Source organism: Cajanus cajan, chromosome 2, assembly GCF_000230855.2.
Source record: "Cajanus cajan strain Asha chromosome 2, NIPB_CcT2T_4, whole genome shotgun sequence".
Classification (NCBI taxonomy): Eukaryota; Viridiplantae; Streptophyta; class Magnoliopsida; order Fabales; family Fabaceae; genus Cajanus; species Cajanus cajan.
Genome location: NC_138518.1, coordinates 42044033 through 42114458, shown reverse-complemented (window position 1 = coordinate 42114458; position 70426 = coordinate 42044033). Strand labels below are relative to the sequence as shown.

Genomic DNA, 70426 nt, shown 5'->3' with positions numbered 1-70426 from the left:
TATTGTAATATACAAGTTATAATTTTTCAAAATCAAGAGTATTTCCAGCATATAACTACTATATTTGAAGTTATAATTTAATTTAAAAAAAGAGTTAAAAATAAGGAACCTACAATGAAGAACAGAATGCAGTAATCCCATGACGAAGTTGTTCCCACTCCAATTCATTATCAATATTAGAGCCTTCAACTCTAGTCAATTCATGTTGTAACTCATTCTCACATATTTGAGTGATGGACTCCAATCCATTTTTATTATTAGAGCCTTCAACTTGAATTCCAACTGCATCTCCATTTTCACTAGGCTGTGACTCATTATTATTGATTTGAGAAGAGGATTCCATTTCATTTTCAGCATTAGATGCTCCAACTCCAATTTCCATGCTTGGGGCATACACTGGGAAGACTCTACACTCTTTTATTCTCTCTTGAGTGAAATCTTTACTAATATACATGCCATAGAAATGAAATTCAAATTTCAATTGTACGTTGTTGGAAAGATCGTCCAGTTTAAAATAATAAAATAAAATGTGATCTGAACTTAAACTTTCGTATACTGGGTCATCGTGGACGCAGACCGTTTTGTCATCTTGATAGACAGAAAACGAAGCCCAACCATCGTGTGACCCCTTGTAAAGAATGACGAAAGAAATGAAACCACACAAGTTAGACGGTGAGAGGTAAGGAATAGTTATTGAATTCCCTGCCTTTTGAAACTCATACTTGTCAATCACATGGTCTCCTGGGAACATGAAAAACGTACCGAAGTTAAGGCTCAGTGAGTGACTCAACATGTGTTGTAATGCTATCCGTTGAGTGAAATCTGTCCCTAGAAGAGTGCAGTTAATGGCTTTCACATATGTCACAGATGGTGGAAGCTGTGGTAGAGACACGAGTTTCCTACAATCAACTAACTTAAGCATTTGCAGTGATGGTGGAAGTTGTGGCAGAGACACGAGTTCCCTACAATCAACTAACTTAAGCATTTGCAGTGATGGTGGAAGTTGTGGCAGAGACACGAGTTCCCTTAAATCCTTTAAACGTAGCACAGCCAATGATGGTGGAAGTTGTGGCAGAGACACAAGGTTTTGACAATTTATCAGGTAAAGTACTTTCAGCAGTGAAAGGTTTTGGATGTTTTCAATCAAGCTCACATCATTAATTCCACTTAACCATAAATCTTCTAAAGACGATAAGTTGCCAAAGTTGTGGTGGGTATGGCATGCATTGTGCTTCACACACTCAGAATGATTCAGTGTGGTAATCGACCCCATTCCTGCTTCATCTGATAACTTTTCAAAATTGTTTGAGACTGTTAGAATAAGTTCACTAAGTTTCCTATTATGCCAAATTGATGACGGCAATGCACTTAGAGTGGTTTTCAATACGCTCAAAGTAGTCATTTCCTTCGATGTAATTGAGAATTCCTTGAGATGAGATGAACAATCAAAGATGCTAAGTTTACAAAGAGATTTTGAATGAACTTTAAGGATATCAATTTTTGAACATCGAATTAACTCCAACTCTGTTAGCTTAGGGAGAGACGTGATGGACGGATGGAGCTCACGCAAACTTATACAATCAATAAGAGAAATACGTTCAAGTTTTCTTGCCATAGATAAGTCCGGAATCTCAACCAGCCCTGGAAAGTCATATAAGAGAATTGTCTTTAAATTCGAAAGATCCTGTAACAAGAAAGATGCATCACAATGTTAAGAAAAATTTTAAATTGATAATCATGAGCCTTAACTAAAAGAGAAACCTAACTAGTTACCATTCAAGGCTCACTTGTACCTTTAAAAACTTAGAGAAAAATAATGTAGCAAGTATAGCCACATTCCTACCTGAACCCCATCCCAAAGCCTTTTAACCTTGCTCAAAGACAAGTCAAGCTCTACAAGTTGTTCAGCACAAAAGTTAGACGGCAAAGACTCGAGACAAAATCCTTTCCATTGAAGGTACCTCAATTTATAAGAGAATGACTTGAGACCATGAGGAAGGGACACATTAAATTTGTTCTGCTTCCAGTGCTCTGTATGGATTTTAAGAAATCTCACATTAGGCATCTTTGCAAGGAAATCAGAGCTCAAACACAAATCCTCAGTTAATGTATCCAAATTAAAAATTATCCCTTCAACATCATCAGTTCCCTGTTAAACAAAATTAAAAATAATAATTGGTTGGGCTATCATACTAGTTATCGTACATAAATAAATCATTAAATTTTCCACTTTCCTTGTTATATTTCAATACTTCATACACTTCATCATGTTTCCATAATCGACTTCGTCTTCCAGGATCTTTGATGGATTCTTGATGAACAATTTCTTGACCCATTTGTTGTATCAAGTCATGCATTTCTATCAAATTGTAATTTGAAATTGTTATAAGAGCTTTGTCCAAAAGGACTTCGATTCCAGAAACTGCAAAGAAACCACAAGCTTCTAGTAGACTTGTTACAAAATTCTTGTTTTCTCCTTTCAGTAAGCAGGCAATGTCTAAAAAGATGTTTTTTTGAGAACGATCTAAGCCATCATAACTCAATTTTAAAATGTCATGAATTTGCATATTTGGGATCTTTTGGAGCTTTCTCAATTCACTTTCCCAAACCTCTTCACTTCTTCGACGAAGACTTGCACCTATAACTTTTAAAGCCAAAGGAACGCCTTTGCAATAGGAAACTACACTTCTTGAAAGATCTTCATATCCATGTTTAGGTTGTTTTTCTCCAAAAACAGTCAAACAAAAAAGTTGAAGAGATTGATCATAGCTCAATTCCTTGACCTCATATACTTCATCAACTAGACTAAAAATTTGTTTATTTCTAGTTGTAACAATGACTCTGCTTCCTGGCCCCAACAAATCATAATCTTCAACTAGATATTCTAATTGTTGTAAGGTGTCCACATCATCCAACACAATGAAAACCTTTTTATGTTTAAGCTTACGCCTCACAAAATTCATATCAAAACAATGATTTTCGATCTCCAACAACTTGGCGAAAAGTTTGTTATGTAAAGCTTCAAGTCCATTATGGCTGCTTGAATTTTCCCTTACATTTTTCAGGAAACAAAAACCTTCAAAACAAGGAGATAATCTTGCATACAAAGTAGTAGCTAGGGTGGTCTTTCCTATGCCACCCATACCCCATATTCCAATGGTTATAACTTCAGTTGACTCAATTTTCAGTAATGATTCAATTTCTTCATAATTGTCCTCAATTCCTACCAGACCTTTAAGTTGGTTTCGGTAAGTAGGAGTCAATTTTTGCAAAACGTCTCCAACAATTTCCTTAAGGAGTTCTGATTCAGTCCTAGCATAGGAAAGAAGAAACACAATGAAATAAATGTTGTGTTATGAGCATAACAAATACAATAGAAAAAAAATAATTATACATAATCATAGATCAATATGTTAGAATAATAGAGAAAATGATATAATTGAGGAATAAAAATTCAATGACTTAGAGAAGATAAAAAATATCTATGTTTTTTCTACACAATGAACTTATTTAAACTACCATGGAAGTTATTATTCTACATAGGCATGCTCTCATGCATGTAACGGAATTAAAAGTTTCCAAATACACAAACAATATATAGGTAGAATAAAAAAAAGTTATAAAAGACTCGGGTTAATGAAGATATCGATATTTAAATTTATTTTTAGGTTATTGAATAGAAAATATTTGAAATATTTTTCAATAGTGAACTTCATAGTAGATGAATAAATTACAATAAATTATCATTGCTTACATGTTCACTATGTATAAAAATATACTATGGAAATATTATTGTTCACAGTGAAAACCTGGTGAGACCAATTAAGGAGAATCTTTTCAAACCATGTAAAGGAAATTCTTGTTAATGTATTATCTCATTTCTATAATTTATTCAACTTAAAAAAAAAGAATTATTTTTTAACTCTACACAATTAAACACAGTAATGGACAAAGAAATTCTTTGATGAGCAACAATTGCATAACACAATCATACACAATAGAAGGAAACAACTATAAGCATGTTTGAATACAAATCTATAAATGTTTTAAGAACTTATTTGTTGAAAAATATTCTTTACTTTTAGTAGAGAAGTTCTTAGAAATATTTCTAGATTATAGCTCTATATCTTTTCTTGTTCGCTTCAATTTTTATTTTGATATCATATAATTTGTGTCATAATTTTAATTACCATCATTAAACTTTGTTGTATTTTCAACCAAATTTTGTTAACTCAATTTAAATCAACAAATTTTCTTTCTTTTTTTTTTTCTTTCAAAAAATTGAATCATTTTATTTACCTATTTTGAGAGTCCCACCCAGCTAAATTGGCTATTTCATTGAGAGAAGCTTTCCATTTGTTGTAATTGGATTCTTCCTTATGTTTTGCAAAGGCTTGCTCATAGCTTCCAGTTTGCTTCCTCACATGGGATGGATCTATATTGTAAAATACAGGTATCACCATTTGTCCTTGCTTTTTCCTACATTCTAAAATCTTGCTGAGTTCTTCCAAGCACCATTTTGAGGAAGCATAGTTTGGTGAGAGGATGACAATAGATACAAGAGAATTTCCTATGGCTTGGATGAGTGCTGGTGAGATTTCATCTCCCTTTCTAAGCTCATAGTCTATAAAGGTTTCAACTTCCTTTTTCTTCAAAGCTTCATGAAGATGGCTTGTGAAGTTCATGCGGGTGTCCTCACCACGAAAGCTTAGAAAAACTTCATATTTTTTTGAAGACACCATAGAAGAAGAGTTAGAGGAAGAAGCGACATCACTGATGATTTGTAGCTCAACCATTATGATCTGCACCTGTAATGAGTTTAACACTACAGTTGAAGAAATATAATAAAAGGATTTTATGTTTCAGTATCTTCTTGACACTTTTCCTTAATATTTTTTTTGTTGGAATTTATAAATCTGTCAAATATGAGATCAAACACTTCAAACTTCAAAGATCATATCTTCTTGCTCACTTACAAAAGTACAATTAGACAAATGTTTGCCAAATTGCTAGTGTGACTTTGAGGTGTTTTGTGATCCTTGGAGATTTCTTTAGCCTTGATCACTGACTTGCTTTTGACTTTGAAATGCTGATAGTCCATTTGAACAGACCGAAAGATAAGTAAACAATTATATATAAAAAAAGCCTAGTAACATGAATAATGAATCAAAACTTCAGATTACCCTATAGTAGTGCAGATCAAAACTTAAGTCCTAACCATAAATATCAGATCAATATTTCCTTGACATGTTATCAAACAGATGACTATCTTTTATCCAACATTGATTGAAAATTATGCCGTATGCTCAAGGCACTGCAGCTGTTCATTAGATATATTGTTTAGAAAATATCTCAGCTTTAAATTAAGACAAATTGGTGTTGATTAAAAGAGCTTAATTAATATGATATTGACAGTTGAATATTTGATGTTACAACTTTTATAGGTCAAATGATGCTTGATTTTCATCCATATACCAGAAAACAAAGACTGCTAAAAAAACAAAGACTACTAACTTAGCCTTAAACAACAAGGCCCACATCTCCATAAGATTTCAACAATCAGATATTAAACTAACATATCAGTTAAAATTGACAAATCTAATAACTCAAACTCTAAAAGTAGGCCTACCTTAGATTAAAAGAGAAATTATTATTAGAAGCTGATAACTAAAGCATGCTTGACATTAGTACAAAAATTATAAATGAATGTCTATAAGCAGTTCAATGAAAAATTCACGGTGTCTCACCAAATAAATTCTATAAAAGAAAACAAAAATCAAGTTATTTCTGCATCCTATTCAATCACAGAACCCTCTTGTTTTCAAGTCCATAATCTTTCAGCTAAAACATGAGAACACAATAAGAAATCAAATTAGTCATTCTGTGTCATCTTCTATTATTTCTAACTGTGGTTAAATATGTAAATGGAGAGAATGACCTTACTGCAGAGCAGACCGATCCAACTTCTTGCAAACAGAGAAGAATACACAGATTCTTTACACCAACACGACAGCTTCTCGGGTCAGCAGAGAAGATATAGACAACAATTGTACAGTGTATATAAATATACCCTTCATCACTTCATGTCATTGTCATGTTTGTTTATTTATAATGTTTGAAAAGGATGAAAAAATAATTAAACAAAAGATATGTAAATATACAGTAATGTCGTGAATGTTTCTGAGAAATTTCTGGGAAATTTCTAGTGGAGCCCCACATCCTATATAATATATGAGCAACACGTCTCATGTATGCTACCTTAATTGCTTTTTTTTTTTTTTTTTTCAATGACTTTTACTATTACACGTTTTAAGATTTTAATTGAATAATTTAATTTTTTAAATTAAAATATTTGTTCTTAAATATCATACTCATATCAGTTTTACTTATTTAAATTATATATATTATAATTTTTAGTTATGTATTATTAAATAATATAGTTATTATTATTAAAATATATGAAATTGAAATAAATAAAATTTGTAAAATTGAGATATTTGAGACACAATCACACAGTAATTTAAAGACTAAATTATTTGATTAAAATATTTAAATAAGTAAAATTGCATAACTGTTACGTTCAGGGACAAAAGCATTTAAGACTTGTATTTGTGATGCATTTGGGATTATTTATTTGTTGGTCTTATTTTACTATTTTTTTAAAGAAATAATAGTCATTTTTTACACGAGTCAATCTTGCTTAGGCTGTGTATAGAATTAATTGAAAGTTGGTTGTTCAAGTTGTTTAATTCGTATTTTATGAATAACGAAGGATTAAATTTCAATTCTCAGTTTAGACATAGAGTCTTTATTGTTGGTACCATTTTATCTTATACAGGTTGATATGATGAAAGGAGTTATACTCTTGAATCAACTAAAAATAATTGTCTAGGGTTATTTAAGTAAATAAGTTTTTTCTTGTATTCAACGCTTAGATTCTACTTATTAAGGTTAGTCTCAAGCTATTCTTTAACATTGTGTTTGTTTTTCGCAGAAATAGCTTCAAAATAGTGTGGAGAGAAAAGAAATATTTTGGTTTAAATATTTCTACTTGTTTGTTTAATACGAAATTCATGGGAAATTTACTGACCCGAGTCTCACGTTTATAAATTTCTTTGCAAAATCAAGTAGAAATTTGAAAGAGGTTAATTTTTTAATTTTTATTTAAATATAGTTCATTTCATTCTATATATATATAAAAAAAAATAGTGGGAGCAGCTAACTCCACTATCATATTAGTAATGATAAAAAAAAAGAAAAAACTGAGTCCTAAGGGAATATGATGTCGTTTACTACACTCGATTCAATCATCATTCCGCAAATAAAATTTTATTCATACACGGCACTTAAAAACAAATTAAATCCTTCCTTTTCCGTATTGAGATAAAAAAAACTAACGAAAAATTCAACATCCAAACTTGCTCATATCTCGAGTAAGAAAGAATAAAAAATAAAAAAAACTTAAAGCACTGGCCAAAAAACTTGTGACATTATTTTTAAATGTACGTACTTTTTTATATAAAAAATTAATTTATAATTTAAGTAATCTTATGTATTATTTACCCTATCCATCATTTTATATTAATATTTTCACTTATTATATTTTATGATTTAATATTTTACTTAAATTTATATTAATACAATATAATTATTTGGTGTATAAGATTACGAATGATTTAAATTTACATCGAATAAGTGATTATATATATATATATATACATATATATATATATATATATATCCTATATTTAAAATATATAATAAATGACAATAATTATTATTTGACATTTTTATGGATTTGACATTTTTTTTCAAATTTTCATTTAAAATAAATTATATGCATTTCATTATTGATGCAAAGCACATGCTAATATTTAATTTGAATTAAAATAACCACTACTGATAATAGAAAATATAATTTTGCATTTTGCATTCTTTTAATGCAATGTGAAAAAAGAAACAAGCCAAGAAGCTTATATTTTGTATTTCCATTTTACTTCTCTGAATGAGCACCAAAATGTTTGGTTGCATGGTTATCAGATTTTGGTGTCCTTGGAAATGAATTTGTGGAATTATGCCCTTCCTATGCTGCTAGAACTTCCACTATAGGTGGTCTAAATTTTGGGTCAATATTGAGGCATTGCAATGCAAGTGCAGCTGCAGCTTGTGCTCCTGTCTTGGAGTATTGACCCCCACAAACTTTGTGTTCATTATTCTCAAAACTCTTTTGCTATCACTCAAGAATGGCTTTGCCCAACCAACTAGTGTTTCCTCTCAAAATTCGGGTCTATCATCTTCCACGGCGTGCCTTCCTGTCAGTAACTCTAACAAGACTACACCAAAGTTGTATACATCACTCCTTGGAGTCAAGTGACCTGTTCATGTCAATGCCAACTTAGAAATAAGCAAAAATATGATCATTAATATGCACATGACATAACTGCAAAGGGAAAACTGTAAGTAATAATAAAATTAGAAGTTTAGACCTACTATACATGTTTTGCTTAGATAGTTTACATAACTGAAAATTGAACTAGTCATTGAACTATTAAAAATGTTGAATTGGAGTAATTAAGAGTTGAGTTAATCACCTATACACTGCCATTGTAAAGTTTTTTTACATTGGCAATTAATTATATCTTTTAATTGTGTCATGTCACTGTTAAAAGTAAATGTCTTACAAGGAGGTAAAGGAAGTAATGATTCATATTTAGGGTGTATTACGAAGTTGTGATGATAGGAATGAGTTGTTTATTTCTGTTGATTGAGAAATGATGAAGTTGAAAGGAGTTTTCAAGGGTTTTGAGAGTTCAAGACATTCATGGAGGTTCATGATTGATTGGTAATCATTTTTAGTTGCATGCTATTTTCGATGATGAATTTATGTTGTATTTGTTGTATAAATGCTATTTGAGGTGTTGCTTATCGTGAAAACTTTCTAATTGTTAGGTATTGTGCGAAATTCGGGTTCTACATGAGTTTAGAATTTGATATTGCATTGAGCATGCCTTCAAGGCGTCGGGTATGGTTCTAAAGGAGTGGTCTTTGTCTCACTCACATTGAGCACAAGATTGGTGGTGCCAAGCATGAGGAGAGAGACACATCTTGGGTTGGGACCTTGCTAAGCACGGGTTAAATGGCGTCAGGCGTGGATGTGTTGAGGGCTCTTTGACTTAAGGACGTAAGGCCCAAGGTTATGTGGCGCCCAGGGTGGCCAAGCCAAAACTCTTTCTCTAGATTTTTTTGGACGTCGTGGTAACTACACTGGGTGAGACTCAAGTAGATACTTTCTGCCTGAGATAGGGCTAAGCATGGTGTTTTACCACGCTAGACCTGAGGTCCCAAGGGCCTCTACGGTTGTGAGTTGTGTAGGCACTAGGCGTGGTCTAGGCAAAGAACTCCTTGACTCAGTAACGTTATGTGTATAGTGAGTGGCATTGAGCACGAGTTGGATGATTAGAAATTGCATTCTAATGATGCTTTTTAGTTGATTGAGGATAGATAAGTTGTATTATGAATAATTGGTGGTAAATTGTTGTTTTTTAGTTGTTGTATGATGGATAAGTTGTACAAGTAGTATGGTAATATGTTGTATGAGTTGATTTGTAGTAAGTTAAAGTATGCTGTGAAGTTGTAAGTTGTTTTAGTTGCTTAAGTTTATTTATGATGTTGTTTGCTCAAGATGTATATGTTGTAAAGATGTAAGTTATTTACGTTGTTATAGTTGACATGTTATGAAGTTGAAAGTTGAATGTTATATGATGTTAATGTTGATAAGTTGAATATTGAAAGATGAATAAGTTGTCAAGTTGATATGTTATAGATATGTGGGTTAGATACATATCTTAGATGTGTTACCTAAAAATTAGAGGAAAGTTAAAGATATTTTTGAACTTAATATCTCATTGTGCGAATATATGTTGTGGTACTCTGAGAGCCTAGTTGAACCCTTCAGAAGGTAAGTTGGTATGTGAATGGGTAAGTTGTTTTTCATTTGTCTTCTCTAGGTTCTCTATGGTATCTATGTGTGGGTAAGGTCGAGACTCGTATCTATTGATCAATCAAGTAAAATACCAAGTTGAGTACTCAGTCTCTAACCATAGGTGGCTTAGTGTTGCAAACTAATGTTGTGGTAGACCCATATACAAATTTTTTTATCCTAACATAGTACCGTACTTCTGCGTTTAAGTGGTGAAAGCTGAGAAATCAATCTAACTTATGCTAGCTGTTATTTCTAGCCTTGAGCTAGCCTTTATTTCTGGGCTCCATGTTAGTCATTGATTCACTACAAAAAAATTTATATTAGGCAACGAGTTTTTAGGCAAGGCCTAAAAAAATGTTCTCAAAATATGGAATAGGCAACAATTTTGTAAACTGTTGGCACTTTGTTTGACAACAATCATAAAATTGTTACCAAAAGCAAATATAGGCAACACTTGATCAAAGCGTGCACTATTCTTTTTTCAATATTTACAAAACTATTCCCGAAATATGAAACAAGCAACAAATTTCTAATTGTGGCCACTTCTCTACCCAATAGTTTAAAAAACTGTTCTTAAAATTCATATTAGGCAACAATTTATAAATTATTGCTTATTTTATATCATGCAACACAATAAAAAATGTTCCCAAAGTATATTATTAACCATGTTTATTATTAAAATGGAAAGTTTATTTCTTTAAAGTTAATAGGCAACACTTATAAACGTTGCTTAATGATTATACCTGGCCTTTTGTATTCCTGGGAAATATTAATTAAAAAAATTAAACTTCTCCCTATCTTTAATTTTGAAAATATTAATTCGCAGGAAACAAAAGACTTCTCGTCTCCTAAAAACAATATATAATCCCTAAAATTTTCCCATTACGTATGCTTGTCGCCACCGGCCCAAACGGGCCTCGGCGGTCGCGAAGACGGTCGAGCTCGCTTTTATTTTAGTTTTGAAAATGTATTGGATTATTAGAACGACTTGTTCTCAAACTGAGACCTTGTCGATCTTATCCAATTTATTTATTAAATGTCTCACCAATCCATGTTAATCCCAAGCGGGACCCTCCATGGATTAGCGGTTTTCATAAAAAGGAAGGGTTCATGGAGTCGCCACCAATGTTTTACTCAAAACATTGGAAAAAGAAGTTTAAGGCAATCGATTCAAAAATCGACTTCGGCCATTACAACTAGAGTCGGGTAAGGGAGTCGGTTACGTGTGGGGAAGGTGTTAGCACCCCACAACGCCCCTTTCGGGTTCCCTATGACAGATTATTTCTAAAAATAATAGTGCAAAATTACTAAATTACCCCTATTTATTCTAAGCAATTATAAATTAACTATCTACATGATGACAGTTTAATATGCACACAGAAAGCAGTAAAAGAAGGGATTTTTAGAAAAGAAACCTCTTGAAGCGTGCTTTTTATATATCAAGTAAAACTGGGAAGCTTTTTGGCGTTCCCTCGCTCTACAAGCCCGCTCACTCCTTCCTAAAAAATAATTTTTGACTTGGAAATCCGATGGATTTCCCTTCGACTTAGTTCGAGACTCAAGCAAAATGCTCAGAACTCAAAAACTTCGTCGGATCAACTCTCCGAGTGATTTCTAGGCAGAGCACTGCTCAAAAAAACCCAGAATACTCAAGAAGAGGGTTAAAACTGTGTGTCAAAAGTCCAGAATGACGTCCAATTGACGTCATATTTATAGGGATGAGGCGCAATACGGGCTATGGAATCAATACGGCCGTATTGAAATTTTTGAACTTCAATACGGCCGTATTGAGTTCAATACGGCCGTATTGAAATTCAGAAATTTCAATACGCCCGTATTGAGTTCACTGCGGCTGTATTGAAGCTTCAATACGGCCGTATTGATTTCAGTACGGCCGTATTGAAGTTTCAGAAACTTCAATACGCCGTATTGAGTTCACTGCTGCCGTATTGAAGCTTCAATACGGCCGTATTAAGTTTAGTACGGCCGTATTGGGCTTCATTCCCTCCACTTCCTTATTTTAAGCTACTCTAAGACCTCTAAACCTACAGATAGCCATCCTATGGTCTTCTAGGAGTCCTTCTGGCTGACTTTCCTTCGATCTTTGAGGGTCTTCGAGTTTTATTTCCGACCCGGACAATTTTAGGGATCTACAGCTGCCCCCCCTTTACTTAGTCGGACGGCCTTTTGGTGTACCGATTGACAAGTAAAGGAGTTGACCCAATTGTCCGGGTAATATGCCAACCTTCTGACTTGTAGCGTCTTCCGGTGGAAAATTGTTGAGTAGCCTCTCCAGGTTGTTGCATACCTCGGTGTTTCTGACAACCTCGGTAGCTGAGTTTTACCCTCTCCAGGGTCAACTTCACTCGACGCCCGAGCCGGAAGTTGAACATCGATGTGTCTCTGACGACGCTGATGGTTGAGTACCGCCTCTCCAGGCCTAGCCTCACTCGACGCCCGAGCTGGAAGCTAGACACCAGTGTTTTAACATCACTGATGATTGAGTACCGCCTCTCCAGGCTCTGCTTAGGTTGTTTCTGACGACCTAGGCAGCTGAGTTTGCCCTGTCCAGGGTCTGCGTCTTAACATTCGGCAGTTGAGTTTACCCTCTCCAGGGTCTGCGTCTTAACATTCGGCAGTGTGAGTTTACCCTCTCTAGGGTCTGCGTCTTAACATTCGGCAGTTGAGTTTACCCTCTCCAGGGTCTGCGTCTTAACATTCGGCAGTTGAGTTTACCCTCTCCAGGGTCTGCGTCTTAACATTCGGCAGTGCGAGTTTACCCTCTCCAGGGTCTGCGTCTTAACATTCGGCAGTTGAGTTTACCCTCTCCAGGGTCTGCGTCTTAACATTCGGCAGTGTGAGTTTACCCTCTCCAGGGTCTGCGTCTTAACATTCGGCAGTTGAGTTTACCCTCTCTAGGGTCTGCGTCTTAACATTCGGCAGTTGAGTTTACCCTCTCCAGGGTCTGCGTCTTAACATTCGGCAGTTGAGTTTACCCTCTCCAAGGTCTGCGTCTTAACATTCGGCAGTGCGAGTTTACCCTCTCCAGGGTCTGCGTCTTAACATTCGGCAGTTGAGTTTACCCTCTCCAGGGTTCTGAGATGATTTTTGTCTCCACAGTCCACGATGCTGCTTTGACGGTTTTTTCTGATTTTGTGCCGCTGAGGGCTGGATAACACAGGGATCCGTCTAGGGGATGTGCAGTCATTCACAGGTTCCTGTGCCCCAACTTGCATTGCATTGTTGGTACCCATGGGGAATTTCTGAATCCTTGGGGTGTAGACACAGATGCTCTCTCTCTGAGTTGAGCGATGCCTTATGTTTGGCTGACGTCCTTTTGACGTAGGTGGAGTATCCCGGTTGTCCTTATTCGGGTATCTCTTTTGGGTTTTCTGATTTTTGTCGCCTCTGTGTAGGCTGTTTATCCACTGGGGATTTTGTCATTCATTTCTTGACAGGCTTCTTTTGTTAGGCAAATAACCTTGATGTTTGGTGCTTGGCTGGATGCCGCATTCCGCTTGGGGAATGTTTATTGATATTTTTGATTTTTTTTTTTTCTTCTTTTTGTAGGAATGCCTCTTGAGTAGGCGACTGGGGATTAGTTCAGTGTTCGGCTGAGTGCCAGATTCCGCTTGGGGAATACTTATTGATATTTTTGATTTTTCTCCTTTTGTAGGGATGCCTCTGAGTAGGCGACTGGGGAATGGGGGATCTTATGTATCCCAGAGTATTATTTAGGAAGCCTCTGCAGGCTTAGCTTCACTCAACGCCTGAGTTGGAGAGCTATCTTCACTGAGGAAGTTTAAGTCTTTTTGACTTGGATATTCTGCTTGGGCGATCGTGCTTCCATTGGGAATTTTGTCGATCTTGTTTTGATAACTCTCGCTGGGGATTTGTTCCGTGAGCTTGAGTTGAGGTTTCTCTGGGGAGTATTATTTCTGCGAGCCTCTCCAGGCTCAATTATTCTTTGATGTGGAGGATGAGGAGTATTTTGGTAAGCCTCTCCAGGCTCAGTTATTCTGTACAAATTGTTTGTTGGATTTTCTGTATCCTTGCCTTTTTTATTTTCGGCTTTTGTTGACTGCTGTCATACACAAGCAATTTTCTATTTTTTCTATTTTTATGCGTTTGCCTCATGATAAGGTCTTTAAATGTGCAACTACTGTGTGTGATGCACGTAATGCAAGTTTTTATTTTTGTTCTTTTATTTAGAAAAGTGAATGGCTCCCCCTATCCTCTTCTTCTTGGAGGAATTTTGTCATCGACGTGAGGGAATATTTTTGTGAGCCTTTTATGCAAGAGATTATGGATTTTATAGGAACCCCTCCAATTTTCTTTATTGACCGATTATTAAGAGAGTTTCGTACAATTTTTTAGAAATACCAATTCAGAGGCATAATCACATGGTCAAGAGAGAAAAGAAACAAATGGATATTTTATTTGATATTCAAAAATGTTTTTACAGAAAGATTTGCAAAGGGAATTTCTGAAGAATGGCTGGCCAAGGTGGGCTATTTATACATTTGGCTTAAACAATCATATCTGTAATTGTTGCTCTTCCCGTTCCCCTAATTGCTTCAGCCTGAGCCAGGAGTGCAGATGCTGCAAGACGCTTGCTTCTAGAAGATAATCACTTGAACCGCCTTTCGGTTTTCGATTCAAGCGATCGTTGCTTGCTTTGCTCTTTCATCTTATTCTTTTGCCCCTAACTTTTGCCTAGGACGTATCCTAGCGGGGATGATTTTGCCTTTGTTTTGCCTAGTACCCTTGTACTGGCGGGCTTTTTGTTTTGCCCTAACTTTTGCCTAGGATGCCCTTTTTCGGGTTTTCATCCTAGCGGGCTTATGCAAGCAACGTCTTCAAGCATAGTACTTCTTTACCACGTCAGTGTTGACTGGGTATCGAAGTTCTTCTCTATCCATGTCTGTGAGGATCAATGCTCCTCCTGAAAAGGCTCGTTTTACCACGTATGGTTCTCCGTGATTTGGGGCCTACTTTCCGATTTTGTCCTTTCGAGTTGGTAGCAATTTCTTCATTACCAACTCTCCCTCATGGTAGACTCGAGGGTGGACTTTCTTGTCAAAAGCCTTTTTGGTCTTCCTCTGATAGGCTTGACCATGGCATATGGCGTTCAGCCATTTTTCTTCAATGAGGTTCAACTGGTCATACCGGCTTTGAACCCATTCTTCTTCGGAAAGTTTTGCTTCCATAATTACCCTTAGCGAAGGTATCTTGACTTCGATGGGTAGAACTGCCTCCATCCCATAGACGAGGGAGAATGGAGTAGCTCCTGTAGATGTGCGTACTGAAGTCCTATAACCATGAAGAGCGAAGGGTAACATCTCGTGCCAGTCTTTAAATGAGGCAACCATCATTTGCCCTATTTTCTTAATGTTCTTATTGGTTGCCTCGACTGCCCCATTCATCTTTGGCCGATATGGGGAAGAGTTGCGGTGTTGGATCTTGAATTCTTGGCACAGTTCTTCCACCATTTTATTATTCAGATTAGATCCATTTTCAGTAATGATTTATTTCTCCATGCTTCCACTAGATTATTCTAAAATCTTTTGGGACAAGAGAGAAGAGAAAGGAAAGATATTTTTGTTCTGGAGTTTGTGTTTTAGAGGGGATTTATTTTTCAAAAATGATTTTTGTAAGAATGGATGGCCAAGGTAGGCTTATGTGTTTAGGCTTGTTTGATTAAACACTTATGAAGTTAAAAAGTCGTGTTGTGATTTGACAACTTGGATAGCTTCCCTTGAACCTTTCTTTTTGAATTCGGTTCATGGTACCATCATGGATTTCTTTTGTTTTTTGATTGTCCTTATTTTTGCCTAAAACACCCTTTCGTGGTATTTTAGCGGACTTTTGTTTTTGTTCATTATTTTGTAACCCTAATTTTTGCCTAGGTCACCCCTTCGTGGGATTCCTAGCGGGTTCTTTGCTCTTATTTTTGCGCAGTCCCCTTTTTGGGTTTCCTGCCGAGCTTCTTTTATTTTGAAAGATTTCTTTTTACCCATGATGGCACTTGTCGGGGCCAAGGGAAGGTGCTCCAAGTCGTCACACACACCTCCACATGAAAATGATGTGGGTTTATTATTATTAAGATGATTTTAACCTCATTCATGTTTATTCAAACAGGGTTAAAAATGATGTGGTTTAGAATTTTATTATAAGCAAGAAAAGAAGCAATGAAGAATGATTTTATTATAATCATAGTGGAAACATGTGTCCTTATTTCATCACTGATATGGGTCCCAATATTGACCTCTTTTATCTCTCGGCCATGCCCCAAATTCACAGTCTCCAATTTCTCTTGACGAGCTTCTTAATCTAGCAATCTTTGCAGATCCGGAGAAATGGTCTCCTCATCACTGTCCAACTCAACCCTTTCACCTTCGGATCCCGGTCAGAGCGAACAATTACAGACATAATTATTTTATTGGTTCTGTTTAGGTTTAGAATTATTAATGTTAATGAGGAAAGAGAGAAAAGAACAAAAAAGAGAGTAATGTGAAAAATGCCTCTTTATTGATATATGTATGTAAAACTGTACAAAACCCTTATTTACATGAAAAGGTCCTCATGATCTCGGGTACTGATCATGAGTACCTAAAAGAAAAATATGAAGGGGCCCTATCGTGGCTTGTTCTTCTCTCTAATCCTGCTTTGGCCGAGGATTCTTGCTCACGTCGGGCGCTGCCGAATCGAAGGTGACCCATCCGGCATCAATAAGGTCTTGGACCTTGTATTTGAGAGCTAGGCATTTCTCTGTTGAATGCCCTGGTGCCCCCGAATGGTATAAACATTTGTCTTGCGGTTTGTACCAATAGGGATGAGGTGGGTCAACCTTCTTTAGTGGAACGTAAGCTAGAAGACGTGCTTCCACTAGCTTCGGCAGGAGGTCGCTATATGTGGTCGGAAGTTTATCAAACTTCTTCACAGGGTTGAATTGCGACTTTCCTGACTTCGAAGTGGAAGAAGATGAGGAAATGGTTATGGCGCTGACTCTTCTCTCCTTCTTCTTCCCAAAGGTCTTCTTAGCTTTAAATGATTGGGAATGTTCAGCTAGCTTCCCACTTTTCAGCTCTTGTTCCACTCTTCACCCAACATGATGGGACTCATGGTCATTGTGCTCAGCCCCGTGTATGTTGTGGTGACGCATGAGTTCCATCATTTGCGCCATTTGCTCCTTGAGCTGTGAGAGCTCGGCTGTAAGCTTCTTAATTTGTTCCTCCAATGCGTCCATCTTCTTGATTTTCTGCGCGCGCGTGAGGACAGAGAGATGACCAGCCACTTTCTAAAAATGAATATTTAATCTAATTAATTTATGGGATGAATACGCTCTTGACATGAGCTTGATAACCCTCCATTTTTAAGGTGCTGCCCTTTTAAAATGGAATGTTACCACCCTCTTTGACTTATGATCTCTCCTTAACGGGGAATCTCGATAATTATGGGTCTCTTTTACTCATGTCAAGAGGTATTGGTGAACCTAGAATGCATGGTTTGTGAGGATGCATGATATCTTATTGGTAATGATGCACATGCTCCTCACTTTTATTATATTTTCACACATGGTCTTTCCTCTCATGTCATGGTTTTTTCATGCATGGGGATTATTCTTTAGACCTTATCACGAGGTTATTTATTAATGCACAAACAATTGCACATAAGCATTTACACAAACGATTCACTCATCCACGAACAGTCACGAGCGAATCACGAGGTAGGGGTATCCTGCAGAAATGGTGCATATTCAAGGTGGTTCTAACTGTTCTCACCAGTCCAAGGCCCCCAAGGTGCCCCCATTATAGGGACCCAATTCCTCTCATCGTAGGTCGATGGAAAGCTCCAACGCACCGTCGGACTCAAGTTCATGGTTATCACCTTGAGTGATGTTTTCCGACAACGGTCTACGGGCACCTATAGACCCATTCGACAACCGGCCGTACTAACATCCACTCCCTATGGTTAATCACTCATGCCCCCGGGTATAGAGGGAACTGTTGTGTGCAAAGGTTTGTGTGCAGTTTTTATTTCAAACAATTGCGTAAATTTAAAAAATACAACAGTTATTAAAGCCAAATAGATAAACATGTTATCATACAAGTGAGGGGTAATAAAGTAATTTTAACTATTATTTGTTAAAAATAATCTGTCACTAAATGGGACTGACTCTCGAGGCTTCCCCAGTGGAGTCGCCATCTGTCGCCACCGGCCCAAACGGGCCTCGGCGGTCGCGAAGACGGTCGAGCTCGCTTTTATTTTAGTTTTGAAAATGTATTGGATTATTAGAACGACTTGTTCTCAAACTGAGACCTTGTCGATCTTATCCAATTTATTTATTAAATGTCTCACCAATCCATGTTAATCCCAAGCGGGACCCTCCATGGATTAGCGGTTTTCATAAAAAGGAAGGGTTCATGGAGTCGCCACCAATGTTTTACTCAAAACATTGGAAAAAGAAGTTTAAGGCAATCGATTCAAAAATCGACTTCGGCCATTACAACCAGAGTCGGGTAAGGGAGTCAGTTACGTGTGGGGAAGGTGTTAGCACCCCACAACGCCCCTTTCGGGTTCCCTATGACAGATTATTTCTAAAAATAATAGTGCAAAATTACTAAATTACCCCTATTTATTCTAAGCAATTATAAATTAACTATCTACATGATGACAGTTTAATATGCACACAGAAAGCAGTAAAAGAAGGGATTTTTAGAAAAGAAACCTCTTGAAGCGTGCTTTTTATATATCAAGTAAAACTGGGAAGCTTTTTGGCGTTCCCTCGCTCTACAAGCCCGCTCACTCCTTCCTAAAAAATAATTTTTGACTTGGAAATCCGATGGATTTCCCTTCGACTTAGTTCGAGACTCAAGCAAAATGCTCAGAACTCAAAAACTTCGTCGGATCAACTCTCCGAGTGATTTCTAGGCAGAGCACTGCTCAAAAAAACCCAGAATACTCAAGAAGAGGGTTAAAACTGTGTGTCAAAAGTCCAGAATGACGTCCAATTGACGTCATATTTATAGGGATAAGGCGCAATACGGGCTATGGAATCAATACGGCCGTATTGAAATTTTTGAACTTCAATACGGCCGTATTGAGTTCAATACGGCCGTATTGAAATTCAGAAATTTCAATACACCCGTATTGAGTTCACTGCGGCTGTATTGAAGCTTCAATAGGCCGTATTGATTTCAGTACGGCCGTATTGAAGTTTCAGAAACTTCAATACGCCGTATTGAGTTCACTGCTGCCGTATTGAAGCTTCAATACGGCCGTATTAAGTTTAGTACGGCCGTATTGGGCTTCATTCCCTCCACTTCCTTATTTTAAGCTACTCTAAGACCTCTAAACCTACAGATAGCCATCCTATGGTCTTCTAGGAGTCCTTCTGGCTGACTTTCCTTCGATCTTTGAGGGTCTTCGAGTTTTATTTCCGACCCGGACAATTTTAGGGGTCTACAATGCTTGCTTTTCTGTGTCCTCTATGCATCTTTCTCATCACGTGTAGCTAGCTATTCTACGCTTGCTATTACTAGGCGCCTCTCAGGTATGATTCTTACCTTTTATCTTTTTCTCTTTGTGTGTGATTGTTGTTATTTTTATCTCTACCATTCCATGAGGCCTGTAAATTATGTGATGTTGTGCGTTGAGTGTGTGGGTTATGGGGTTCACAAGTGTACGTGTGTGTGTGTGTACGATTATAGGTCTATGGCTATATGGGTTATATGGGCTATGGGTTAATTGCGATTATGGGTTATGGGTTCCATTTGGGTATGTGAGAGGGTTTAGAGTAGGTGCGTGAAGAAAAATTCGAATTGGGACCTCAAAACTATTTTCACAAATTTCAAGCATTTTTGCAATTCATGTATCACTAATTATTTTCGACCGTTTATGTACATCACAGTAAATTCAACATCTTGTATTATGGTGTGAGGGGCCCTTCCTTCTGAGGAGCACGAAAGAGGTGAATTGTTTTTGTGTCATTATACTTTTACTAATTACCATGCTCGGAATATATGAATACTACCTCACAGTTACACCTTCCTTTTCTAGATTTCACATCAATTCGAACCTTTTCTTGTACAATTCAAATTCCCCATTTATTACTGTGTTAGCTTTCATGAGGAAAATAACGTATGTTCATTATTCACCTGGAGAAAGAGGCGTGAGCACACGTGGATGTGGAGAGAACTAATATTGTGACAGATGGAAGTTTGATTTGGATTTTGCTGCTTACATAATCTGTCAAATATGAGACACCTGCACTTCCTTATTATACATTATAAACCAAACACAATAGGATACTTATTCAATGCCATGGAACTTCCAGTACTAAATTTCAAACCCAACATTTTCCTGCAATTCACTTCTCATCATTTTAGAAACACAATCCATCTACCAATACTTTAATACTTCGATTGTTTGATGTATCTAGTAATATGAAAGAAAAAAATTGTCTTCATTTAAATTAATTATGTTAGGAATGTAACAATTTGGCACATATATGAATGAATGAAGAAGGTACAATGATCAAGTTTATATCTTGTTGTGTCAAAAGGTACAAAGACAGAATTGAATGCTCAATCAAACTAGGCCTAGGGACTATTTCTAACACTAGAATGGTGTAGACAATGTAGTGATTTACTTTAATATGTTACAGGTTTGGTGGTTAGACTTTGTTTGAATTTCTAATATAACATTAATTCTTTAGTGATGGCATTTGAGTGAGAAAGACAAATTGATAGACACTACTAGAAAATTATTGTTTTACATCGCTACATTTACATCGGTTCTCGAAGAAACGATGTAAAAATTATATGCGGTGGCAAACTTGTAAAATAGTAGAAACTGTAAGCACATTTACATCGGTTCTTCACAAGACCGATGTAAACATGAAGTATTTTACATCGAGTTTTCTTTTAACCGATGTAGAATATATGAGCAATTTCTTTTCTCCTTTCCGCGCGAGCACAGTGCCTTTAGCACCTCTGCAAAATTTCGCACACGGTCATCTCTGCTGGAAGCACATTACCTTTAGGGCTAGCACAGATTGAACTTTGAAGGTACCTAGCTCGCGTGAATCACACACTAGCAAGGTCATTGATCTTCGAAGCTGATTTTCTGATACACTACTAGGCTCGTTGAAACTCTTATAGGTAAACATTGAAACCCTTCTTTCTTAGGTGTTGCGTCTCTGATCTTGTACGAATGGGTGATGATGGTTTAGGGTTTGGAGACGCTCCCGAAGGAGTTTTCTCGAGACGTGGTGGTCTTGACGTGAGTTCGTTGCTGAAGGGAGAGGATCACTCGAGGTGCTTGTCGAGGACGTCGTTGATTCGCTTGCGATCCTCCGATTTGGAGGAAACGGACACTCCTCCTCGCTCTTTGTACATGATAGTTACCGAATCATGGTGGGAAATGGAGAATTAGGGTTTTTGATTCAGGGAAGAAGAAGAAGAAGAGGCACCACCGATACCTACATCACATGCCAGGTGCCAACTTAAGCAATACCAAAACCATTTTCTTTTTCTCTTCCCTCATACTCCTACTCCTACTCCTCACAAATAATTCATCTATTTTTTTTCTGCGGTACAGGTTTGCTTGCAGTTTGCTTCGACAAGGCATGAAGCAAATCTATATAACTACTCCAGTTTCGGACTCTGTAGCCACTGATGTCAAACAGTAGTGTGAGTGTATAAACTACTTTTTTTTTCTTTAATTATGTTTTCACATTGGCATGTGAATATAATCTGAATATGAAATTGGGTTTGGTTGGTGTAGGGTGGAGAAGTGCCTTGGTCCGAAATGTTTGGCACATTTGCTCTATCAGTGGGAGCTGCTGTGAGTAATTATGGTTCAAAATTTCCGATTAAGGTTTGGATGGTTTTGAATCCAGAATTTTGGGGTGATAAATTGAAGTGGGTATGTCTGATTTTCAGGTGGGTATGGAGTTTTGGGCTAGATGGGCTCATGAGGCTCTCTGGCATGCTTCCTTGTTGCACATGCATGAGGTATGCTTTCAATTCTTTTATCTTCCATCTAAATCCTGTCTCCCTCCATCACTTCTTAAGTCAATTTTCATCACATGTAAGAAAGAATTAAGCATCAAGATTCAAACTCTGTTGATGGTTAATCATGGGTTCATTTCTTTTGGGTCTAATTGTCTAACACCACAAAGTCCAAGACCCACAATAAAAAATCTTTGGCTTTGGTTAGACTTAGACGTTGGGATGCCTCAGCGACCAATAACCATAAACTATTTGATCTGTGTGTGAAACAAAAATTAACAAAAATATTTACTTCAATTGCAGTCCCACCATCGACCAAGAGAAGGACCCTTCGAGCTTAACGATGTATGAATTTTGTTGGTTAGAGTTGACTTGGATATAAGGGAACTAAATATCTTTCAAGGATGCAATTACACCCACTGTTGAATCTCACCAGGTTAATTTATTTTGCTTTGTAAAATTGCCTTTGGATATGCATATACTCGGTACCTTGGGTGCTGAGTGCACTAAGCTTATATGATTCACATTGACATGTTAAATATATCTAATAACATAGTTGAATAAGATTTTAGTTTTAGTGCATTTCAACATACAATTAAATTGAATTTGCAGATTAGATTTTTGTATGTGTTTTGGTCTTAATATTTCTTTCATTTGTTTCAAAGCAGGTAGTTTTCATATCTGGTGAGACTGGTTGCGAAAAGACTACGCAGGTTACCAATTCTTTGCTTTGTCTTTATTATGGTACAGCTACATTTACATATAATTTGTTTGTGACTGTTCAAGATGATAACTTTTCTGGTCGTTGTGTTGATGTTTTTATAATTGGTCCATTTAGTATGTATGCTTGTGATATCTTTTAATTTTGTATTAATGCACTTGCTCTTTTTATCCTCAATTTAAAATAAGTGGCTCAAGCTTTGATACTTGCGGATAAACTGATAATTTCTTGATGCTTTGTGAATCTGTTATTTTGGGTTTCACCAATCTGTACTTCCATCATTGTATATGGACCTAGGTATTTTAATAATCTTTCTATGCTATTCAAAACATTTATCTTTTAGAGAAGTTAAAATTAACTTGTATATAAGTTAAAATCAACTTTTAGAGAAGTTAAATAAGATAAATTTTACAAATTAATTTATACATGTGTCAATATGAACATATGGAAGAAGCTTGATTGATTGTTTTAGTCATAATTAGCTCCTTAAGTGTTTCTTTTTCTATTGTACTTGCCGATAATTCTTCTATAAAATAACTATATGTACGTATCTATGCCTAGATTTATGCCACTGTAAGGAGTGGGTCAATAGCTATTACAACATCAACTTTGGATTCTCTGCTTGATCTCATGGCTGGTGGCATACTTTGGTTCACTCACCTTGCAATGAAGAACATAAATATCCATAAATATCCAATTGGAAAGCTAAGAGTGCAACCAGTTGGCATTATTATCTTTGCAGCAGTCATGGCAACTCTTGGTGAGTCACACTGACTTAAACTATTCCTGGCTTTGACACCGTTCATTCTGCTGTGACTTGTATGTCCATGTCAAAAGTGTTTCCTCCTCCTGGGAGGTGCATGCTACAAAATAATTCTGTTTCATTTAATTAAATTTAATTCAAAATTTCATATTTTTTTTAGTTAAAAGATTTCTCATTCAGATTTCAATTTGAATGTACATCTGTACCTTACGCTTAATGCAAACCAATCTAAAGGAATTAATTTTTTTTCCTATTGTTCTTGTCTTTAGAATCTAATTGGTTGAAAATTATTTTTGTCTGGTGTAAACTTGGAAAATATCATTTTGACAGAAGCCTCATTTTTCCATTGGACTATAAATTAAAAGATATCCTAGTATTAGAAAGAATGCAGTAGGTGCCATGTCTGTATCTTCCCTAAGTCAATTTCATCACTTTACCAAGGAACTGAATGGATTTATTTACGAAGGATTAGAAAACAACTCCTTGGTTTGAAGGAGCTAACTGTGTGCAAATTTAAAAGAGGTTCTGTAGATAACTAACAAAATATTTATTCACTTTAGAGTTTTTAAATAATAATAATCATGATAATAATAGTGTCTTATTAGTTACATACATTTCTATAATGTTGATAAAAATAAATTCTTTAATTATATTTATTGACTTTAATTTCTTTAATTTCTTTAATTTCTTATTAAAGTCAGCTTCTTCTCCCAAATGTAAATTATTATAAATGTCAACAAGTTAATCCCATTCTCCCTTAAGAATGATTTTGTCCAATACATATGCCTCGTGAGGTGTAGTTGCAGAAGCATCATATGGCGGTATATTGCGAGAAACATGAGCTTCTGTACTTTGGAGAGCCTTTTTGTTTACAATAACATGTTTCATTTTCACATCCAGATTCCTTTGAGTATCAGGATCTTCATCTTGTTTGAGAGCCAGCTTCCTTTTAGCGTGTAGAATGATACATATTCCAATATTAGTTTAAAACTACAGTAATAAAAGTCAGCTGCACTTAATTGAATGATAACTAGTGGAATACACCTAAATGCATGTTCTACGTGTTGTTGCATAGGCCACGATGATACTGCATGTAGCCATGCAGGAAATGGAGCACGTGTTCAAGCCATGCACCAGACTCATGAGGGGCCACGTAATCAAGCAGCTGGTGCACACTCTGCTGTTCAGAAAGCTGCTGGTCAGGACCTTTATCGTGGGGGTGGATCAATAGCGGTGCCTAATTCAGCTGGCGGTGCAGATGCCATGATGACGGTTGGTGCAGCTGAGTCATTCGACGTGAATGCAAGCATGGTGTTGGATCATGCGGTGAGGCCTTAAATACTCAAGCTGCTGATGCAGCTGCTGTTGCGCACTCAAATAAAATCTTTGATGGCACCAAAGAAGGTGCTGGTCCGTCTAAATTAGGCGGTGATGCCATAACCAAAAAGGCAGCTGATGCAGCTGCTGATCCAACTTCAGAAAAATCTGTTGCACCTGTTGCGGATTCAGCACTTGCTACGGCTACTCATGATGAAGCAAATGGAGACAAGTTTACATCGGTTTTATGAATAACCGATGTAAATTTGGTACAAATTTACATCGGTTATATATAGAACCGATGTAAAATTATGCACAAATTTACATCGGTTTTAAAACCGATGTAAAATAGTATACACATACTACGTCACTCTATTCTACATCGGTTTTAGAACCGATGTAAATAATGTTAAATAACCGATGTAAAATGGTATATATGTAGTAGTGAGAAATTGATAAGTTGAGTTAAAGGTGACATGAATTTGAGTTTTGTTCTTGAATATTCAGCTCCATGATTGTATCACATAAACTTCCGTGCATCATATTTCTAACCATGATTAAAAGCATTTTCTTTTATGATTTTAACAAAATTAGTAATCAGTTTTTTTTCTTGTCTTTTTTCTATGCTACTTGTATGATGTTCTTAAAACAAAAAATTTGGATTAAACATAAGCTTTTTTTTTTTTTAAAAAGATATACATGTACTATGGTGGTGGCTAAGGTGAACCATAAGAAACCTTTACAACTAACATAGGAATATACTGTTTTAACATATTTTATAGATAGATTAGAGATTTATAAGGTTCTTTTATTTTATTGGACAAACAAATGGTAGTATTAGAATTATTAGTCTATTTTATATATGCAAATGGATTGATACCCAAACAAATTTTATGTTTTGTAATTGAGCCTATGTTGAGCTTTTATATATGTGTGTTTTTATAATTGACTTGTCTCCAAGTTAGCCTAACTCAAATTAGGCTATGAACAACTTAGACTTAAATATTAAATAAGTCATCAAGTCAAGATTTTATTCCTTCATCTGCTAAATATGTTTAATTTGTGGTTTTACTTTATAGATGGATCAAACTTTCTTGCTAACCACCCTGAGTTGGTGCTTTCTTGTTTGAGGTTGTGTTTTGTTGCCATATTTCACATTTTTCAATTATATACTTCCTTTGAATTTAAATATAAATAATAAAACATTAGACTGAAATAGAATTTGAATCCTTTTATCCTTATTATTAACTTAAATGTGAATAGGAAAATAAGAAAGCAAGTTCTATTATCCGAACAATGGTACAACATGCCAAACTATAAAAATCTAAAATTTTAATTATGAAAAGCTTAGTGTCTTTGGTGTCTAAGAGAGGATGTGTACTCTGTTACAGCAAGGATTTACCTATTTTTAAATAAAAACTGGTACTGCATATCAAACTATAAAATTCTAAAATTTTAATTATGAAAAGCTTAGTGTCTTAGAATTCTTAACAAAATTAACCCCATGCTATTTGGAGATCTAAAGCTCAAGTTATGCAATAGTTACTAGTTGGTGTCCAACATTGAATGACCAAGCTTTGGATAATATAATGGAGAATGCTATAAGCAATGACAATAGTGTAGCACCTCCTTCTTTTGCCTCAACACACTACATAACTTGAGCTCTAGGTCTCCAAAAAGCATGGGGTTAATTTTGTTAGAAACCTAAGATACTAAACTTTTCATAATTAAAATTTTAGAATTTTAGATTTTGACATGCAGTACCAGATTTTATTTTAAAACTGGTCAATTCTTGCTGTAATAGATTACACATCTTCTCTAAGACACCAAATAGTATCTACTGCATAACTTGATCTTTAGATCTCCAAATAGCAAGGGGTTAATTTTGTTAGAAAGCTAAGACACTAAGATTTTCATAATTATAATTTTAGAATTTTATAATTTGACATGCAGTAGCAGTTTTTATTTTAAAACAGGTCAATCCTTGCTGTAACAGAGTACACATCCCCTCTTAGACACCAAACAGTAATTACTGCATAACTTGAGGTATTATTTTGTTATTGGTATTGTATTTTGCATATATGGTGTTTATATTGGATACCAGTTACTAGTTGTAATATAAACTCTAATTCTAATGTATGTTATTTAACTTTCCGCAATGTAGTAGTTGTGCAGTAGTCAATGTAGTAACCTGCTAGGTTGTAATTACATAATTTATGCACAAGGTGGGTGGGAAATTGTTTATCAATCACTAGTACAAAAGGGGTAATTTATGTCTATTATTTTAAGCTTTTTACGTTAGAAAAAAGTTTGACGTTAATGCAGGAGACGTAAATTTACGTCAGTTGTGATAGCCGACATAAATTTACGTCGGACATTACCAAGACCTTACGTAAAAAAGTTTGAAAAAAAACATAAAGAGTGCAAGCAGAACGGACCGTTCTGCTTGGAGAATGGGCCTTTCTGATTGGAGAACGGGTCATCCTGCTTGGAGAACGACCCGTTCTGCTTGGAGAACGGCCCGTTCCACATGATATTAACTAATATATTAACAAAGGATGATCTACCTAAACGCGAAGAAGAGGATAATATTAACTAATATATACATACATTTATTTTCAACAAATTAGCTAATATATTAAGAAAGGATTTGTCAAACTAACCTCAAACGTGAGCTCAATGAAATCGGTCAAAAACTCAAGAATCACCCAAACGCCCAAACGTACACTCAGATGCAATATACTCAAACGAAATATTGACTCAAAAGATTCGTTTTGCACATACACTCAAGATATGTATAATTCAAAGCTCTTAGGGCGCGAGGGATATGGAATTGTTAGCTTGTGCATGGAACTTATTGAAATGTGATGCAATTAATTTGATTGCTAGAGTAGAGTGGATGGTAAAAGAATTTGGCCTTTTTTGTTAGCAAACTGATATTTACAAGTTTAACATCTTATCAGGAACATAAATAACAGTGTTAATCTGGTTCTTGCTATCTGTTCACAAGCTTCAGGATTATCTGTTTCTATTTGTTTAATTACTTCTTTTATCTACAATTCCTTCACTTTTGACATTGTCCGGACACATTTCACTACAAGAAAAATTATTATTATCTACGGAATATTATCTTTGGAAATTTTTCCGTAGATAACATTTAATTATCTACGGAATATTATCTACGGAATATTTTCCGTAGATAATATTTAATTTTCTACGGAATATTATCTACGGAATTTTTTCCATAGATAATTTCCAGTTATCTACGGAAATATCCGTAGATAAGTTATCTACGGAAACTACGGAAAAAATTCCGTAGATAAATTCCGTAAGTAAAACATATTTTTATTATCTTTTTATTTTTATTTATTATAAAATAATTAAAATATTTAATTTAACATTATTAAAAAAAATAATCATTATAAAATTTATTCTTTTTTAGTTTAATTATTTATTATAATACTTTTTATTTACCAAAAAATTATTTTTAATTAAAATATATTTTAGAATAATGAATAACTTTAACTTTTGTGTACCATATTTAATGGAAAACATGAAGAAAAGATGAATTCAGTTTTACTTTATTAAACGTAAGAAAAAAAATTAAAGATTGAATTTTTTTAATAAATAAAGACTAATATAACAATTAATAATTTATATTTCTATTTATATTAATTATAAATATTTCTTATATTATATAATAATTTATTTAATATTTTTTAAGTTAAATTTGATTCTCTTATTTTTAAAAGATTTATAAATTTATAATTTGTAATTTATAATTTACAATTTAAAATTCAAAATTTAAAATTTAAAATTTAAAACGGATATTATAAACATACAAATTGGAAAACGAAAGTCCCGCGTTTCACTTGAAGTCCCTAATCCCTAATCCCTAACTCTGCATCTCCTCCTTGAAGCACCTCCTTGAAGCACCTCCTTCTTGAAGCACTCTGCATCTTGGCGGCACTTCTTCTCGGTAAGTTTGATGTTCCAGGTGGAGTCGTCTGTAGTGTGAAGTAATATTTGCATTTTTGTGGGTCAAAATCAAGGAACTCTCATGCAAAATCGAATAGCATTACAATGTTTCACAAATATCTTTTAGTTTTTAGGAGTCAAGATACCCATTCACTAAATTACGACTTCCCCCTTTCTTATTTTATGCATCTCAATGTCCATTTCTGCCTTCTAAGATGTTAATTAATTTTATGTTTTACATTACAGTTACATTTTCAGTTACATTTCAGTTCCTAACTCTCTTGGAACACGCCACTGGTCATCACGGGCTCTCTCCTCTGCATGTAGCTGCTGCCAATGGTCGGATCGAGGTTGTTCTTGTTCCTGTTCCTTGATTCCTTTGTCTTGTCTTGTCTCTGGATTTTAGTGGTGTTGTCTTAACATTTTGTCTTATTATTTTGTCTCTGGATTCCTACTGCCAGTGGTGTTGTTCCGAACTTTACTCTTATTATTTTGTCTTAACATTTTTGCTTGAGCCTTCACATGCATTTAGGGACAATGACTAGGCTCTCTTCCATAAATTGTATTATTACATTATTACATCCAAATGAATATAATATAAAAAAAAAATCAATTTGGTTCTCAACCTTAAACTGCAAAGTCCAAAAAAAAAATATAATATAAAAAAATCAATGCAGGATTGCACCAATAACAACTGGGATATTTCATTAAAGATTTATTTCAAAGGGGTCTTGGTATGTAATATGGAAAAACCATACCTTGGGTGAATTTCTCACTAGGATTTCATTTGGTTTCCCATCTTTGAAAATGCCTGCCATGTTTGAATCCATGTCCACTTCTTGTTGCAGATTGTTGATCTTCTCCAGAAGCTCTTTCATGTAATCAATAGTGTCTCCAAGTATAGATGTTCTATCCATCTATGAAAAATAAGCATTCAACAGAATAAATTAGATCTGAACTTGACGCAAACTAGTTCTGTGAGTATAGTATTAGTATTTAGTACTCATTGAACAAATGACTCTCACTCACTTCATACCTTACTAATCTTGGGGACAATTGCTCTCAGCATTGAGAGCCTGTCGTTTAATCTCTTTCTTCTCCTCCTCTCTGCCATTAGATTCTTGGAGGCTTGCCCCTGAAGCTTCTTTGATCCTTTCTTTCTTTCCAGACCCGTTCCTCCCATGTTGAAAAGTGGCATATCAGAGGATTGTGTTGGCTCCACTTTGCACGTGTTTTGCAGCTCCAAGTTTTTGAGCTCTTCCCCAAGCAAACACGGGTCCTCTTCTTCCATCATGGACAATGGATAATCCTCTTGACCAAGAAATGGGGGTGTTGAGTGGTGTGTCAAGGGTGCTATAGTATGAATCGATAATCTGTGGCGAGGATTCATCAAGTAAGGAGCCATAGATTTCATTGAAGGGGTAGTCGTTGTAGCTTTGAGAAACTTGTTGACCACAAGAAGAGTTTGGGAGATAAGGTAGAGAGTTTTGATCAAAAGAGTCAAAACTCCAAGCATTGGAGAACAACTGGTTTTCTTCTGTGCTTGGATTGGTGTCCCATGTTTCTCTTCTTAGAGTCATTAGTTCCTCCAAGAAATCATGGTCATAGAGCTCCATCTCTCTCTCTCTCTGTTATTGTGAATATGATAATTCTTTAAGAAACACCTTTTTAGTTTTGAGAATATGTAGTATAGTGAGGGTGAAGAATTTATAGGGGAGTACAACGAGGGTTGTGGCGTATGGATTATTATATGCAATGTAGTATGTGTGATGATGTATTCATTAGAACCTATGGCCTAAGACAGAAATGGAATTTGCTTTTTTCATTTCACAGCGATTAATGTCTTTTTCACCGAAATCTCTGCAATCAAACACAAACTATATATTTAATTGGTATTCTTGGAAAACTTTGACCCTCGTATCTGTCTGGAAACAAAAAGAATGGAGTTACTATCATAAAACCTGCCAGGTTCTTTGTATGTTTAAAGCTATGCAATATAAATTGTTGTAAACAGAATGGAAAACAAACCCTTTCCACCTCTCTCTCTCAACCCTTGAAAATAATTTCTTAGATAGGTCCCACTCCCTAATGCCTCCAAAATTTGGCATAGCTCACGAATTCAAATGAGTTGGTACTCTTCTTTTGTTCTTTCTGCACTACCTCTCCTATCCAATTCGCTTAATACTTAATTAAAATTGTAATTTCATAGCCAATAAAAAACCAGACTATCAATTTATACTTAATTTTCTAGTTCAAAGCCATTAAGCTAAAAGTATGGAATCATCACCCTCTCGTCACCAGGTAAGAATAAGACATTCTATAACATAATATTTACATAGATGACAGTATTATTGTAATAAAACCTTGCTATACCTTCCAAAGGATTGTTATTTTTTGGTTTATGCATTTAGTTTATAGTGGGAAATATGCAACATCGATCATAGCTTGCACTCTTCAACTACTTACCCTTTTTCTTAAAGTGAAAATTGTTCATGTAGAAGTAATTCACTAGTCTTTTTTCATCTTAAATTTGAGAAGTCCTTTCGTATTAGTGTACCTATTGGTTTGCTCTTTTCCGTACGTAACTTCTTCAACATTTTTATAGCACACTAATTACTTATCCTATAGGAAATTCTAATCTTACAAATTAATAGGAAATTCTAGTTTCAAAGACATTCTAAAGTTACATATTAGAATATTTTATTGGGAAGATGAATTTATATTCCCGTGCTATTGGATTGATTATGATTCCAAAGAAAAGTACTTCATCTCTCCGAGATCAAACTTCTAGAACTCGATCTCCATATCTAGCTTGAACTACTTTTCATTCCTCAGTTTTTATACTTATATTTATTTAAGCTTACATTCTGCTCTGCCTCACAATAGAATTTGTAAATAGAAGAGGTATTGAAGTGAGTTCATATTTTCACTTTACAGAGCCCTGCAGATGGTGTAAGCAGATTTAGAACAAGTAACATAAGTCTTGTTGATCTAGCTGGGTTAGAACGGCAAAAATTAACAGGTGCAGCAGGAGACCTTTTGAAGGAAGCTGGCAATATTAATAGATCACTTTCACAGCTCGGGTATGGTTTAAAATGTGTGTCTATACATTGATATTTGATATCAGAGTTGAAATACAAATTACAATCAATCACAAATAATGAATAGCTTTAAATTTTGTGTACCATATTTAATGGAAAACATAAAGAAAAGATGAATTCAGTTTTACTTTATTTAGATGATATATCCATCCACATTTTCATCACCCCAGAATTTGTTTTTTTTTTACTTTTGTTTTGTGTCTTTTGTGAACTTGAATGCAATTGTTCAGTTTTTTTCTGCATAATGTCAATATCTCATTCTCGCAGTTTCACCTTCTAAACTAGAGTACTATTCTTCATCGGTTTCCTCGTATATACAACTCGTCAGGTACTTATACAATTATACACACTTTTTTTTTTCATTATTGTTATGCAATTTTCTGCTGCATTTTTTTTTCTGATTGCATTTTGTTTTCGAGTTTTGTTGCTGGTGCTTGTGTAATTGTGTTGATTATTGAAGTGGATTGTTGAAGTGGATTTTATTTTTTTTTTATGTTATTTGATTTGAATTGTTTGACTATTTTGAATCTAAGTTGCTATTAGATATTTTGGTGCTGGTTTTCATTTTTAATTATTGTTATGCAGTTTTTTGTTACATTTTTTTTGATTGGATCTTGTTTTTGAGTTGTGTTGCTGGTGCTTGTGTAGTTGTGTTGATAATCGAAGAGAAATTGTTGTTTTTTTTTTGTTTTTTTTATTTTATGATTTAATCTGTGGCGAATTTGAGTTGTTAGATATTTTGATGGTTGGATCAAAATTGGGAAACCAGAATTTCCTAATTAAAAATAGGAAGACCGGAATTGTTTTATAGGTTAACTGCATAAGTAATATAATATGGAATTTGAACTTTGAAATATCTCTAATCTATCTGCACATATACTTGCTACATGATAGGTATTTTTCTTCCCTTTTCTTGTGGGTTTTCTTTGGTGGTCTTCCATGAACTTTTTCAATGCAAAAATACTTTTCTCTTTTTGGACCACTAGGATGCCATTTTACCAATCTCAAATTTGCTTGTTCATGTCAGATTTGTGAATGTTCACTGCTGTTTGCTCGACTAGAAGTGCTTAACATATATCTGTGGAAGCTAATTTCAAATATGTGTATATTAATAATGAAGTACTGTACGGAATTACTATGGTAGCCTGGTTTGCATAATTCCAACAATAGTATAATATAAAACATGAAATAATAGTATAATATAAAACATTAAGATAGCGTTGGCCAATTGCATGGGCACATGGTTCTGAATGACTTTAAACTGGTTAAAAACCAGTTTACCCCAACAGATTTGAATATAGCGTTGGTATGCAAAGGGCATATGACAATATATTTAAATGTTATTAATATATAGAAGATGAATTCCATTCCAACACTTTTGTCTTTCCATGTTCTAATATATTTATGTTATAAATATACAGAACATGAATTCTATCCCAGCAAGTCGTCAATGGATGTATGATAGAATGTATATGGGGAGAAGAGGTTTAAAGGAATCTTTTGTACACGGGGTTGAAGAGTTTATAAGAATAGCTTGTCAACAACAAAGCTATATTAATGAAGGGAAACTTAGATGTCCATGTGCTAAATGTCAGTCCATAAAGATTGATGGTGTTCATACTGGGAAAGTTCACCTTTTCAAGTATGGGTTCATGCCGAACTACTACATTTGGACTGATCATGGTGAAGAGATGGAAAATGTTGACAATAATCTCATAGGTGCTTCAAGTATTGGTATAAATGCGACCGAAAGTGAAACCTCTAACTCAATGCATGATATGATGTGTGATGCTCTTAGGCAACATGGGGCATTTGACATACTAGAAAATAATAACGTGGAAGAGCCTCCGAATGAAGAAGCACAAAGATTTTACAATCTTTTATCTGAGGCAAATTGTCCATTGTATGAGGGATCATCAGAGTCTAAGTTATCAATGTGTGTAAGACTTTTAGCATGCAAGTCTAATTGGAATGTTCCCGATGAATGCGTTGATTTTATAAAAAAAATGTTGTTGGATGTGACTCCTGTGAATAGATGTTTGCCCAAAAATTACTATGACGCTAAAAGATTAGTGTCAAAATTGGGACTGAGTGCTAGAAGGATAGATTGTTGCGTACAAGGCTGCATGTTGTTTTATGACAATGATTATGGGAAAAATGATGGTGCATTATTGTAGTGCAAGTTTTGTCATATGCCAAGATATCGTGATCGCAACACTGGATCAAGCACAAAAAACTAGTTCCAGTGAAGACGATGTTTTTATTTGCCAATAATTCCAAGGTTACAACGACTGTTTGCATCAATGCAAACAGCTGGGCATATGTGTTGGCATTATCAAAATAGAAGTACCTCTGGTGTTTTACGTCATCCCTCAGATGGTGAAGCCTGGAAGCACTTTGATCGAGTGTATCCAGATTTTGCAGCCGATCCTCGCAATATACGACTTGGTTTATGCTCAGATGGGTTTAATCCATACATTCAATCAAAAACTCCACCTTATTCTTGTTGGCCGGTAATTGTAACCCCATACAATCTTCCCCCTGAAATGTGCATGACAAAACCATTTATGTTTTTAACTTGTCTTATACCTGGTCCATGAAATCCAAAGGCAGCTATTGATGTGTATCTAGAACCATTGATTGACGATCTTAAAAAGTTATGGATTGGTGTCCAAACCTATGACATTTCAAAGAAGCAAAATTTTATGATGAAGGCAACATTAATGTGGACTATTAATGACTTCCCTGCATGTGGCATGTTGTCTGGTTGGGGAACTCAAGGTAAATTGGCATGTCCACATTGCATGGAGCATTCTAAAGCCTTTACATTAGAGAATGGCGGTAAAAATTGTTGGTTTGACTCACACCGAAGGTTTTTACCCACCAATCATGCATTCAGGAAGAACAGAAAAGCGTTTATAAAAGGCAAGGTTGAAACTGATGTGCCACCACCTACATTGACACCCGATCAAGTTTGGCAAAGAGTTAGGGATTTACCTTTAGTAACAGAAAATCCTAGCTTGCTTAGGTTACAAGGATACGGGGAGTCACATAATTGGAGGAAAAGAAGTATATTTTGGGATCTTCCTTATTGGAAAGATAATATTTTGAGACACAATCTTGATGTGATGCACATTGAGAAGAATTTCTTTGATAACATATTGAACACTGTTATGAATGTTAGTGGTAAAACGAAAGACAATGAGAAGGCACGGATGGACCTAGCTTTGTATTGTAGTCGACCTGACTTGGAAATGAAATTGCAACTTAATGGGAAAATGTTAAAGCCAAAAGCAAATTACACTTTACCTATAGAGGAATCAAAGATACTTTGTCACTGGATAAAAGAACTTCGAGTTCCGGATGGTTATTCATCCAACTTGGCAAGATGTGCTGATGTCGAAAAGGGAAGGATGCATGGCATGAAAAGCCATGACTGCCATGTTTTCATGGAGTGTTTACTTCCTATTGCATTCAGTTCATTGCTAGTGCATGCTTTAAATCCACTAACTGAAATAAGTCATTTCTTCAAAGACTTGTGCTCTACCACATTGAAGGTTGAGGATTTGGATAGGATGGAACTAAACATTCCAATTATTCTTTGCAAATTGGAAAGAGTATTCCCCCCCGCATTCTTTGATTCAATTGAACATCTACCTATTCACCTTGCATATGAAGCACGACTTGGTGGTCCAGTTCAATATAGGTGGATGTATCCATTTGAAAGGTACTACAATTATCATACTATTGTATATAACTAGTATTGTTCAATGTTTATGAACCCTAACCTATTCATATAATTTTATAGATTTATGGGAGATTCTAAGCGATCAGTGAAAAATAAGGCGAGGGTTGAAGGATCGATATGTGCATCTTACATACACCGCGAAACAACTCATTTTTGTTCTCATTATTTCCACAACTCCACGTTGTCATCGCAAAGTTGTAGAAATGAATTGGAAACTGAAAGTGATAGGTGTCCATCATCGTTGTCCATATTTAATCAACCAGCTCGTCATTCTGGGAAGCAAAAATCTCATTGGTTAAGCCAGCAACAATAGAAGTCAGCCCATGTTCATGTTTTGATCAATTGTACAGAAGTTAAACCATATCTTGAGTCAGTATTTTCCAACAATTGATTTTGTAGTATAGTAAATCAAACTTTCTTTTTGAACTGACCATCTCATTCATATTTTTTGATAGTTCATTCCTACAATTAGAACAAATAAGTGAATCAACAGCTCCTTCTCGCATACATGATGATTTCTCCAAGTGGTTTAAGGATCATGTACGTAGCACATGCAAAATTTATTTTACTTTAACATTACTTATATAAAACATAAAAAATACTTTGTTGAATATTGTAGGTTTACAATGAACCTATAAGGGTCAGAAACCAACACTTGAGAGAATTATCACTTGGTCCGTTCATTGAGGTTAAAGAATGGCACACTCTATATGTGAATGGCTATAAATTTCATAACCATGAATGGAGTCAAGGTAAAAAGACAATAAATAGTGGAGTTTATGTCAAAGGGCTTACTGAAGGAGGTGATGATGACTTCTATGGGGTCATCCAACACATATATGAACTAGAGTACAATAGTTCAAGTTCTCCCAAGAAAGTCATGTTATTTTATTGTGACTGGTATGATCCATCACGAAGAGGTACAAGAGTAGATCCCAAATATAATGTTGTCAATATTCGCATGGATAGAAGATATGTGGCATATGATCCATTTATTATTGCTCATAATGTAAGGCAAGTTTATTATGTCCCATATCCAACATCACGAATAGATAAACGCGGTTGGTGTGTGCCAATTAAAACAAAGCCTAGAGGTCGTATAGAATGTCATGTGGAGGACGATGTACCGTACCAAGTAGACCAAGTGTCACACGTCAATGAAGTCATAGAAGTAGAACCTATTTTAGGCTTCCAAGATTCACAAATTCTTGTTGAAGAAGAAGATGAACCATCCGAGATACAACCAGTTCATTTGGAAGAACATATTCAACAAGGGGAATTTGAAGACAATGATTTGGAGCAAAATTATGATGATGAAGAAGGAGAATTTGAAGACTATGATTCCGAAGAGGACAATGAAGAAATGGAGATGGATAATGAGAATTCTGATTTGTCTGACTAGGATTATATCTATTATAGAAATTGTGAGTAGGCAAATATCATGTTCAATTGTAACATTAATGTTTAATTAATATTTATATAAAACCAATATATATTGTTTCTTGTAGTAATCACTTGATATTTGCATTGTTTTAATTGCTACATAGTATTTAATTATAATGTTTTAAAAACCATTAGGTAACATAATCATGTTTAATTCTATGTTGTGAAATGTTTAAATATTGAATCACCACAATTTGTTAAATTGTTTTTTTGCAGATAATGGCATCAGGAGGTGCTGATAAGTTTCCCCAATGTCCTTCACTTGGTGGAAACAAAGGAAAAAAGGGGGAAAAACCAAGGTATGTTCTTAGACTACCTAAACAAACAACCTAGCCACTTGTAGGTTTAGATCCCATAACTCCTCAAACTGAAATCCCTGCACCCATGCCTCACCAAACAGAAGTTGCTACGAGCACACCTCCCCAAACCCAAAATGCTAGAACCATACCTCCTAACACCCAAATTGCTACACCCCCATTACCCCAAACCCAAAATGTTGAACCCACATGCTCCCAAAAACAAAATCAGTTACCTTCTTCTAGAGCTTCACATTGTGAACCTAGTAGCAATGCATCACCAATGTCAGTACCCTCTAGACTTTTTGAAATTCCTACTGGAGATGAAGAGCAAGTGTCCAACAATGATACATCACCATTCAACAATGAAGATCCACCAGCTGGGTCTATTCTTCCAATGATTGAGCCTTGTAATGATGGGTAAAACTTATAATTTTTTCTTTCTAAATCCTATTTTTTCTTTCCCAACATTGAACTGATTTAATTTTTTTTCCTCATTAATTAGGTTTTATCCAAGCAGGGTAGCATCTAAGGCAATCACATTGACTATTAAGCAACAATTTGTTGAGCCATGGATGACTTGGGGTGCAATGACGGAAGAACAAAAAGATATTTTCTTTCAGCGTTTTAAGGTACATAATTTGTTTATTATCATTCTGTTCTAAAGCGATTACGTTAAATGCACTAAGTTTGTAGTCATGAATAATTTAATTGCTTCCTTATTCTGTTATTGCAGAAAAAAGTTTCATGGAGACCTGAAGAGAAGATAAAAAAAATATTTCACACAAAAGCATCTCATAGGCTTTCTGAAATGTTCAAGAAAGCTCGTCAAATAAACAAGAAGCCTGATTGGATGTTTGATACAGTTTGGCAGAGTTTGATTGCCCAGTGGATGGCCCCAGAATTTAAAACAAAGAGTATCCAAGCTCAAAAAAATAGAGCATCTGAGAAAGGTGGAAGTCTGCACACAGGTGGCTCCATCACCCATCACGAGCATGCTATGCGGATGGTAATTACATTAAACTAATATATTTTATTTAATATAATTTTAGAAATATGATGATTAACTATTTATACAATTATAGTCACAAGAGTTGGGTCGCCTTCCACATGTTGATGAGTTGTTCCACCAAACTCATGTACGGAAGCTTACGGGTGATTTTGTTGACCAAAGATCTAAGCGAACATATGTGAGTTATTTTTTTCGTATTATTGCTTTATTCTTTTCAATTTTAATCATCTTTGATAAATGTCACTTCTAAACATCTTTATTTGTGAAATAGGATCAATTTGAGACTATATTTAATCAAGCTAGGTCTGAGGCTGCATCTTGTACAGGAGGTTCTGAAACGTCTTCTATGGACCCAGTTCAGGAAGAAAGACTCCGCAATAAGAGTTGGATTGCTGCTGCTGGTGGGGTTACAGACAAAAGAAGACTTTATGGGGTTGGAAAAGTCGTTTCTCCATTGACATTGGTGGATACCTTCACAAATATATCTTCTGCTCGTGCTACTGAAGATTCAGACAAAATTATTCAATTGGAAGAGCAAGTTCGTAAGTCTAGGGAGGAGGCTCGTCAATCTAGGGAGGAGGCTCGTCAATCTAGGGAACAAAATGAACGCTTGCAACGCCAGTTTCAATCCCTGTTCAATGCTGTTCTACCTCTCCTACCTTCTGATACACAACATATTTTGCAACAACAAGTGGATCAACAATTTCATGACAACCACGATGACCAACAACCACCACCTACTGGACACTATGGAGATGACTATTAATTAGATGTTTTTTTTAGATTATGGATCCACAACTATTTAAATATTTTATTATGTATAATTTTATGCAAAAATAGTCATATTTTACACTATGACATGGAAACTAATTATGCATAATTGCTATGGGTATTTAGATTTTAAAGATGTATGATTTCATATTGTGGTTATAGGATATTTAAAGAAACCTGAGAAGTGATTTTATTAATATTTCTGACCAGGTAAAACTATTTATAAAGATTGGTGTGGAAAGGTAAACAAAACAAATCATGCTATGTTGAAATCAGTTATCTACGGAAATTTTCGTAGGTAAGTTATCTACGGAAATTTCCGTAGGTAACTTATCTACGAAAATTTCCGTAGATAACTTACCTACGGAAATTTTCGTAGATAAACGCATCCGTAGATATATTCCGTAGATAAACGCATCCGTAGATAAATTCTATATCCGTAGATAACGTTATCTACGGAAAATTTTCCGTAGATAACGTTATCTACGACCTTATTATCTACGAATTTTTTTCCGTAGATAATCCATAGATAATTATGAGTTATCTACGGATTTTCATCATTATCTACGGATTTTTTTCGTAGATAATGCTGATTTTTCTTGTAGTGTTTGTTTGTGTTAAAGTCTCCTTGTAATGTTCACAATCAATTCAAATGTTTCTTAAAAATGAATATTCTATCATTCATGTATTTTTAACAGAGAAGGAATATGCTATGATGAGTCTACTTTTGACAAAATTGCATAACTTTCTTACACAATTTCTTTTTAAGTTGTTTGAAAAACATTGCTTGAATCACTTATTATTTTTGAAGGTGTCTTCGACATCCCTTTATTTCAAACACTGCCAATTAGACCCACCCAATAACTATCTAAAGTTAAATGATTGTTTGTTGTAGAAAAATAAAGATAATAGCTGCCTCTATAGTTGTTAGGCTATACAAAGTTTATAATTCTATTCTACAGAGCACTTGATCTCAACAATTGGAGTTTTCTAATTTTATGATGTCAGTAAAAGTTATATTCAAGGTCGTCCATTTCGGTTGATTATAGCATTCCTTGTTCTGCCTATATGGTTTTCTGGTTCAATTCGGTCAAAGTCTATGTATAATGCTCTTAAATATTTTGATAAATGAAGTTCATATGTTTATTTTGAAGTTTTTATATGGTTACATCTACTTTACTCATTTTGTTATCCCGTGGCCATGCTTAATTCACTACTACAAAAATACTATTTAGCATCGCCATATTTACATTGGTTCTAGTAGAACCGATGTAAATTATAAACGTGGTGGCAAACTTATAAATAAATAGAAAATAAAAACATATTTACATCGGTTTTACTTATAACCGATGTAGAAAATAAAATTCAGGAGATGTTTTACATCGGTCTTGCTCATGACCGATGCAGAAATAAAATTCGGGGGATGTTCTACATCGGTCTTGCCTATGACCCATGTAGAAATGAGAACCTAATTTTCCCCTTTCACTCATCAGCGTAAACCCAGCCGCCTCCTCGCATTCCCAATCCATCTCCCCCATTCACCAAACCCTAAACCTCATGCTTTCCTCCAGCCTCGCCCCTGATGCCGCCACCGTCGATATTGCCGTCTGCGCCGTCTGCGCCCTCCGCCTCCCGCCTCGACCTCGCCGTCCAATTGCTCAAGGAATTCGCCTCCCCAACACGCCCATCTCCTACGAGCCCTCCTCCACTGCACCCGCCACAAAGACCTCCGTAAAGGTCGAGCCTTCCACGCTCTTATCCTCAGAACCAGTTCCATCTCCGCCACCTACCCTCGTCAACATGTTCTTAGCCTCTACGCCAAGTTCGGCCACATCGGCAAAGCCACCCTCGTGTTCCACACCATCGCCCACAAAGACGTCGTCTCATGGAACTCACTCATCAACGCCTTCTCCCAGCAACAATCCCACGCCACCTCTCTACACGTCGTGCGCCTCTTCCGTAGCATGATGGCACACAACACCCTCCCCGACGCCCACACCTTCGCCGACCTCTTCACCGCCGCCTCCACGCTCTCCAGAAAAATCTCCTTGTAGGGTTCTCACGACCTATAATCCCTCAATCTTTTAGTCTTATGCTTCGATCATGATTTTCTTTTCTGTAGTTATAATTACGACTTAAATTGTTCGATTTTCCTTTTTTCTTTCACTTCTCAAGGATTGTGGAGCACTCTGTGATCAATGAAAATGGATTTGGTGTCTGGTTACAAGGTAATTTTGTACCTTCTTGCTGTCTCTGTTTATGCGGATGCGTAACTAGATTTATTGGTAAATGATTGTGGGGATTTTTTTTTATTAAATTCTTGTTCATTGTAGATTTTACAATTATTACTCGTCAATGCTTAAGTTGTAGATAAGATATATAGCCACACTAGTTTCTGATGTATACATTTTCTATATCGGTCTATTCTACATCGGTTTTAGAACCGATGTAAATGACTTTAGAGAACCGATGTAAAATATGCATCTTGTAGTAGTGATTGCAAACAAGTCTCAATTCAATTTTTTTGAACGATGCTTTTGGACTAGGTTAAGCATGAATTAAACTTAAGTTGGACATGTGATATTTAGAGCCCTTGAATAATGAGAATGTAGCTATATCAACCAACAACTTTTGATCAATGAAGCAATCATTATAGTGATTAAATTAACTTATTTTGGAGTAAAAATGAGTATTTTTTATTTCAACCTCCTGAGAGAGTTTAGAAAAATGAGTAAATGATCATTATCTGTTATTAATCTGTTCGGAACACCCACTTAGTGGATTATGTAAACAGATTTAGGGAGAAACGTTGTTAGGTTCTTTAGTGACCTGGTTGAACCCGATTTGTATAAAGAACCCCAAAATTTATCACTCATCTCATTTCCAATCTTCTTTGTGCCTCAATTCTCTTCTCCTCTGTAGCCACTTGCATAGGACATCCACTTTTGACTGAATCGTGATGTCACGATGCTTTTGGGCTTTACTTTGCCTCACTGTTCAAGGTTGGATTTTTTTGAAAAACAAATTGATCCATTTTATAAAAATTGTTTTGTTAATCAAACCATTTTTTTTATTGGTTTGACTTTTCTAAAAATGGATCAAACTTTTTTACAATGAATCAATTTGATGCAGATTGGTTATTCATTTTGTATTCATATTTGGTTTTATTTTTCTTTTTTCCAAAAAAAATCAAACTGAATAACTTTATAAAAGTTGATCAATTGACGAAACTGTTTTTTTATAAATTGATTCAATTTGGTTTTATTTTCTCAAATGGGTTTTATACACTAGTTTAGTTAGTTTTTGATTGGTTTGATTTGTTTTAGATTTTTTCTCTCACCTCTAACTAAGGTTGTCAAACTAAAGTGTTTACATATATAATCTCCTGGAACTTTTGCGAACTCGAATTATAAATTATAAGGAGGCTTATAGTACATAAAAAAGTTATTACTTTTCCAAAAGTTTGCATTGGAAATATTAGTTTCTCGTATTTTATTTATTATTTAAAAAATAACATTTTCAAGAAACATTATTTTTCCATAATGTTTTATACTTAGATTTTTCATAGGATTATTCCTAGGGGAGAAGGTGGAAAATTAACTTTCTAAGATAAAAATAAAGTTTTAATGTAGTATAAATATAATGTTATTTTTATTAGTTTATTTAATGCAATAAAAATCATTGATTCCTTAGTAACATTCATAAATATTCTGAAAAACATTTTGACTAACCAAACAGATTTTTGTGAGTCTTAAAAATAATATTAAAAATCTTATAAGTAATATATATATATATATATATATATATATATATATATATTATAATGTATGTTTCTAATAATATAATAATTCAACATTTTAACTCTAAAATAATAAAAAAATAGAAAATCAAAATATAATAAAATAATAAAGTTTGACAATACTTATAAATTTAATAATTCTTCTTAAAATACAAACATTTAAAAAATAATATATTAATATTATACAACCAAACACAGCCAAGTAAAGACAAAATTACAATTCATAAAATATTATAACTTATATACATGTTAAGGTCACTCGAAACCATGTGACTCGAAAAGGGTGTTTGTGAAAGCTACTTGAAATGAAAGAAAAGGTCAAAACCTACCAGGATTGAATTAAGAGCCTTATTTGCTAATACTTGGATGTGGTCGAATAAAATTAATCAAATTGAACAAAGGAGTGCTCGAAAATAAATAAGGGAGGTTACTAGAGGTTTCCCTAGGGTCGAGTGGTTAAGCTAAAGCGGTTATTGGAAAGTGAATCGAAAGGATAAAAAATACGTGGTATTAAACGGTTGCGAGAAGTTATATACCAGACCACGTAATGAGAGCATAGTGGATAACGGTTATTTCCCACAAACTCCACGAATACAATTAACTGCCCTCTATTAGCTCTATAAATATGCAAGGCATGGGTCGGAAAACTCATACTTGAACTGAGCTCTCAAGCACTCTTCGCCTGCGCATATGGCTTTCGTGCAAGGAATCATTTTTGGGTATGGCTGCTTCTTGACCACATTTCTTTTCTCTGTTTAGGATTAGGATTAGGATTAGTGTAGTCTTCTTTCTTCTTTTAATCACATATTTTTAAGTGATTTAAACTCTGATGATGTTGTAATGTTTGAACATTATGAACCATGATCTGTATTGGGAGTATATTTATTGTTCATTCTGTTCGTCTAATTATTTATGTGCATGAACGTTATTTCTGGGTAATCATTGATGAATATTTGGAGACCAGTAACTATTAAATCTTTCTACTCCGTCTTTTGTTCTTTGTAAGGTTATAAAAAATGCTAGATACCTAAATTGAAACACTTTTGTGCTAGTTCGAATATAAAGAACCCATAAACAAATTCCCCCGTAAACAAATTGGCATGCCCGGTGGGACCCGTTAAAATTACAAACATAACTGGACTAGTTTAAGGTATGCATGTTGTATGAGACTTAGGAGTGGAAGAACCATGTCTACGTCTAATAGTAGGAGAGAAACAAATAATGATAATCAAGTAGATGTAGAATAAGGAGATCCCAACCCTGATAATGTGACTAATGTGACAAGGGGGGCAACGTCTTCCCCTGTTGTACTCGAAAATGTGACTAGGAAAACTAATGTGTCCCAAGAATTAGCGAATGTCACTGGGGAATATCCTTGGGGCATGCCACAAAATTGGCGAAATACCCAACCTGTACATGTCGAGATGCCAATACCTTATTTAGGACCAAATTCACAAATGCATGTATCCCCACAGGGTTATAATCCTGGGCCAAATGGTTTAGGTTTCGTCATGCAAGACCCGTACCAACACGTAGGCACTAGTCACGAAGGGTCTCTGGTTCGACGGAGTAATTATATCCCCACAGGGATTAGTAATCAAGCCATGATGGCTCTTCGACAACAAATGGACCATAGTAATCATGACATGGTCAATTTGTTGTCAACTCAAATGCATAACATTATGACTCCTTTGTATGAATTGATAAACAAAATAGGAGATAAATTAGGAGATGTTCCGCCTTCAAGAGCTATGAGTGCAAATTTGAACGATATGGAAAATCTCGGGGGAAATGTAGTGTTTCCACAAAACGTAGGTCGACCCTATAGGAACCCCGAGGACAACCTAGATCAAATTGTAGAAAGGGTACTAAACAGGCATGGTTTCGAGGTAGGTCAAAATGAACACCCTTATTTTGTGTCAGCCTTTCCAGTTCACGCAACTCAAGTAGAATTGCCTAGGGGGACAAAGGTCCCAAAATTTTTGAAATTCGCGGGAGAATTAAATGAGTCTACGGTCGAACATATAGCTAGGTATCTAGTCGAATGTGGGGATTTAGCGAACAATGAGTATTTAAAAATGAGGTATTTTCCGAGTTCGCTAACTAAGCACGCTTTTACATGGTTCACAACTTTATCCCCTAATTCGATAAACACTTGGGTTCAATTGGAAGGTAGTTTTCATGAACATTTCTTCAGAGGAGAAACTAAAGTTAGTATAGTTGATCTAATGAACGTTAAGAGACAAAACCACGAAACGTTAGATGACTATTTAAATAGGTTCAGGCAATTAAAATCTCGATGTTATACTAATATACTTGAGCATGAATTAGTTAAGATCGCAGTAACAGGGTTAGATTTCTAAATACGTAAAAAATTGGTAAATGAACAGTTGAGAAATATGGCTCAGTTAGCAGAAAAGGTAAGAAGGAACGAACAGATTAAGTTAGAAAAGGAAAGATTAAGAAAGTTTGATAGGTTTGTCCGAAAAGAAAAGGTAGCCTATTTAGAAAACGCAGAGATAAGTGAGGATGCTAACTATGAGATTTTCAGTGAGGATTTTGAGGTTAACTTAGCAGAGTTGCGTCCTGGTCCCACTTATCAATGTCAAATGTTAAAACCAGGGGACAATCTAGAAGGGAACTCGACTAGGAGATATAGTTTCGATGTGACTAAGGCAGATAAGATATTTGATATATTATTAAAAGATAAACAAATTGTACTCCTAGAAAACCATAAAATTCCGCCATTCAAACAAAGAAAAGGGAAGAAATTTTGTAAATATCATAATATGTATGGTCATTGGACTAATAACTGTGTGCGTTTCAGGGATATGATCGAGAAAGAGATCATTGATGGTCACCTTGCTTTCGAGGCAAAGGACATGAAAGTGGACACTGATCCATTTGCCGCTCACACTGGATATGTGGAACCAGTCTCGATGGGAATCAATATGGTTGAAGTCAATATCGAGGGTGATGAAAACATTGAGCCTATTTCTGATGAGAAACTCAAAGAAATTGATGGATGATTTCGCTAAGAAGGAAGAACCTATCTATCCAAAAGAGGGAGATAGTTTGGTTGAGTTTCTGTCAAAGAAAAAGGAGGCTGATAGGGAGGTTATGTTGTGTCCTCGATGCAGTGCTGTCTTCGACAGAGCTGCTGCTAAGGCTTTCGAGGAGTCAGAAATCATGAAGAGCTACAAAGCCGAGAAACTTCGAGAGAAGCCTAAGCTTAATACTGGATCGAGTGTTGGATTAACCATGAGGCAGGTACATATGCCTCAGTATAATGCTCCTATGGGTAAGATAGAAATGTATAATTCATCAAAATTTGGAAATACTTTTGTGCCAAATGCAAACGTTCCAGTGGAAAAATGGAATGCCCCACCAAGGCCAATGGTTGGCGGAATGGGTCGAGGATAGCAAGTGATGAATTATGTTGGGCATCCAGTCCAAGGAATTCCTGGAAAGTTCTCGAATGTATCTGCAGGTCCTGGTAGATTCTCGACTGAAAGTTATGGGCGTGGTTTTCGACAGTCCTTTAATAACTTAACCAAAACTCAGTGGAGGAGGCAACAAAGAATGCGAAAGGCTACCTTTGAAGGTTTCAGAGGGAACCATTTTTCGATTCCTGTACCCCAAAAGGGGGAATCATCTCGAAAATTCATCGAAGATGATGAGGATCTGATAATTGACTATTTTGAGAGCAGTTTCGATGATTCCCTGGAGGATATCTGTGGGATAGTATCAATTCTGCCTTCCGAGTATGCTGGAGCCATGGAATCTGTCAACGAACAAGAGGATATCCATCGAGAAGACTTCTTCGATGATCCTAATTATGAGTCCAAGATTGTGTGGGTTAATCAAATTTCGAGGGTTATCCCCAAATTTAGTTCAGCTGTATTTGATTCCCCCACTGAAGAGATGAAAGGTCACCTTAAGCCTTTACTGCTAACTTTGATGATCGAAGGGCACGAGGTGAATAAGGTTTTGGTTGACGGAGGTGCAGTTGTGAATATACTGCCAAGGACAATGCTGAAGAGGTTTGGGAAGGCCATGGCCGACTTGAAGCCCCATAACATATTAATCTCAGACTATGCAGGAAAGTCATCACACCCTAAAAGCATGATTTTGCTTGATGTTCAGATCGGAAGTGTGAAGAGAACTACTATGTTTATAGTAACTCCATCGAAGGAAAATTTTACTGTCTTGTTAGGACGTGAATGGATTCATGGGGTAGGAGTTGTCCCTTCAACTGTTCACCAAAAGATTTTCTTTTGGAATGATGATGAAGGTTTGGAAGTGCTCAATGCGGACCAAAAGGAATATGAGGTAGGTATGTACTTTGCAGATCAACAATTAACTGCATTTGCGAAGATCAAGCCTTTCGATGCATACAATGCTGGAGTTATGGATGAAGAAGAGGGGGTTAAGAAAATTTTCTGCTGGGATGTGAAAAAAGGATTTATGATTCGAGCCGAGAAAGATTCGGCTCCAATTGAAGAATGAAGGATGAAGATCCTTATTCGAGCTTTTTAGCTCGAATATCGGCCTACATCGCCAATAGAACGACCAACATGGCCAAGGAAGGTCGAGACAAGGAGGGAATGTCGAATGAATTTGAGGTTGATGAAAATAGAACGGCCACTTTGGCCGGAAAAAAAAAACAAAAAACAAAGAAAGATCGAATGGACCGCGAGGTCGAAAAGAAAGAAGAAAAACAAAAAACAAAGAAAAATCGAATGGACCGCGAGGTCGAAAAGAAAGAAGATAAAGAGCAAGAGTCAGAGCTTAAGTTGGATTGTATTTTCGACGATTCGCCATTGGGATTCGAAAGAGCAAGCAATGAAGAACATAAGTTGGAAGCTCAAGACCCACTTGAAAAAATTAATTTGGGAACTGTCGAAAATAGAAAGGTTACTTACATTAGCAAACTCTTGCAAGGAGAACTAAAGGAGGAATTAATTCGAGTACTGCATGAATATAAAGACTGCTTTGCATGAGATTATGATGAAATGCCGGGATTAGATCGAAGATTGGTAGAACATAGGTTACCCATGATTCCCGGGAAGAAACCTGTCAAGCAAAGCCCTTGAAGGTTCGCTCCTGAAGTAATCGAAAAGATCAAGGAAGAAATCGAGAGATTACTGAAAGCAAAGTTCATCAAAACTTCAAGATATGCTTAGTGGATATCGAATGTCACGCCTGTTATAAAAAAGAATGGAAAACTCAGGGTATGCATTGATTTTCGAGATCTCAACACAGTAATCCCTAAGGATGAGTATCCTATGCCCATTGCTAAAACTATGATAGATGTATCGAAAACTGCTTTTCGATGTCCAGGTGCTTTAGGCGTTTATGAATGGGTAATGATGCCTTTTGGATTGAAAAACGCAGGTGCCACTTATCAGAGGGCAATGAATTTAATATTCCATGATTTAATTGGTAAGTTTGTACAAGTATATATTGACGATATAATTGTTGGGTCAAAATAAAAAGAGGACCATTTATGCCATTTAAAGTTATCTTTCGAGAGAATGAGGAAACATGATCTAAAAATGAATCCACTAAAATGTGCTTTTGGTGTTACAGTAGGAGAGTTTCTGGGATTTGTCATACACCAGAAAGGGATCGAAGTGGATAGAAACAAGACTAAAGCTATCATGGAAACTAGACCTCCATCGAACAAGAAAGAACTTCAATCTCTCTTAGGTAAAGTAAATTTTCTGAGAAGATTCATATCAAATTTATCTGGCAAAACTAAAGTGTTTTCTCCTCTTTTGTGTCTAAAAAAGGAGGACGAATTCCTGCTTCTTGTGTGATTCTGAATGGTGAACCTGACTGTGGTTTAACATTAGAGAAATCTAGGCAATGACATCCATATTACTGCTCTTGTTTGCTATAGTTGTTGATGTGCTTAATCAGATGCCCTCGGGTATTCAATTCATTGATGTTTTCAAAATTAAAATTATGTAGATGCATGCTTGCACAGTTGAAAACTCAAATGTTTAGCTTCACATATAGTGCGCTGGCCCTACATCCGTGATCTCACTCTCTCACAGAGATAATGAAAGAGAAGACAATATGGTCGACTGGCTTAACCAATGAGTCTACAATTGTTGTTGACATAATGAATCCTAATCAGTTCACACTCTGGTTAGTTGCCAATTAATTAAATTAATTCTCAAGTAGTAACTATGGTTTTTTTATTAGATGTTAAAAGAACCTTCCCATTTGTAGGGTCATTAACAAATCTTGGCTCTGATTGTACCCTTGATTTGTGTGTATCTTTGCTTTTGGTTCCCTGTCGTCATCAGTTTTGGTGTTTGCTGATGTATTAATTTCTAAATCTGTGGCAGTGGTAAATCTGCACGTAGTAGTAACAGATCTAGGTATCTGCATTATTGTCCTAATAATAATAAAAATAACCACTTGGAGTTTTTAATGTTTTGGGCTAGATTTTGCTATTAGCTAGTTGCCTAATTGAATATGAAACATAATATTAAAAAAACATATTTTTTAACTCGCAATGAATACTATATTAGTCCAACAGTTTTGTATGTTGGTGCTGGCTATTTATCTTTCATAGAGAAATTATATTTCATTAAATTATTTCTATATTAAAGAAAAGAGAATTGTGTGATAAGCGATAATAACTGATGGAATAGGGGAAAAAATATGTTGTAACTCTTTTATGTATGATACTCCTCTTGAAAGTGACATTTGGTTTTATTGGATTTTACTTCAAGTTTCTTCCGAAATTTCAATTAACAAGATTGTTTTTTCTTTTAAGACTTTGTGTCCTTGTGTTTTATCGTCAAACAACTGCGAAGTGCTGTGAGGACCAGTATTATTATTTTTTACCTCAGGCAACTTGTGGTTGTGGATATCTTGCTATATAGTCACATTTTCTGTCCTTTTACCTCACTTGAAATTTTGTTGTTGATGCCATATAATAAAGCTATATTTGGCGTTGATTGTGCATCAGGTTATACTTGTGTTTGCTTGAACCTATGCATTTCTTGAATTTTATATTGATCTCGTTTTGTAAGTTATTCTGGGTGGGTAGGTGTTTGCCAAGAATCTTTTGGCAGTGGTGTAGTGTTTAGAAAAACACCTCCAAATCCAGAAAAATCTAATTTATGAAGCAAAGATCCATCAATATTAAGTTTAATAAAATTTCTTGTAGAAGGAGACCAACTAATATGACCAGAGAAATTCGGATATCCATCGATGTATTATTTGAAAATATTTCATGCATAATTATGCTATTCTATTTTAAAATAAAAGAGAGAAGTGCGTGTATAATAATATAATATAATAAATAAATATTAGTAGAGGGTATAAAGAATTGTGGTAAACACTCTTGCTTTTGTAATTAACAAAGTTATGGAAAAGAATCGTCTCCCATTCTATTGATCAATAGGTAATTATATACAAGTATACATGCTAAATTATCTCCCTCATATCTTTGATATGATTTGGCAATATTCTGCAATATAGGAGAATTAAAACCAACAAAATATACGCCAAATTAAATATTCTAATTGAGGAAATAATCTCAAGAATTATGCATGAGAGCATAACCCGTATATCATATCCCATATTACCCTCCCTCAAGGTGGAGCATGAGGATTACGAATGCCCAGCTTGTTAAGCAGAGTCTGAAATTGATGTCGTCCCAAGGCTTTTGTAAGGATGTTGGCAAGTTGCTCTTGTGTCGGAACATATGATGGTTGAATGGTGCCTTGGAGTATCTCATTACGAATGAAATGACAATCCACTTCAATATGCTTTGTCCGTTCATGGAAAACTGGATTTTTCGCTATATGCAAAGCAGCCTGACTATCACAGTGGAGGTGCATAGGTCCTTTATGAGAAATGTCTAAATCAGCCAGTAAGCTCCGGAGCCACTTAAGTTCACAACAAGTAGTAGCCATAGAACGGTATTCTGCTTCAGCAGATGAACGAGAGACAGTATGTTGTTTCTTGGTTTTCCAAGATATAGGAGAGTGACCCAAGAACACAACCCACCCAGTAGTTGAACGCCGAGTTAATGGACATCCGGCCCAGTCGGAATCACACCATCCATGTAGTTGGAAATTAGATGTGCTTTTGAGGAGAATTCCTTGCCCAGGACTTCCTTTGAGGTATCTCACAATTCGAATGGCTGCATTCCAATGTTCTTCACGCGGTTGTTGCATGAATTGCGACAAGGTATGAACATAGTAGGACAATTCCGGTCTGGTAAAACACAAGTATATGAGGCGCCCAACAAGGCGTCGATACCTGTCAGGTTGATCAATGTAGCGTCCAGTGGCGAGTCCAAGTTGATGATTCTGCTCAAGAGGTGTAGCCACGGGCTGTGCACCAAGCAGGCCTGCTTCTTGAATGATGTCTAATGCATATTTACGTTGACACAAAAATATTCCACTTGAATTCCTTGCAACTTCTACTCCCAAAAAATATTTTAAATGTCCCAAGTCTTTCATGTGAAAGCACTTGCTAAGATATTCTTTAAAGCGTTGAATTGCAGCGGAATCGTTCCCACATATGATTAAATCATCTACATATACCAGAACCATCATTTGCACTCCATGGGCAAGAAGAGTAAAGAGTGAGTGGTCACAACCTGATTGACGGAATCCAAAGTTTATCAAAGCAGATGATAATTTGGCAAACCAACAACGAGGGGCTTGCTTCAAACCGTATAAAGACTTTTTCAATTTACAAACATGGTTCGGTTGAGAAGCATGAAAGCCCGGAGGAAGCTTCATGTAGACATCTTCATGTAAATCACCATGAAGGAAAGCATTGTGGACGTCCATTTGATGCAATTTCCACTTCTTTGTCGCTGCAACAGCAAGAACAAGGCGAACCGTAACCATTTTGACAATAGGGGCAAATGTCTCAGTATAGTCAACCCCTTCTTTTTGATGATTCCCGAGAATAACCAGTCTCGCCTTGTATCGCTCTATCGTGCCATCTGAATTATGCTTGATCTTGTATACCCATTTACAACCAAGAGGTTTCTTCCCATCCGGTAGAGTTTCTAGAGACCATGTTCCATTGGCTTCTAGTGCATGAAGTTCTTGCTGCATTGCAAGCCTCCATTTGGCATCTTGCACTGCTTCAGCATAATGAATGGGTTCTTGGGCTAGAGTAATAGTAGCAACAAACTTGCAATGCTTTTCAGAGAAATTTTCACAACTTATATAGTGAGATATAGGATAGGGAGTACCTGAAGAATACTGTGAAGTGGATTGACTTGGAGATGGACTTAACTTCTTTATGGTGTGAGTTACATACTCACGTAGCTTCACGGAAGGCAATTTGGTACGATGACCTCTTCCTAGTTCCTCCAAACTGCTTTGACGAGCTCATCACTTCTCTCACTGTCTAAGGCAACAGTTCCCTCCCTCACTTCAGAACCTACAACTACCTCATTGAGTGTATTTTCTCCCATCCTTGTGTCATTATCCAAATCATTATCATCATCATTATCCAATGTATCATTCATTAACGACGAATCCATAGATAAATCATATTTGACCCCAGCTGTAGGTGTGAAAGGAAACTCCGTTTCAAAGAACTCAACATCACGAGACACAAAATAACATTGAGTATCTAAATCAAATAATTTCCAACCCTTCTTCCCATAGGGGTAACCCACAAAGATACACTTTCGACTTCGACTAGCAAACTTATCACCATGTCTATCCAAGTTGTGTGCATAGCATAAACAACCAAAATCTTTTAAATGCTCATACATGGGGGCTTGACCATACAACATCTCATACGATGTTTTTCCAGACAACACTGGAGTGGGAGTACGATTAATCAAGTATCCAGCTGTTAAGACACACTCACCCCAAAAAGAAATAGGGAGATTACCTCGAAATCGTAGAGCACGAGCAACATTAAGAATGTGTCTATGCTTTCTTTCTACTCTTCCGTTTTGTTGTGGGGTTCCTGGACAAGATGTTTGAAATACTATCCCGTGTTCATGAAAGTAGTTTCTCAAACATGTAAATTCAGTACCATTATCGCTACGTAGCACTTTAATCTGTTTACCAAATTGTCTTTCTATTAATGCAAAGAAATTCAGCAATGTACGTGACACTTCTCTTTTATCAGAAATCAAATAAATCCAAATAGCACGAGAAAAATCATCCATTATTGTCAAAAAATATGAAGCACCACAAGAAGAAGGGGTTCTATAGGGCCCCCACAAATCACAGTGTATTAATTCAAAACTACCACTAGCATTATTTGTACTTAATGGAAAGACATCTCTAGTTTTCTTAGCCCGTAAACATACATCATATGGTTTGTTCTTTAAAATATTGTTATCAAACCTCATGTTGGAAGCTAATTTAGTGACCTTGAAAGAAGGGTGCCCCATGCGTTGATGCCACAGATTAAGTTCGCAAGTTCCATTAGCTTTGTGTGCTTTCTCACTTCGGATTCCTTTAAAGAAGTAAAGTCCATCTCGTTGTTCACCCACTCCAATCAGCATCTTCGAAGTGCAATCCTGCATAACACATAAGTTGTTAGTGAAATAGACAACACAATTTGTTTCATTTGTCAATTGAGAAATAGACAACAGGTTGCAACTCAATGTTGGCACATAAAGCACATTTTCCACTTTCTATCGTCCATCAAGTGTCACTGTCCCTTCTTTGTTTGCCATCAGTTGTTTTCCATCTGGAAGTCTCACTGGACACCCAATTACGTCTCTCAGCCCACATAATAAACTCAAGTTTCCTGTCATGTGGCTAGAGGCCCCTGTGTCTATGATCCACTCACTATGTTTACCTGTCATTTTGTCACTTGTGGTTCCTTTGTGATTGTTCAACAAATCCTTTAGAGTTTTCCATTGTTCAGATCTTAGTCCACTCAATGCATTTTCATTAGTCCCATTGGTTTCTCCATTCACTTGCATTGCATTTGCTCGAAAACCTCCATTCAAATTTCCTGAATTATCTTTTGCATGCAAGTCATACGGTGAAGGTATCTTTTTCACCAATTCGGTCTTCTTCTCGATCTCAGCTTTATCCATGAGAAGAGTTTTGTCACACGTTCTCACCGAGACTTTGTACGCTCTGATACCATAACAAAGTTATGGAAAAGAATCGTCTCCCATTCTATTGATCAATAGGTAATTATATACAAGTATACATGCTAAATTATCTCCCTCATATCTTTGATATGATTTGGCAATATTCTGCAATAAAGGAGAATTAAAACAAACAAAATATACGCCAAATTAAATATTCTAATTGAGGAAATAATCTCAAGAATTATGCATGAGAGCATAACCCGTATATCATATCCCATATTAGTAATGTACGTACGCAAAAAGGGCCTAGAAAAACTTTGGTATACATTTTTGAATTGAAATGAAGCAATTAATATATGGTAAATATGGTTGAGTTTCTGTGGTTTATCCATCAATGGTCAAATAGGGTGGGTCCCATTTTTCGGTTAGAATAAGACTGATAAATTGGATTTGGAGGTGTTGAAGTATGAAAGGTAGCATGTGATACGTTGTTGGAGATAATGGACAAGATTACTAGTTAGGATTTACAAATTCTAATACTAACAGACTTGAAAGTAGCTTTCTACAACATGTTATTACTGAGTTTTTTCCCTTCTTGTCCCTCCTTTTTTGTGACAGATTGTAATTTTGGATATGTTATAGCACATGTAACACGAATGAAGCATCTATTTTTTCATGTCTGTGTGCCTACAGTTATTTTCCAGAACAATTTAGTTGTTGGTTTTCAGTGTATTTGCTGCTGGTTACTGGGTTTTGAGCTACTAGGTTATGTTGGTTCCCTTCTACAATTTTAAATGCAATCTACATCGGTTCTCAAGAAAATCGATGTAGATTTATGCTTAAATCTACATCGGTTGTCCAGAGAACCGATGTAGATTTATACTTAAATCTACATCGATTTTTTAGAACCAATGTAAAAATGTATACATTTTTTACGTCGCTCTATTCTACATCGGTTTTAGAACCAATGTAGATGACTTTAGAGAACCGATGTAGAATATATATGTATCTTGTAGTAGTGTCTGTTGTTCCATATGTCGACCCATCTGGCCAGAACGTCTCGTTCTGAATCAGAACGGCTCGTTCTGGTTCAACTGATCCTGTGTTATTTTTGAATCGGGAACGGGCCGTTCTGGATTTGGAACGGGCCGTTCTAATCCATTCGTCATGTGTTATTTTTTCATCTGGAATGGGTCGTTCTAATATCAGAATGACCCGTTCTGAACGTGAACACTAAAGCGTGACACTTGCGTAAATAAATCGGAACAGATGCTTTTTGGGTAAATTTTAAAAAAATATATTTCAGTAAAAAATTCGAAGACTTTGATCTTATGTGATAGGGTATATAATAAACTAATAAGATTAAATGCATCTAATAGTAAATATTCATGGTGCACCCATGCACCACTTACATTAGTGGTCCATAAGAGAATTTACATTTCATAATACAACACAATCCAATCAATTTTGATTGATTTTGTTTCGATTGGATTTACCAAAGAAGATTGTGATCCAAACCAATAAACAATGGTTTGGTTAGGTTTAATTAGTTTTCTTAAAGAAAATAGTAAATATTTATTTTTTAAAACATAGATTACATCATTTTATTCTAAAGTTTAAATAAAAACCTATTATTAAAATAGTATAAATAACATTTAAGAATATATATAAAAAATAATATAAAAAAATATGAAATTAAAGTAATTAAACATAGCTTAACATTTGAAATTAAAATATTCAAATATTTAAATTAAGAGTCTCTTAAACATAAAATAATTTTCTAAGTTACAATTATTATCAAAGTACTCTTCTTCTATTTTTTTCCTCAACTTCAATGTCAATATGCAAATAATATATTGAGTGAAAATAAATGCTAGAAATTTTTTGGTACTAGGTCTAATGGCTAGATTTAGACGAATTATGTTGGGGTTATTTTTATGGTATTTGTCTGAGGGGATATCTTATGAGAGTTATTTTTATAAGGTTATTACACAACCATATTTCACAATGATGAGATATTGTCCGTTTTGGGCTTTAGCCTTCACGATTTTACTTTTGGTCATTACCCAAAAGGTCTCTCAATCATTAAAGTATGTTTGTGTTATATAAGTTGTTATTTCTTTTGTCTTATTTTATCGATGTGGGACTTGTTTCTATCCCAACAAATTAAACGACTCTTGAACTAGTAAAAAGGTGATAAAGTTGAATGGTAAAGGATGTGGTATGTGTTTCTAAATATGAATTGCATGGTAACTTGAAAGAAAATGTATATGATAACTAGAAAAATAATAATATTATTATTAAATAATAATATCATCAAAGAACTAGCACAAATGTAATACTACTAAAGTGTTATAGTGTGGTATAATAATATTGCACTTAAATGTTAGTAGTAAAATCATATTATAAAAATATTAACAAAATAAATTTAATAATAAAATAAAATAATAATTTTAATTTTAATTGTTTCATTTTTTGAATCATCAAATGTATAAAATACAAATCCGTGATCTAAGTCAACAAAAGTTGAATTTAATTGATTTGGATCTTATTTGATCTGATCCAGAAAAACACTAAACAAACTTAAATAATCTAATTCAGATCATATGTTTTATTAGATTGTTTGAAACATTCCTAGCACATCATAGTTTGAGATCACTTATCTTATTGACAAGAGGCGAAGAAAGGTTTTCTTATTTTGAATCATAAACTCATTACTATCATAGTTTGATATCACTCATCTACCATAAAATAATCAATCTCTTTTTATTTGTAAATGATGTGAAATAGACCACCAAAGAGTTTTGAGTATTGCTTTGACTCTTGGACCATGCTAGAGCTCATTCCCCACCAATGTTCTCCATAAGTGTTTCAAAAGAAAACCTGGTCAACATTGAAGTACAACACAATGTCATTGCAATATCCAAGGTATAATTTTCCAAAAAGTATTTCCAACATATAAATACTATATTTGAAGGTACAATTTAATTTAAGAAAAGTGTTAAAAATAAGGAGTCTACATTGAATAAGTGAATTAGGTGAGTTTCATACCGATGAAGTAATCTCATGAAGTTGTTCCCACTCCAATTCATTATCATTATTAGAGCCTTTAACTCTAGTCAATTCATGTTGTGACTCATTCTCACATATTTGAGTGATGAATTCCAATCCATTTTTATTATTAGAGCCTTCAACTTGAACTCCAACTGCATCTCCATTTTCACTAGGCTGTGACTCATTATTATTGATTTGAGAAAAGGATTCCAATTCATTTTCAGCATTAGATGCTCCAACTCCAATTTCTATGCTTGAGGCATACAGTGGGAAGACTCCACACTCTTTTATTCTCTCTTGACCGTAATCTTTATCACTATCCCAGTCATAGAAATGAAATTCAAATTTAAATGGTTTATCGTTGAAAGGACCCTCCGGTTTAAAATAATGAAAAAAATGTGATTTGAACTTAAACTTTTGGGTACTGAGTAATTGTAGCCGCAGCCACAGACCTTTTCGTCATCTGGATAGATATAACACGAAGCCAAACCATGGCATGATCCCTTGTTAAGAATGACAAAAGAAATGAAAGCCCACAAGTTAGACGGTGAGAGGCAAGGAATAGTTATTGAAGTCCCTGCTTTTCGAAACTCACACTTGTCGGGCACATGGTCTCCTGGGAACATGAAAAACGTACTATTGTGAAGATTCAGTGAGTGACTCAACATGTGTTGTAATGCTATCCGTTGAGTGAAATCTGTCCCTAGAAGAGTGCAGTTAATGGCTCTCACATATGTCACGGATGGTGGAAGCTGTGGTAGAGACACGAGTTTCCTACAGTCAGTTAAGCACTTTTAGTGATGGTGGAAGTTGTGGCAGAGACACAAGTTTCTGACAATTTTCCAGGTCAAGTTCTATCAGCAATGAAAGGTTTTTTTGAAAGAACTTTAAGGATTTCAATTTTCGAACATTGATCTAACCACAAATTTGTTAGCTTAGGGAGAAACGTGATAGATGGATGGAGCTCACACAAACTTATACAACGAATAAGAGAAATATGTTCAAGTTTTTTTGCCATAGATAAGTCCGGGATCTCTATCAGTTCTAGCAAGTCATCTAAGATAATTGTCTTTAAATTTGAAAGATCCTGTAACAAGAAAGATGCATCACAATGTTAAGAAAAATTTTAAATTGATAATCATCAGCCTTAACTAAAAGAGAAACCTAACTAGTTACCATTCAAGGCTCACTTGTACCTTTAAAAACTCAGAAAAAAAAATGTAGCAAGTATATAGCCACATTCCTACCTGAACCCCATCCCAAAGCCTTTTAACCTTGCTCAAAGACATGTGAAGCTCTACAAGTTGTTCAACACAAAAGTTAGACGACAAAGAGTCGAGACAAAATCCATCCCATCAAAGGTACCTCAATTTATAAGATAATGACTTGAGACCATGAGGAAGGGAAACATTAAATTTATTCTGATTTGAGTACTCTGTATGGATTTTAAGAAATCTCATATTATCCATCTTTGCAAGGCAATCAAAGCTCAAACACAAATCCTCAGTTAATGTATCCAAATTTAAAATTATCCCTTCAACATCATCTGTTCCCTGTTAAACAAAATAAAAATTAATAATTGGTTGGACTATCATACTAGCTACAGTACATAAATAAACCATTAAATTTTCCACTTACCTTGTTATATTTCAATACTTCGTACACTTCATCATGTTTCCATAATCGACTTCGTCTTCCTGGATCTTTGATGGATTCTTGATGAACAATTTCTTGACCCATTTGTTGTATCAAGTCATGCATTTCTATTGAATTGTAATTTGAAATTGTTATGAGAGCTCTGTCCAAAAGGACTTCTATCCCAGATATTGCAAAGAAACCACAAGCTTCTAGTAGACTTGTTACCAAATCCTTTCCTTCTCCTTTTAGTAAGCATGCAATGTCTAAAAAGATGTTCTTTTGAGAATGATCTAAGCCATCATAACTCAATTTTAAAATGTTTTGAATTTGCTTATTTGGGATCTTTTGGAGCTTTCTCAATTCACTTTCCCATACTTCTTCACTTCGTCGATGAAGACTTGCACCGAGAACTTTTAAAGCTAAAGGAATGCCTTTGCAATAGGAAACTACACTTCTTGAAAGATCTTCATATCCATATTTAGGTTGTTTTTCTCCGAAAACAGTAAAACAAAAAAGTTGAAGAGATTGATCAAAACTCAATTCCTTGACCTCATATACTTCATCAACTAGACTAAAAATTTCTTAATCTCTAGTTGTGACAATGACTCTACTTTCTGGCCCCAAGAAATTATAATCTTCGATTAGATATTCTAATTGTTGTAAGGTGACCACGTCATCCAACACAATGAAAACCTTTTTATGTTTAAGCTTACGCCTCAAAAAATTTGGATCAAAACAATGATTTTCAATCTCTAACAACTTGGCGAAAATCTTGTTACGTAAAGCTTCAAGTCCATTATGATTGCTTGAATTTTCCCTTACATTTTCTAAGAAACAACAACCTTCAAACCAAGGAGACAATCTTGCATATAAAGCAGTAGCTAGGGTGGTCTTTCCTATGCCACCCATACCCCATATTCCAATGGTTATAACTTTAGTTGACCCAATTTTTAGTAATGATTCAATTTCTTCATAACTGTCCTCAATTCCTACTAGACCTTTATGTTGGTTTTGGTAACTAGGAGTCAATTTTTGCAAAACGTCTCCAATAATTTCCTTGAGGAGTTCTGATTCAGTCCTAGCATATGAAAGAGGGAACAATGAAATAGTAGATGAGTAAATTGCAATAAATTATCATTGCTTACATGTTCATTATGTATAATAATATACTATGGGAATATTGTTCATAGTGAAAACCTGGTGAGACCAACAATTGAGGAGAATCTTCTCAAACCATGTAAAGGAAATTCTTGTTAATATATTATCTCATTTCTGTCATTTATTAAACTAAAAAGAAAAAGAATTATTTATCACCTCTACACAATTAAACGCAATAATGGACAAAGAAATTCTTTGAAGAGCAGCAATTGCATAACACAATCATACACAAAAGAAGGAAACAACTATGAGTATGCTTGAATAAAAATCTATAAATGTTTTTAAGAACTTATTTATTGAAAAATATTCTTTATTTTTAGTAAAGAAATTCTTAGACTATACCTTTCACTATTCGCTTCAATTTTTATTTTGATATCATATAATTTGTGTCATAATTTTAATTAGCATCCTTAAACTTTTGTTGTATTTACAACCAAATTTGGTTAACTCAATTTAAAACAACACATTATCTTTCTTATTTATTTATTCTTTCAAAAAATTCAATCATTTTATTTACCTATTTCGAGAGTCCCACCCAGCTAAATTGGCTATTTCATTAAGAGCAGCTTTCCATTTGTTGTAATTGGATTGTCCCTTATGTTTTGCAAAGGCTTGCTCATAGCTTCCACTCTGCCTCCTCACATGGGATGGATCTACGTTGTAAAATACAGGTATCACCATTTGTCCTTGCTTTTTCCTACATTCTAAAATCTTGCTGAGTTCTTCCAAGCACCACTTTGAGGAAGCATAGTTTGGTGAGAGGATGACAATAGATACAAGAGAATTTTCTATGGCTTGGATGAGTGCTGGTGAGATTTCATCTCCCTTTCTAAGCTCATAGTCTATAAAGGTTTCAACTTCCTTTTTCTTCAAAGCTTCATGAAGATGGCTTGTGAAGTTCATGCGGGTGTCCTCACCACGAAAGCTTAGAAAAACTTCATATTTTTTTGAAGACACCATAGAAGAAGAGTTAGAGGAAGAAGCGACATCACTGATGATTTGTAGCTCAACCATTATGATCTGCACCTGTAATGAGTTTGACACTACACTTGAAGAAATATAATAAAAGGATTTTATGTTTCGGTATCTTCTTGACACTTTTCCTTAATATTTTTTTTGTTGGAATTTATATAAATCTGTCTAATATGAGCACTTCAAACTTCAAAGATCATAATCTTGCTCAGTTACACTGCAGCTGTTCATTGGATAGATTGTTTAAAGAATATCCCAGCTTTAAAGACAAACTGGTTTTGATTAAAAGAGCTTAATTAATATGATATTGACAGTTGAATATTTGATGTTACAGCTTTTATAGATCGATTGATGCTTGATTTTCATCCATATACCAGAAAATAAAGACCGCTAAAAAAGGGGGAGGCACTTAGAATAGTAGGTACGACTAAGTTAGCCTTAAACAACCAAGGCCTTGAGAAAAGCATCGACATAAAATGGAGAAATAAAAAAAAAAAAAGTTATTAACCCATTCTCCTACATTTGCAAAGCACATGCACACAACCCCATAAGATTTCAACAATGAGATATTAAACCAACATATCAGTTAAAATTGACAAATCTAATAACTCAAACTCTAAAAGTAGGCCTACCTTAGATTAAAAGAGAAATTATTAGAAGCTGATAACAAAAGCATGTTTGACATTAGTACAAAAAATATAAATGAATGTCTATAAGCACTTCAATGAAAAATTCACGGTGTCTCACCAAATAAATTCTATAAAAGAAAACTGAAATCAAGTTATTTTTGCATCCTAGTCAATCACCGAACCCCTCTTGTTTTAAAGTCCATAATCTTTGAGCTAAAACATGAATAGAGTTTGGCGGTGTTTTGTAGGAGCCCCACATCCTTGACTTTAGTATATGAGCAACGCGTCTCATGTCTCCAGACTTTTTGACTTGAAGGGTAGACACGCAAAGAATCTTTCTATAATTTTATTTTTTATTTTTTATTTTTTACTGCCACAGAAAAGTCAAATCAGATTATTGGCTTTCATAATTATTTGTCGATCTTATTTTACTATTTTTTTAAGAAACAATAGTTATTTCTATTCATTTGTTTAATACACAATTCATTAAATAAAAAATTTACTGAGGTGAATCCACATCTATAAATTTCTTTGCAAAATCAAGTGAAAATTTGAAAGGGATGTTAACTTTTTAATTTTTTATTCAAATATAATTCATTTTATTTGAATATATTACTTCATTGTTTAGTAGTATTTGAATGCATGAGGTATTTTATTCGAATACAAAATTTAGAGTATTTGAATATGATATCCATTTATTCGAATACAAAACAATGCGTGTTACACTTTTTCTTTTACTATGTCAACAAAACAATTCAGTGGGTTTCACTTTTTTGTTTTACGGTCAACAAAGCAATTCAGTGAAACTGAAAGCTCATACCATCCAATAGGAACGTGCCCTCATTATGTACTATCCTCCATGATTTGATATTTTATTTAAATTTATATTAATACAATATAAATAATGGTGGATAAGAATAGAAAATATATAAATTCACATCGAATAAGTGGTTATATATATCTCCTGTGTTTAGAATATAATAATGATAATAATTATTATTTCAGATTTTTTTATGGATTGACATTTTTTAAAATTTGCATTTAAAATAAATTATATGCATTTCATTATTGATGCAAAGCACATGCTAATATTTAATTTGAATTAAAATAACCACTACTAATAATAATAAAAAAAAACATAATCTTACGATTTGATCCCATAAATTAGAAGTTAATGTAATATTAATTCTTAAAATTAAAGAATTATCAAATAAATTCTTAAAATATTAAATAAGTCCTTAAATTTTTCAACTATTTATTTTATAGTATCTATACATATACCAATATTATCATTCTAGTCACATTATTTTGAATTTTGGATTACTAAGATTGTGATTTTATAATCTTAGGAAACATATTTAACAAGTTTTTAGTTTCTTTCGAGGCTTCCAAATTTTCAGATTGAATTTTTGGATGTTAACTCCAATCTTATCGTGACGTGATTTTGATTTGCTGCAATTCCATGCCAATAATTAGTATTGCTGCAAGTCATTCCAATGCTGCTAGAACTTACACCATAGGTGGTCTAAATTTTGAGTCAGTGTTGAGGCATTGCAATGTAAGTGCAGCTACAACTTGTGCTCCTTTCTTGGAGTATTGACCCCCCAACCTTGTGTCCATTTCAAAACTCTTCTGCTATCATCTGAAAATCTAGGTCTATCGTCTTTCAAGGTGCGCTTTCTTGTTAGTAAGTCTAACAAGATTACACCAAAGTTATATACATCACTCCTTGGAGTCAAGTGACTTGTTCATTTCAATGCCAACTTAGAAATAAGCAAAAATATGATCACTAATATGCACATGACATAACTGCATAGTGAAATCTATATGTAATAGACATAAAAGTTTAGACATGTTATTGCTTATTTTGGTTAGATGGTTTACAAAACTGAAACCCAAACTAGTCATTGAACTAGTAAAGAGGTTGAATTAGAGTTACTAAGAGTTTTCCATAATAGTTTTGTTAGAAATATAATATAAAACCTTTCATGTGCTAACAACTTTGGCTTTTGATGTTGTTGGTTCATGACATGTATCAAATCCTCATGATTAATGGTGTGTTTGTTTTTACGTTTGAAATCCTTAAACATTAGTTTAACCCAAAGCAACAAGACAATATCTTCATTGTCAAAGTGTCTTCAAAGTTGTGACAACTACTAACCAAACCAACCCTATGTGGTATAGAGTTTGATACTTTCTATCCATATACTTCTAATAAAAGGTTTAATTAGTAACACTATCATCTCATAATTTTGTTTTTTAATTTGATAATTGCTATTGAAAGCTCTTGGGTAGACAGACCCTTAGAGCACATTGATCTCTAGAAGGTTGGACTAGAGATAAGCGGAGCCAACTTAGAAAAGGTATAGAAGGAAGACTTTCTTTTCCAAAAGGAAAGACTCAAAACTTCAGGGAGAGCTAGAATTACTTTTGTCTTTCTTTCTTCTTCTTTTCTTCATTTTCACTTAAATGCTTCTTTCTCTACCATTTCTTAGGTAATCAAAGAGGTGGTGAATAAGTTTGAGCTTTGGGGTCGAAACTTCAAGCATGTGGTGTACAAAATCACTTCTTTTCTTCTCTCTTAGAGATTTTAGTTTCCAGGAGGCAAGGGAAGCAATGATTCAAATTTAAGGTGTATTACAAGGCTGTGATGATTGGAATGAGTTGTTTATTTCTGTTGATTGAGAAATAATGAAGTTGAAAAGGGTTTTCAAGGGTTTTGAGAGTTCAAGATGTTCATGGAGGTTCATGATTGAGTGGTGATCATTTTTAGATGCATGTTGTTTTTGATGATGAATTTATGTTGTATGTGTTGTATAGATGCTATTTGAGGTGTTGCATATTGTGAAAATTTTCTAATTTCCAGGTATTGTGCGAAATCGGGTTCTACATGAGGGTAGAAATTGATATTGCATCGAGGGTGCCTTCAAGGCGTTGGGCGTGGTTCTAAAGGAGAGGTCTCTATGGCACTCATGCTGAGCGCAGGATTGGTGGAACCGGGCATGAGGAGAAAGACTCGCACTACAACAAAAACTGTTATTATCTATGGAATATTACCTACAGGATTTTTTCTGTAGATAATTTTTAGTTATTTACAGAATATTACCTATGAAATTTTTTCTATAGATAATATTTAGCTATCTACGGAATATCACCTATGAAATTTTTTCTGTAGACAGTGTTTAGTTATCTACAAAATATTACCTACAAAATTTTTTCTGTAGATAATTTTTAGTTATCTACGGAAATTTTCAGTAAATAACATATGGTGGGTGGATAATGAAAAAATTCAGATTACCTACGGAATTTTTTTTGTAAATAATTTTTAGTTATTTACAGAATATTACCTACGAAATTTTTTCTATACATAATGTTTAGTTATTTACTGAATATTACCTACGAAATTTTTTCTGTAGTCAATATTTAGTTATCTAAGGAATATTACCTATGAAATTTTTTCTGTAGATAATTTTTAGTTATCTATGAAAATTTTCAGTAAATAACATATGGTGGGTGGGTAATGAAAAAATTCAGATTACCTATGGATTTTCCGTAAATAACCTTGGCGGGATGCAGGGCAAATTTTTTATACTCTAAGTGATGTAAAGAAAAGTTATATTACTGATGAAATATTTCTGACAAATTTATATTTATCAAAAATGTAAGAATTTTTTACGAAAATTAACAATCATATATTAAAAAAGATCATCAATAAAATTGAGAGAGAGAGAGAGAAAGAAGAGGAGGATGAGGGATCAAATGACTCACAAAGTAAGTCTTACTAAAGTTACTCCACTCAATAACTCATAGTGTATGTTGCATTTCATCGATCCAATTATTAAATTAAAAGTTATTAAATTTTACTAATAATTAATATAGAAAAAATTGATTAATTTTGGAATAAATTATTTGCAAGTTGAAAATTTTATTATTTTAAATTATTTAACTAGAATCTTATTGACAATTTACTATATGACCTTGATATTTATGTAGAACTAATATCTGGTTTTAAATTTGATATAAAAATATTATGATATAATTAGATAAGATTTTAAATTAGTATTTTATTAATGGTTGATAATTAGAAAATAAAATAAGAATAAATACATTTTTTGAATTTTATATCTTAGATTTAACATGAATAAATATATTAAGTTAATTAATAATTTATTTAAAATGTTAAAATTTAATTTATAAAAATAATATTTTAAAAGAGAAGGGTTATAATAACACCGGTGTAACTTTTACTAAGTATTACATCACTCAATAACTTTATATTAAATGTAAATTTTATAAATTCAACCGTTAGATTGAAAGTTTTTTACTCTTAGCTCATATATACAAAATTTTATATTAATTCAAGATGATTTGATACTTTATTCTTGTAAAACAAAATTGACGTAATATATACATTTTAAAATATACTAAAATATGAACACTTTGATTACCTTCAAGTTGTTGTTCAATTTTAACAAAATTTGATATAAACATATATATAAAGTGATATGAACTTTCAATCTAATGGTTAGATTTACAAAATTCATATTTAATATAAAGTTATTGAGCGGTATAATACTTAGTAAAAGTTACACCGGTGTTATTATAACTCTTATCATTTTAAAATATATAAATTATTATTTAAACTTTTAAATTTATAATAAATAATTTAAATTGTATCATAATATTAATTAATTTTAAGTAGAAATAAGTTGATTGTTAATTATAAAAGTGAGTGTATATATATAAATAAAGATTAATTAAATATAATATAATTATTATTATTGGAAATATAATTATTATATATATTTTTATATTTTTATAGCAGTCCGGACACACCAAAATGAGAGGGATCTAAAGATAATATAAGTAAGAGATTGTATAGTTGATGATATCTTAAATGAATTCATTTGTACTACTTATATTGACAACATGTATCTGCTTTTCGATAGCTTATGTCATAAAAATTCCACAATTACGCGTGCTTGACTTGGAGTAATATAGGGATGGGTGACCTTCTAGGAAGTTTCCCAGAAATTGTGCAGTAAGGACAAAACACGTTGAAAAGTGAAGTGTCGTGAAATAGAATCATTGAGAGGCCAAATATGAGGGTTGTTACATTAATAAATTTATTAAAATTAAACAAAATTTTCCTATGGAAATATTCGTGGATAAGTTATCTATAGAAATAATCCGTAGATAATTTCGTAGGGAAGTCTTTTAAATCTTATCCGTAGATATAATCCGTAGATAACAACTTTTCTGGGTAATCCGTAGATATGTCCGTATATAAGGTTTTCTACAACCTTATTACCTACGGATTTTTGGCTGTACATAATCCGTAGATAATTAAGACTTATCTACAGATTTTCATGCTTATCTACGGATTTCTTCCGTAGATAATCCTGATTTTTCTTGTAGTGTCGTCTCAGGTTGAGACCTCACCAGGCATGGGTTGAATGGCGTCAGGCATGATGCCTTAAAGGCTCTTTGACTTGAGGACGCTAGACCCAGGGTTATGTGGCACCTAGTGTGACCAAGCCATAGCTCTTTCTCTGGATTTATTTGGATGTCGTGGTGACTATGTTGGGCAAGACTCAGGTAAAGACTTTCTACTTGAGATAGGGCTAAGCTTACCACGCCAGACGTAAGGTCCTAAGGGCCTCTACTTAGCCACACCAGGTGTAGGTTGTGTAGCGTTGGGCCTGGTCTAGGTAGAGAACTCCTTGCCTTAGTAACATCGGGTGCACAATGAGTGACATTGAGTGCGAGTTAGATGATTAGAAGTTGCATTCTAATGATGGTTTTCAGTTGATTGAGGATAGATAAGTTGTATGATGAATAATTGGTGGTCAATTGTTGTTTTTTAGTTGATGTATGATGGATAATTCGTACAAGTAGTATGATCATATGTTGTATGAGTTGATTTGTAGTAAGTTTTATTGGTCCTAGGTAGAACACGAATGTAGAAGGGGGATTGATTAGATTCTACGCTTAGATGACTTCTAATGGTCTTTCTTGCTCTCTTATCAATTTCTTTCTTTCTTATACAAATTTTACTAATCACATTTAGATTACACAACAATCAAAGATACAATTTATCAGGTGTAATACACAGTGGAAATAATTTTTGTAATCCAAATTAATTTTAGTAATTATTTTCTTTCACTATATTTCCAAATTGCATATATTATGTTAGATTTCACAAATCAGTAATTGATAGTATTCAAGAAAACATTTCTTTCACTTCTTGAAATTCTTTTTATCAATTCAACATGAAATATAACAAGGAATGAAGGTTAAAAGAGAATTTGTATAGTGATCTATATTGGTTTAGCCATACAAAGGCCTACATCCAGTTTCAGACTTAGCTCCCCACTAAATCTAGCCTTTCTACTGTTGTATTCATTACAATCACCATGTACAAACAATATTATAATTAGAAACTCAATAATATAATCTTGATCCCACAAGATTACACAAACAACAAAATTCTTGCACCTCAAGAATCCACATGAGAAAATCTATCCCAAGATTTCTCTTAAACTCTTTCTTGAGACACCCTTATCTCAAAGAGTCACATACCCAGCAATACAAAACAAAAAAGTTAAAGATTAGAATTGATACACCTGATGTGTAGAGTGATCTTCCACAAATATTAGCGTAACAATCTTGAAGTTCTTGAATTTTTTTTCAAGAAGACATCTTTCTTGTTTTTCCTTGCTCTTAAATTGTTTTGAAAATATATTTGATCTTTACTCAAATTTTTTTTTTCTATCTTTGATCTCTCTAATCAAATGTAATGTATTTCTCTTCTCTTTTTAGTTTTTGAAAAGAGTTATATTTGTAGAGCAAATAAGATTTCAACAATAAAAACTTGTAATAGCAGTAATCTATTACCAATAACAAGTAATCTACTACTAGTTTTTAATGAAACTAAAATCAGTTAGAAACAAGAACTGTGGTAATCAATTACTGATCTTGGTAATCGATTAACACGTGTTCTAGGAACCATAAAACTTAGTTTCCAATAGAGGTAATTGATTACTAATATTGGTAATTGATTATCTCGATACTTTTTCAACTTGTTTTCACTTAAAAGTCACCATGGTAATTAACTACATCAATAGGTAATCGATTATCATAGACATGCAGGACTTTGAATTCCACTTCAAAACTAAGTTTCACTAATTTATTACCTCACATGGTAATCTATTACATGACTTAACCTTGTGCTAGCCATTATTTCTAGCCTCCGTGTTATTCATTGATTTTGGTATTATACCAACCATTGTGATTCGGTAGGGTCAAATCACTTAAACTGCTCAACTTAAAATGTAGGAGATCTTCATATAGTTGATATGCATGATAGCGCACTAAATGATGTGAATGGATGTATGTTGATGTAATGAATATGTTGTGAATTATAAAGCTACTATGTTGATGATGTTCTGTTGTAAGTTGAAATTATCTAATGTGATGAATATGATGTGATGTCTAGTTGATATGATGATTATGATGTTACCCTGTGGTAAGCTGAAATGTTTTAATATGATGATGTTTAATAAATTATATGTTGAATTCTTTTCACTAGTTTACCCTGTATTTTCCTTGTGATAGTAATTGTGATGATCATATTTGGTACGGGAGTAGGGAAGGATTAGATGGTTGGCTTGTGTACTAGGAGGATAGTCACATTGGAGGTGGTTAGTTGTGGTTGTAGACTACTCCTATGTAGTCAAGTTTTGTATGGACGTTGATTAACACTTAGGTTTATTTTGCTACTAGTACTGTATTTTGTATATATGGTGTATATATTGGATACCAATTATTAATTGTAATATATATATTCACATTCTAATATGTATGTTATTTAACCTTTTGCTACACAGTAGTTGTACAACAGTCAGTGCAATGACCTGCCGGGTCATTGCATAATTTATGCACAAGGTGGGTGAGAAATTGTTTAGTGGATGGAGTGTTTTTATCAAGTATATTATATATCAATACTCTATATTGCTATGTTTTAATGACCGAATAAAGAGATTCTTCAAATTACTTGCATATCCTATTTGTTTTTGTCCAAGTTACTTCAAATATTTGGTGCCTATCAAAATAATGATTTTTATTTGAAAATGTTAATAATATGAATAATATTTGTGTTTATTTGAATTATTGTTTTTTATATTACTCTTCGGTGCTTGATGGAATGTTAATGACAATGTATGGCTTGATTGCTGGATCTAACTTTAATATACTTTTCTAGAATTTAGTTACCTATGTTTTTGCTTCCATTTTATCTATTGCTTTTAGCATGCGTGACGTACATTGTATAATAGTAATGGTAATTGTTTCTAGTTTAGCTAGAAGATAATGCATGTTTTCTTTGAATTATTATAGCTGGAAAAATTAAATAAGATCTTTGAGCTCTATGGAGCACCAGATGAAGTGAACTGGCCTAGTGATTCTAAGACTCCTTGGTATAATCAATTTAAGCCAACAAGACCAATGAAAAGACGTCTTAGGGAAGTTTTCAGACAATAAGTAGCAAAGTATGAGCATACATAATTTTACATGCTTTTTATCCCTCCCCAAAAAATTGAGTAACATATGTTGCACACTTTTTTATTTATTTTATTTTTGTGCCTATTTAATCTGAATAGCTTTTATCCTCAAGGTGCTCCTGATGGTGGGTCTACAACTGGGCGTGGCTCAAACATGATGGGTGGTAATCGCAACCGCCAACAATATGGTTTGGCAGCTGTAAAATAGTGCTTATTGTGATTTGGTGATAGTCTGAAGAGATGGTGCTTGATGAGCAGTGATTGAAACTCGGACATATTGATGGATTGAGTTATTAAGAAAAAGATATGACCCTTATTCATTGATTATTGATAAAATAGTATGATTACTTTAATTACATTTAAGTGTATGTAAAACACCTAACATAATGCTTTTGTCCTTCAGT

At 34.5% G+C, this 70426-nt stretch overlaps 7 protein-coding genes, 1 long non-coding RNA gene and 1 pseudogene across 27 annotated transcripts in view; 4 read left to right on the top strand and 5 right to left on the bottom strand.

Annotated features, from left to right (window-relative positions):
- The window catches only part of LOC109790654 (uncharacterized), a 3962-nt gene extending 1897 nt beyond the window's left edge, over nt 1-2065 (bottom strand). For 2 of the 3 annotated variants that reach the window (XR_014431437.1, XM_083068175.1), the window contains exons 1-2: nt 1844-2065; nt 114-1684 (exon numbers count right to left, since the gene is read on the bottom strand). Coding sequence is in view for 1 of the 3 variants with exons in the window: in XM_083068175.1 (XP_082924301.1) it covers nt 114-1684; nt 1844-2065 (1793 nt within the window). In the remaining 2 variants the exon portion in view is untranslated. Of the gene's footprint in view, nt 1-113; nt 1685-1793 lie in introns of all 3 variants that reach the window. The other variant, XR_014431438.1, reaches the window with a different exon arrangement.
- A 34-nt stretch (nt 2066-2099) lies between these two features.
- On the bottom strand, nt 2100-6096 carry LOC109790658 (disease resistance protein RUN1-like). 11 transcript variants are annotated; one of them, XM_083068183.1, is made up of 4 exons: nt 5939-6096; nt 5003-5089; nt 4300-4808; nt 2100-3312 (listed from the first exon to the last, which is right to left on the bottom strand). In XM_083068183.1, the coding sequence occupies exons 3-4, from the start codon at nt 4794-4796 to the stop codon at nt 2193-2195; spliced, it is 1617 nt and encodes a 538-aa protein (XP_082924309.1). In that variant the 5' UTR covers nt 4797-4808; nt 5003-5089; nt 5939-6096; the 3' UTR covers nt 2100-2192. The 11 variants fall into 11 exon arrangements, with proteins under 11 accessions (XP_082924309.1, XP_082924304.1, XP_082924306.1 ...); XM_083068178.1 differs by having other exon boundaries at nt 4977-5089; nt 5939-6095; XM_083068180.1 differs by having other exon boundaries at nt 4977-5089; nt 5748-6065.
- A 14820-nt stretch (nt 6097-20916) lies between these two features.
- LOC114916713 (uncharacterized) lies at nt 20917-25300 on the top strand. 2 transcript variants are annotated; one of them, XM_083068173.1, is made up of 9 exons: nt 20917-21147; nt 21219-21483; nt 21587-21678; nt 21773-21832; nt 21931-22002; nt 22303-22435; nt 22668-22743; nt 23282-23480; nt 24559-25300. In XM_083068173.1, exons 7-9 carry the CDS (start codon nt 22741-22743, stop codon nt 24819-24821), a joined length of 465 nt encoding a protein of 154 aa, XP_082924299.1. In that variant the 5' UTR covers nt 20917-21147; nt 21219-21483; nt 21587-21678; nt 21773-21832; nt 21931-22002; nt 22303-22435; nt 22668-22740; the 3' UTR covers nt 24822-25300. The 2 variants fall into 2 exon arrangements, with proteins under 2 accessions (XP_082924299.1, XP_082924300.1); XM_083068174.1 differs by having other exon boundaries at nt 20918-21147; nt 22668-22712.
- A 3124-nt stretch (nt 25301-28424) lies between these two features.
- Nucleotides 28425-39283, top strand: LOC145954263 (uncharacterized). The gene is made up of 9 exons (XM_083068171.1): nt 28425-28779; nt 29025-29128; nt 31716-31861; nt 32147-32207; nt 37287-37786; nt 37872-37998; nt 38103-38375; nt 38452-38556; nt 38650-39283. The coding sequence occupies exons 5-9, from the start codon at nt 37455-37457 to the stop codon at nt 39142-39144; spliced, it is 1332 nt and encodes a 443-aa protein (XP_082924297.1). The 5' UTR covers nt 28425-28779; nt 29025-29128; nt 31716-31861; nt 32147-32207; nt 37287-37454; the 3' UTR covers nt 39145-39283.
- LOC145954265 (transcription factor bHLH25-like) lies at nt 29128-30654 on the bottom strand (annotated as a pseudogene). Its single transcript, XR_014431436.1, has 2 exons — nt 29815-30654; nt 29128-29695 (listed from the first exon to the last, which is right to left on the bottom strand). The product of XR_014431436.1 is annotated as a transcription factor bHLH25-like (transcript).
- LOC145954264 (uncharacterized) lies at nt 32222-36140 on the top strand. Its single transcript, XM_083068172.1, has 2 exons — nt 32222-35606; nt 35688-36140. The coding sequence occupies exons 1-2, from the start codon at nt 34585-34587 to the stop codon at nt 35938-35940; spliced, it is 1275 nt and encodes a 424-aa protein (XP_082924298.1). The 5' UTR covers nt 32222-34584; the 3' UTR covers nt 35941-36140.
- A 1333-nt stretch (nt 39284-40616) lies between the features above and the next one.
- LOC145954262 (uncharacterized) lies at nt 40617-49597 on the top strand. 4 transcript variants are annotated; one of them, XR_014431435.1, is made up of 4 exons: nt 40617-41377; nt 45776-48393; nt 48541-48660; nt 48925-49351. XR_014431435.1 is itself a non-coding variant. In XM_083068169.1 (3 exons), the coding sequence occupies exon 3, from the start codon at nt 46378-46380 to the stop codon at nt 47455-47457; it is 1080 nt and encodes a 359-aa protein (XP_082924295.1). In that variant the 5' UTR covers nt 40617-41199; nt 41325-41377; nt 45776-46377; the 3' UTR covers nt 47458-49597. The 4 variants fall into 4 exon arrangements, 1 of the variants encoding a protein (XP_082924295.1); XR_014431433.1 differs by having other exon boundaries at nt 48541-49595; XR_014431434.1 differs by having other exon boundaries at nt 45776-48660; nt 48925-49358.
- A 3707-nt stretch (nt 49598-53304) lies between these two features.
- On the bottom strand, nt 53305-54092 carry LOC145954261 (uncharacterized). The gene is made up of 2 exons (XR_014431432.1): nt 53767-54092; nt 53305-53482 (listed from the first exon to the last, which is right to left on the bottom strand). It is a non-coding gene; the product is annotated as an uncharacterized LOC145954261 (long non-coding RNA).
- A 2463-nt stretch (nt 54093-56555) lies between these two features.
- Nucleotides 56556-61724, bottom strand: LOC109810136 (disease resistance protein RPV1-like). 3 transcript variants are annotated; one of them, XM_083068167.1, is made up of 5 exons: nt 60378-61724; nt 58703-59780; nt 58261-58617; nt 57062-58151; nt 56556-56893 (listed from the first exon to the last, which is right to left on the bottom strand). In XM_083068167.1, the coding sequence occupies exons 1-2, from the start codon at nt 60872-60874 to the stop codon at nt 59285-59287; spliced, it is 993 nt and encodes a 330-aa protein (XP_082924293.1). In that variant the 5' UTR covers nt 60875-61724; the 3' UTR covers nt 56556-56893; nt 57062-58151; nt 58261-58617; nt 58703-59284. The 3 variants fall into 3 exon arrangements, with proteins under 3 accessions (XP_082924293.1, XP_082924292.1, XP_082924294.1); XM_083068168.1 differs by having other exon boundaries at nt 56557-56893; nt 58312-58617; XM_083068166.1 differs by having other exon boundaries at nt 57062-58617.
- Nucleotides 61725-70426: the final 8702 nt, after the last annotated feature.

Bases quoted from the DNA above. Each gene is read 5' to 3' on its own strand.
- LOC109790658 (XM_083068176.1), bottom strand. From the start codon at position 5,101: ATGGACTATCAGCATTTCAAAGTCAAAAGCAAGTCAGTGATCAAGGCT. The intron at 4,809-5,002 runs GCAAACATTTGT...AACTCATTACAG, and splicing joins AAAGTCACACTAGCAATTTG to GTGCAGATCATAATGGTTGA. The intron at 3,313-4,299 runs GTAAATAAAATG...TTCCTATGCTAG, and splicing joins GGGTGGGACTCTCAAAATAG to GACTGAATCAGAACTCCTTA.
- LOC114916713 (XM_083068173.1), top strand. The intron at 23,481-24,558 runs GTGAGTCACACT...GTTGTTGCATAG, and splicing joins AGCAGTCATGGCAACTCTTG to GCCACGATGATACTGCATGT.
- LOC145954264 (XM_083068172.1), top strand. From the start codon at position 34,585: ATGATGAAGGCAACATTAATGTGGACTATTAATGACTTCCCTGCATGT. The intron at 35,607-35,687 runs GTACTACAATTA...ATAATTTTATAG, and splicing joins TGGATGTATCCATTTGAAAG to ATTTATGGGAGATTCTAAGC.
- LOC145954263 (XM_083068171.1), top strand. From the start codon at position 37,455: ATGCCTCACCAAACAGAAGTTGCTACGAGCACACCTCCCCAAACCCAA. The intron at 37,999-38,102 runs GTACATAATTTG...CTGTTATTGCAG, and splicing joins TTTTCTTTCAGCGTTTTAAG to AAAAAAGTTTCATGGAGACC. The intron at 38,376-38,451 runs GTAATTACATTA...ATACAATTATAG, and splicing joins ACGAGCATGCTATGCGGATG to TCACAAGAGTTGGGTCGCCT.
- LOC145954262 (XM_083068169.1), top strand. From the start codon at position 46,378: ATGAATTATGTTGGGCATCCAGTCCAAGGAATTCCTGGAAAGTTCTCG.
- LOC109810136 (XM_083068166.1), bottom strand. From the start codon at position 60,874: ATGGTTGAGCTACAAATCATCAGTGATGTCGCTTCTTCCTCTAACTCT. The intron at 59,781-60,377 runs GTAAATAAAATG...TTCATATGCTAG, and splicing joins GGGTGGGACTCTCGAAATAG to GACTGAATCAGAACTCCTCA.